Source organism: Haemorhous mexicanus, chromosome 2 (assembly GCF_027477595.1).
Source record: "Haemorhous mexicanus isolate bHaeMex1 chromosome 2, bHaeMex1.pri, whole genome shotgun sequence".
NCBI classification, from domain to species: domain Eukaryota; kingdom Metazoa; phylum Chordata; class Aves; order Passeriformes; family Fringillidae; genus Haemorhous; species Haemorhous mexicanus.
In genome coordinates this window covers 94,007,348-94,069,909 of record NC_082342.1, presented here as the reverse complement: position 1 = coordinate 94,069,909, position 62,562 = coordinate 94,007,348, and the positions used below count along the sequence as shown (strand labels likewise).

The window sequence follows — 62,562 nt, the reverse complement described above, 5'->3', positions numbered from 1 at the left end:
CTTCTTGCTTAGGAATGAGGTAGGTAATGTGGCCAAACTGATCAATTCTCATTTGAGAAGATGACACAAATTCTACCATTTAATCTTCTCCAGAATCTTCTTCAGCTAGCACCTTCACCACCATGTGATGATGTTCACTTCACCATGTGAGCATAGCAAAAGGATCCTTAGGCACCTGTCTCAGCATGGATGAATGTTTTTATTACAAATCACAACTTCTACTGATACATGACATAGAATTATTCTGCTACACACAAGCAATTCAGATTTAAATTTGAAGAAATGCTAGTTAAGCCTTTCAGTATTAGCCTTAGTGTAGAATGTCTCATGTAAAACCCCCATTTGTTTTTCAAAGGGACAGGTGAATTGCCTCAGCAGTTGAATTCCATTTAAGCAGTCACAGAATCTTCTGCATTGGAAGAGACCTCTAAATTCAGTCTGACCATTTACCCAGTGGACCAAGTCCACTACCAAACCATGTCCCCAAGTGCTACATCCCCATTTCTTATAAATACCTCCAGAGATGGAGACTCCACCACTTCCCTGGACAGCCTGATCCAGTGCTAGACAATCCTTTGGGTGATGAAAGTTGTCCTTACATCCCATCTAAAACTCCCCTGGCACAACTTGAGGCAGTTTCATCTCATTCTATCACTTGCTACTTTGGAAAAGAGGCCAACACTCAACTTACTACAACATCCTTTCAGGTAATTTTAGCCTCATGTATTCTGATTAAGATGAGGAACCTTAGCAATGAGGAATCTTGTCCAAGTTTACAGAATACTCTCATGGAGCAAAAGTTAAAAAGAAAGACAGGCTTTGGGAAGAGGAATCACAAACATGTCAGTCAAGAATGCATACCCAGTTTCTGACTTTGTCTGTTTTGCTCAGCTGATGAGGTCTATTTATTTGTTGCCCCTCCTGAATGCTGCTTGGGAAAATAATAAAAAATAATAAAAAAAAAACCACACCACTTACAGTTGCTTATCACTCACAGTGACCTGCTGGCACCTTTTGTGACCTCTGAGGTGTGGCTTTTGGTATGATCTAAAGCAAGTAAGAAGCAGAGCAGGTACTCTAGCGCTTAAAGAAATCTGGCTGGGAGAAAGAATTCCAAGTACTGACGTGTTCTAAATTAAAAGAAAGCTGGAAAGTGCCCTGTTGTTAAAACTACTGAGTTGTATTTTTCTGCTTTTCGTGGTGAGATAAAGTTTATCATCTTCTTTTTTGTGGTGGCCCACTTCCTACAGGACAGATGAAGGATATGCTCTTCCTTCAAAGTATTTGACCTCTGTCCCAGGAAGGAAGCTGGCAATACCCCAAAACCTTAAGCTTTTGGGTGAGCACTGTAACCACCAATCTATTTTGGAAGGCTACAATTATAGACAGGAGGTGGGCAGCACTGTCATCACCTCCTGCTTCTGATTTTAAAACAGAAAAGTTATGACTGTATTTGGCAAAGAGTCCAATGCTATCTTTGTGCATTAGCCATATTCGGAGCACGCCTCCTTGAACAGGCCCCTTGAGATTTAAGGGGTGGAGAAGAGTGTTCTAAAAGACAACTTCAGCTTAATCCCTCCAGCTCTTTCTGCATTTGGGGGAAGAACAGAAAATCTGACTCCTCCAGAGGATGATTCAGAGAACCTAAATTTAGGTACTTGTTCTGAATCACTCCCTACTTAACCTGGGGAAGCATCCTGGAGAGAACTGATTCCACAGGCAAAGGTTATCCTCTGTGACAGTTCCTCTCTCAACATCCCCTCAATTGTCAGTACTATTCTCACTGGCTTCTCAACTCCACCACAGTTTAGGCAGGAAGTTGTTGCCTATCCTCAGATACCTGCAAGGCACAAAGAGAGGCACACTGAAGATGTCCAAATACCTGTTTAGGAGCTGCCTAATTTCAGAATTTAAACTGTCAAATCATTAAACAAATAAACTGATTTTTAGACATTATAACCCACCAACAGTGGATTTTTATTGACTTCATTGGAGTATTGACTTCATAAATTGTTATTGACTTCACTGGAGTTAAGATGCAAGGTTGGCACTTGGCGACTATTTTGGATTTAGCATTTCATCAAATTGCACCATGATTTTCCACAATTTTAAATAAACTTAGAGTTGCTTGTTGCTTTTTAAACAGAAGACATAGTAATTATAAAGGGAAAAAAAATCTTTATTACTAAATATATTCATACAACACTTTTAAATCATAACTCAGTATGTTTTGAAATTGTGGTAGCACTTTGTCACTCTTTAAATACTCAAGGACTTATCGCTTTTTCCAGGTGAATTTCCGTCTGGCTCCCTCTTGACCAGGCTTTTTTCGTTCCTTCACACGTGGGTCAACTGTTAGTAATCCAGCTACAAAACACAGAAAAGCACCCATTTATTTGCTGCTACTAGTTAATATTACAGGTATGCTACGTGTCAGCAAATAACTCTGACTTTCACTGACAGTATGATTTGTATCATCTAGAGGGCTAAAGGTTCAGAACCACAAAACACTCAAAGGAGTGTCATCAGATCCTCTAACTTCTCTTTAATAACTGAACTTCATTCATATTTTCCTTTACACACCACTAAAATAACCCCCCATTGTTTCTTATCTACCCATATTGCTTAAGCCCTTAAAGCAGTGGTCTCCAAACTTTTTTAATCATGCAGTCCTAACAGTATTTTTGAGCATGTACTCCCAAATATATGTATTTATTAACTTACTAATTATCTACAGCACATTCTTACTGAATCCAAATGGATCAGTTGCACATTTCCCATACTGAAGACCACTGTTATGTGGTATATTTATATATAAGTACAAATACATTTATATATATCAATATACCTAAAAGTATATTTAGTAATGTCCCAAACATGTTCATAATTAGCTGATCTCAGTAAAGATACCAAACTCATTACAATGTCTATTTACAAGGGTTTTCCTAGCAAGTTATACTTGCCAGTGCTGAAAAGGTACAGTCAAAGAAATGTGTTGAAAAGCATGAACACAGCTTTGGTTTCATGGCTGGAAATAGAGTGAAAAAATCACAGCTGTTCTGCCACTAATACAGGCATGTATTCTTGCTACTAGTCCAGAAAGAGCACAGTTTAAAGCTCACCGTACACAACACTGCATTTGCTGAAATAGCATAGATATCACCAAGAAGCATCAAATCCTGCAGTTATCTAAATAAATCCTATCTTATCCTAGGTAACTTGTAAACAATAAATGCTGCAAGAGAGGAAAGAAGCTCCCTCGGCTTGGCTAGTTGCATGCAGTATGTTGCTCATTACTCTCTCTTGAAAGCCAATATTGCTCATTACTCTCTCTTCAAAGCCAACCCTCCAGCATTTATGTTGGAGAAGAAAACTTTTTAAAACGTGAACAATCTCAGTATCTTACAGTCACTAATGTCTGATCCAAATTTATTTCGTAGTGCATACACATTCATGTTTTGTGATTCTATGTTTAGGCCATATAAGCTGGTAATTAGACCTAAAAGAGGTCATGAACAGATGGAAAATCGCTTGAGAAGTCATCCAGTATGTACACAAAGGATGCTAGGAAAAAAGTCTATAAATCAATGCACATCCTTTCATACAATACACAAGGTTTCACTGGGATTATTTACTCAAATCTGATCCTTAATGATCCTTGTATTAATTCTGTTAATTACCAGAAACACATTAAGAAGCATTGAAATAATTTCAATTCCTACCTTGCCTCATGAATTCCACCTCCTTTTCTGTCACAAAACTCCTTAAGGCTTTTGCAGAGGCTAAACGTATTGCTCCAGCCTGTGCAGATCTTCCTCCACCAGAGACTGTGCAAACCATATCATGTTTTCCAATTCTGCCAAGAAACTGGAAAGGGAACAATAACTGTTCCCTAAGGGGGAAAAAAAAAAAAGAAGAAAAATTTAAAAAATCATGTGCATAAAGTTCTATGCCACGAACACTTCTTATCGTTGTATATTAAAAAAACATAGTTAACTTTTGGGCAGAGATCCAAAAAGACATTCAGATCTCATCCAAATCAATAGGAAATTAGCAGCTAGGAGCATATTCCAACTGCCAATGGTACGTACTTTAAGTTTAGTTTTACAATTACTTTTATTCCACTGTTTCTCTAAGGAAGCCAAGATCCATCAGCTCTGGATATTGAAACTGAGCAACTTCTCCCTTTATTATTGAGCTTAAAAATCACAATATAAAATAAAAATAAATATCACATAGAAATAGAAACTTTAGCAATAGAAACTTTATGTCAGCCTAATGAGAAGTCTTCTCTATATCAGACTGTGCACATCCTCCAAAATCTGAAGCTTTATATGAAAGCCTCACCCTGTTTGCTTCCACTATGTTACTGTATACCAGAGTAATTACACATGCATGCAGTTTGCAAATCTCTTGTGAAAAGCTTAGGAATGATAATGCTTATTACTAATTTTTTAAAATAAATTTCAAGCCCTTTCTAAGGGGACTAAAACAGTCCGTGCTCTTGGTTTTTGCATCCCTTCAGAAAAGGTAAGGCAAGGAGCACAGAGCAAAGCTTGCCTACCAGTAAACTCCTGAAAATTAGGAGGAAATGTGAGACACATTTTTATGAAACAGATAGTTATACGGAGACAAGAACATAGAATCAACATAGCATCAACTATGCCATAGTGTAACTGTATGGCATTATTTTTGCTGGAATAATTTAATTACAGTAAAATATAGTATTTCATAGTGCTCTCACCTGTCCTGCAGCACTGGGAAGTAATGTAAAATGTCTATTCCATTCACTGTAATTTTTCCAGTCCCATTATCATAAACTACGGCAGTAGCTCTGGCAGTTTTTCTTTTACCTTAAAGGAATTAAACCAAATCTTTTATGAGGCTTCAATATTCTGCAGAACTTCAAGTGCCCAAGTAGTTAAACAAATCTCATCACATTCATACAGTGCCAGCTGTTTGGTATTACAGGCTGAGGTAAGAAAAAAGAAAAAAGCAAACAAAGAACAACTATCTTTCAATATATTTTAATCAATGTCTGTTAAGTGGGGGAGAAGTGTGTGTTAGGAAACCAATCTCCTTCAGCGCAAAAGAAGCAATCATTCTGATAAAGGAATTATGAAACAAATAAGAAATTCTTCTTCATTTAGGGGGTGATGGGGCACAAACAAGACTGGTTTTGAAATTGTTAAACCTGGTAGCTTTTCTTAAATCACATGGGTTGCATGCTTATCAAACTTCATTAACCACTGTTCTGAAGATACTACTGAAAACCAGTGCAAATTAAATCACGGCTTGCTGCTCTCACATCTTTGTTGTCATGTAATCTTGAAGACAACCCAGGTAAAGCAGCTCTCTAGCCATTCTGCCCCTCAAATTCTCTGTGATCTTTGCTCTTATTATCATCTGCTGCCTGCTGCATAATACCCATAATCTCTAAGATTCCTCTTAAATGTACAGCATAAAGTGTGTGTGCACGCATGCTTTGTCCAGAAAATCATCAGCCTTTTCAATACATGTTGCTGACACATTTTTTCTATGCAATCACTCATATCCCTATATCGCTTTCCAGCTGTGTGTCTCTCCAATGAAAACATAACAGCCCATACAGAGACCTTCATGGCTTTTGTCTAACACGCCCTCCATCTCGATATGAATGATCAATATCCCATTATCCATCTCCGTCCCATATTTAGAAATTTCCTCTTCACATTTTTCTTTGTGTTTGTAAATATCCAAATGCCTTGCTATTTATTCTTTGCATCTTCAAAGTTCCCCTTTGCTGGACTGCCTACAAAAGTCTAAGCATGCCATTTTTATACTAAGCAACAACACTGTTACATCCATGGAACTGTTCATATTTGTTTGTGCAGTCCTCCACTCTTTATGTTCAGCAGTCAGCTCTGCCCAAAAATCAAGGTCCTTTTGTATCCTATAACCTGTAACCCAATGGGGTCCTCTCTACATAACTATCACTGTATAAAAATACATATAAAAACCAGACGATAGGAGTCTGAGCCAAAAATTAGTACTTTCTGACCAGTCCATGTCTTGACTTGGTGTTCCATAACATCACTAACAGCTACACATGCAGTATACATACATATGAGCATATAAAATGAAGAAGTGATACTTTCAGCAGTGTTGTACATTATACAAAGAAAGCAGTGTGAAGAGGAAGAAAGTCTGCATCATTACAAATCAACATGAAATGATTACCTTCCCCAGTGCTGAAGGCCACTCCTCGCTCGTCATGCTGCAAGGGCTCAATGACCACCTTCTGCAACTGCACAGGAAGTTCTTTGGAAAACTTCTGTATATACTTCTCCTCAATGTCAGCACATGGCAATGCTACCAATTTTTGTAAGAGCTGAATAAATCTTGAATACTGTAAGACAACAAGACTTCATTAAAGTATGTAAGTGTAATTGCATTTACGAAAACTGTCTATTTTTATTTAATGGATCTTTCCTACTTCACTTTTATTGATGATTTCTGACAAGATGACACTTTTGCACCTACATGCTGATTTAAGAACAGCATGCAGTTGCATCATTTTCTGTGTGACTAAAGACATCTAGTTCTTTCTTCAGAAAACAGTTAAACTTTACTCCAAAGCATAACCAACCCCTTTTTAATAAAGGATTACTGTATCAGAATGAAGTTCATCTCACTTAAAAAAAAAAAAAAAAAAACATTGGAGGGATGTCTTAATTATTTTATTATTGTCTTATTAAAATAGGAAAAGATTTTCACTTGCTTTTTAGTAAATCAGCATATTCACTGATTTGGAAATAATTTTATTTCACTGAACTGAATCTCATAAATGATTATATTTCATAACATATACAAAAAATGCCTATCTTTGGCTGCTCAAGCTGAGTTACTTTAATGTTTATGATTTCCTTTAAAACTGAACAATCAAGGTATTTAAAAATTCAAGAGATACTTGACTTAAAGGGCAACCTCTTGAAATAAATTATCCTTCGCTACTGTGTGGTTCTCCTTCCCCCTTATACCTCCCTCCAAAGTTCTTCAACATGTGATTAAAGAGTACACACCAGCGTGTTAACCCATTTGTACCAAAAGCTGGGATGTCCTGTTACCAAGAGTTACTGGCAGGAGCTCCAGACAGCTGTCACCAGATATAAAGGTATCATACCATCAAAAATGGATTTTTCATACAGATATCATAAACTGATTTCTGAAGTATTTGTTTACTTGCAAGCAGTTATTGCAAGTATTTGTTCTTTTCGCTTTTACCAGAGTCTTCTCTAGCACAGAATTACTACTTTTCTTGTAACTTAATAATAGTCCCTGGAACTTTGACATCACTTGAAAACTACTTTTACCTAACAATATGACACAGACTTGTGGTAAAGCCTTTGAAGAGCAGAAATATGGAAATAAAAAAATGTAGAAATTATAGAGACTACAGAAGCAGAAAACTTCCAACAGTTTTCACTTGGAGAGTGCAAAAGGAAAAAAATCAATAGCTCTGAGTTTGCTTTATAATGTAAACACCACTGAAATTTTTCTTGCAGTGGCAAAAGGTAAGAATTTGAGCAGGAAAGACTGGCAGCTTATACTGAGACATTTCAAATATATTTAAACAATGTGTTTTACTATAGACTCAGGCTTTGTGGTCTTACATGGGAGAGGCCAGTATATAGAAGGGTTTAGTGTAGGTTTTTGGTTGGTTGGGTTTTTTCTAAGTTCATTGCAATGTACTTTTACAGATGTAAAATGCACTAATGTACAGCATGTACTAAAACCAAGTGGTGAAGAACACCAAAATGTTCGGTTGTACAATTAGACCTGGCACTTGGAGAGTAAAAATAGCCATTCCAAATGCAGGAGCTACTGAAAATACAGAAGTCCTAATGGCTTCTACTGCAAGTAAGGTAGAGAAAGTCTCCTGCGTATTATCAGGATGGAGAATTTACAGCAACTACTTCTAACTGATGCTTATGGACCACAATCTGCTCAAGACCTTTTTACATCCCCCACAGACAAGGAATCCATCACATGCCACTGTTCCATGTGACAACTGAGCAAAGGGCATGTTTGCTGCTGTTATGCTATTTTTGCAAAGCTGTTGTTCACAGGACAGACAAGGCTGAGGAACACTACTTCTAGGTGAGAAAACACTTGGAATGTTCAGACAAATAGAGTTACATTCTCTGGTACTATCATATTCAAGCTTTCAAAAGCTGGCCACATAGACTGAACCTGCTGTTACAAAATCTAATGCTCTTCAGGGGACTGTAGGGAAAAGCTCTGAGTAGAAAAAAGTGTATGACTATTAGGATGAATAGTCTTATCTCCAGAGATAGATGTAAAGGATGACTCCAAACCTACAGAATGATACAGTTTGCAGACATTGAGGAAACTGCAAAACTCTCCTCTCTCCCACCATATTCATAGCAAGGAGAATGTAACAGGAGATATCTGTATCAAACCACAGATCTATACAGCTTTTTGTCTTGTTTCTGTTATTTGATTTTGTTGTCAATCACTAAGAAAAAGGGCTCCTTATTTCTAGTAAGCCCTCTGTGATTACCATGTCATCCTTGACATTAGATAACTCTGTGCAGGTTTACTGTTGTACAAATCCATTGCATTTCCCCATGTTGAATATTTACCCCTTCTCTAGAATTAGTAACAGCAGTTCTAGCCCTATTTTTCATCTGTAACTACAATAAAAGACTATTTCTATAATAAATTCTTATAACCCATTCATGACCACATAATTAGATAACAAGGAACAAGTGCTCTAGGTCTCACAATGCTGCCAGGAGAAAAACTAAATTATGGTAATAACAATGGAAAGTTCTTAAGAGTTCTCTATTGTGCTAGATAAAAAAATATCAACACAAGTCACTTCAAAACAGCATGAATGTGACAGTGCTATGAACATATACAGACTTCATCAGAAGACAGAAAACTCTTTTGAAGAGCACCTCCTTCTGCATAATCTTTCCAGTATCCAAAAACACACCCAGAGTCCATATTTTTAAGACACAAGCCTCCTTAAGATTGGGAAGATTAATTACTTACATCATCATCTGACACTTGTTCTAACAACATTTCTTCCAATTCAATCTTAGTCAGCCATCTGCTGCCAGCCAGGTTTCTGTTTAAAATATCACATATATTCTTCCTTTAATTAACCATGCAATTAGAGTTACATCACAAAAGACCACACATACAGTCAGTCTTTGTTCAGAAATACATTTTCCATTAAAAATGAATGCAGATTACATTCCCATAGTAAACATAAGAAGGCCTACATTGATTTTAAAAGATCTGCCTTTTGAAAGGTATGGTAACTTCATGTATTGAATTAACCACACGACCATTGTAAGTATCAGCTATGCATTATTCATATGATTGAAGTCAGAGATTGAATTAGAGTAACACTGTAATAGGAAGTGATCTTCCCCCCAGCTTATGACTTACTTTTAAAAGCCTGCTGCCAGGAAAAATTTGGTATACTAGCAGCACAGAGCAACTCAAAGGCAGAATGTCAAAATCAAATTCTTTTGCCACTGGTCTTTACTTTTCTGATCAATATAAAGAAAGGCACTAGCAGTAAGCGCAGTCAAAGTACTAATGTAGCAGTGACACCCTGTGTTCTATCTACTGTGTAATCTTGAGCTGCTCAGCACAGTGACTGCACTGATGATAGCAAAAGCACAAATTTCTAAGAAAACAGCCTCATACAGAGATGCTAAGGCAAAGAAAAACCAATGCTTGAGGTAAATCTTTGAAATATATACGATATGAAGTGACCAACTAAACAGCCATAAAAATACATAACAACATTTTACGGTAAATTTAAGGCAAAGATGTAACTAGCTTCTTAACTCCTCAGGTTTTTTAGAAAGTGCTTTCAGCAGCATGAAGGAAGCTGTGATTCAGTAAAACACTCCTTCTGAAGGTGTTTTTAAGGAGTACTACTTCTCAAGCATGCATATTAATGCTTTTCTGAGTCAGGACGTGAGAAAGGATTATTTAGAAACAATGCAGATTTTAACAATGATTTTAAAAAGCTTCCAATCCTGACAGACTCAAGTATATATACCTACATTTAGATATTGTTACTTGCTACTTCCACTGAAGCTGGAAAAAATTTCTTGCATGTGGAAAGCTATAAACTTGAAGAAGTTCAGATCAGGTCCTAACCCTACATTTAATACTACAGAATGCATTCACAATAGATTATTTTCTGGGAAAAAAACCCCAACAAACTCCATGCCTCTCAAACCAAAAAAACAGCCCTTCCCACCAACCCTCTACCTATACTTAGGAGATAAATTATCCTATCCAGACTAATCTCACAGCAAGTACCATATCCAGTGTGAGAAGTAAGTATCAAAAATTCTTTAAATTCTCTGAGCTTTACAAACCTAACAGGGAAAAACCTTTCATCTCTGACTAGCTTTAGGTGGTTTTTCACATCAGTAAATCCACTGGCTGAGCCCTGTAAGAAGTTAGGCTATTTTTCAGCAGCATGCAGCAAGAAACTAAATTCATTTGTTTGCTTGTCTGCTCAGAACCTAACACAAATCCACAATAAAACATTCTGTGGGTCACAGATTGCTATTTATATCATGAAGAAACATGAACTTCTGTTATTTAAGAAATTGAAATAATCTCAGCAAATTAATCCTTTATCTTCCTAACATAAATAACAAATGGCTGAAATGAAGAAGTGACAAACCAACATGATGTGCTCCTGAAGCAATGCATAAATTTGGCTAGCAAATACACAGCAAGAAGAAAGATAAAAACAACTTGGGACTGGGAAAATAAGTAACTATACAGAAAAGCAGTAAACGCCTAAAGCAAAATTTCCTAGCTGCAGCCATTTCTTTTAAACATTTGCTTAACTTAATTTTCTAATTTAAAATCCTTACAAGAAATCTCAAAAAAACCAAGACTACAGTCTAAGAGGAGCAAACAGCACCTAAAAGCATATCTTGACTAGATATACCTAGAAACCAACAAATACAGATTTCCCATAGCTTCTGGCTGACATGGAGCTTTTCTGTCCAGTGCTAACTAGATGAAGAGCTTGCTGCGCAGGCCAGGGAAGATAAGCAGAAAAAACTAGATATTAAATTCAATTACTAAGAGTGGTGATAATTTAAGAAATCCAGCAAAATGAGCTTTTCTAAAATTACTAGGTTTTGATTATTTTTGTTCAAAGCCATTAGTAGAAGAATAGTGAAATTAAGTATTTTGAGACTCTTAAATTTAAACACTGATAAGTTCATATACTCAAGAACTGTAATTACAGACTATTAAAGAGCTCAGACTTAGGTCTTGAGATTTTAAAAGCAGCAACAATGTAGTTGGTACTTTGAAAGCCCATGTTTTTTTATAAAAAGTTTACCTCCTTTTTTCGAAATGCTTTAATAGAAGACATAATTAGAAAAATTCATACAGAATTTATGTTTTACATAATTTTATGTTATATATATATATAAATAAAACATTTATATATATGAATAGACTTATGTTTTATACAGAAACATAAAATTCTGGACATTTTCTGTTTATTTTCAAATCACACTTCAGAACTTTTATAAAGCAAAGAATATTGAAAAGAGCAGAGAGAGTATAAAGAGTAAGAGACACAGATGGCATTTCCCTACTCTAACAATGAGGAGTGCTCCACACATATCTGGTAAAATTTGTCAAGATGAAATTACCATACAAATATTACACAAGGAATAGAGCAAAAGGCTGAAAATGTGTTCAAGGAATAGAAGGCAGGTAGTGTGAGGAATTACCAGAAGTGCCAAAACAGAATATGAAAGCACATTAAGAAACTACCAATATTCATTCTAATTGGAAGCTTACCTTTTTTCCTTCTCAAGAGGAAGATCTTGAGCTGTCAGTTGGTCCTGATGTTTCTGAACATTCAGAAATTTTTCATATGTTTCCTTAAATATATATGGAAGAAGTATTTAAATAGATTTTTTCATTTAATATTTAAATTTTGCTACTTAAAACACACGTCTAAATGGTTTTACTCTTCAAACACTTAAAATACAGAGGTCAGAAAACAAGCAGAGCTCTGGAAAAAAAAATCACGTGCAGTTCAAAATGACTGATTTTGAATCCTGCAACAGAGTTTTTTGCCTTCTTATATATGCTTGTAAAAAAAAAAAAATTCAACTGTATACAGAAAGACAACTACATTTGTATAATGAATGCAACTCCAAAACATACTGCACAATAATTTCATCAGTGCATTCACATTTTGGTTTGACTTCCTCAAAATACTGACAAGGTTTAAGATTTAATTTCATTTAGTTAGGATTTCTGTACATGGAGAAGCGTCAGATTTACTGGTGGTCTGTATCAGTCACACCTTCTTACCCTGGTATGTCTACATGGATACAAAGTTGCACATCTATCATAGTAAGCATTTCTGTTCTTTCAACTGTGCAGACCGACCTACTCTGAATTTTCAGTATTTTTAAATAGTTTTCTCAAAATTCTTAGCTATATTATTATTTTCAAACAATGGTGTGACAGTGATTTAGTACTTCAAGAAAAAAGGAAAAAAAAACAAAGAGGGAAAATACTCAAAAAAGTCACAGTAAAAATATTACAGAAGAAACACATTTTAAATAAAGTATTTTTAGAGATTTTCTTTCAGTTCAGAAACTTATGAAGACTACTTGTTCTAAAATATAATCTCTAATACTCTTAGTTACAACAGTGATCCAAATGCAAAGGTAAATAGGAGTATTGGAGAAATAACTATAAATTATATGGAAACAACAGGACAGTTGTACTACAACCAAGTACTTCTATGACAAATAATTTACTTCCATTTAGGAGGGAAATAGAAAGCTTATAGTCACTTTCCTATACCGTACTAATATGAGTTTTAGCAAATACTACAGAGAAACAACAGTGTAAGGATTAGTGGGAACAAGAAACAATAGTTTGAGGATTTTTATTTGTATTACTTAAAAAAAAACAACAAAGAAAGAAACAAACAGAAAAACAAACATGAGATATCTCTGTGCTATCGGATATTAACTAATGAAATATTATTTCTTAAAATAAAACTGGGATTTATAACAGGATGCAGTGAAATATCTGCAACAGCTTAAAAATAACCAAAAAATAGAAGCCCCTTGCTTAGTTATAAACACCTACTGTTCAAGCTAATTTTTTCACTAATATAAAATACACCTGCACATACACTAAAAATATTTGTACTAAAAATGTATGAACAAAGAACAGATTGTTATCTGAGCTGCACTCAAAGCATTTAAATAGGGACAACTCACTGAAGTCTCTGACGCAGGTCACTGGTGACATTTTTAATAGCACAGTGGAACAAAATATTTTTAAAATAATTCCACAGTTAAAAATCTTGAAGTACAAAATTATTCACTTTTGAGACAGCATGAGAATTCATATATTATAGCAGTAAGCCTTTCTCTTCCGTGAGGTAATTGTATCAGATAGGAACTAGGAAAAATTTTCAACCTAAAAAAATTTATTTATCCTCAAACATAGGCAACATTACATAAAAGAGCAGAAATCCTACTTCCAAGTATTTGCAAACCTCACAAATATAACCATAGTACTCTAAGGAAACAAGACACAGTACTACTACTGTGGGCAAGATTTATGTCACATCACTCTAGCCATCTTAACTCCATCCAGAGCTGACCATTAGGCTTCAGAAATTATTGCCTATACATTAAAAGCAGACACAGTTTGGGTTAGAGAGCATGAGGTGTGCCTGCACCAAGAAAATTTTTAGGTATCTGTAGTTAAGTATTGGTAAAGAATGAGTATGAAAGCTTCTGCTTGGGACCACAGAGTGAGGGAAGAGAAGGGGAAGGAGGGCTGTGTCTGTCCCTCAGCAAGCTGGGGAGAGCTCAGCTGGAACAGTCAGAGATCGAATCTGATGAGCTCTTTGAGTGTCTGCATTTGGAAGAAGTCAAGCCAGGCACAAAGATGATATTTTGGTGTCAGATGCTCAGAATTCTGACCTACTGGTATATTAGGTCTTAAATGTGTATGGAGGTTTTTCATCCTACTGCTACTCTTGACTTACCTCTTGCCTTCAAAGCAGACGGTGTCACCACTCTAACTGCAAAAGCAGCCTCCTGTCTGCCTCCTCACAAACACCAGGCCTCCTCCAATACATTCTAGCATACATATTTTTATTTATTGGTATGGTCAGCAAAAATACATGAACAGGAGCTCAACACAGCTCCTTAAAAAAGGACACAGGGAAGTAATCACAGCTGTGACCTTAAGACAGACTGACTACAGTCAGAATTGCTTTTAAACAGCAACTCAAGTATTTTCAGGTAACATGACACAAGTCAGAAGACGACTTAAGGATTTTGTCATATTTGGAAATGATTGATAAACACAGGCAAATAAAATGAAATATGGGTTATCATCTACCACTTTCTAGCCTCAGAAATTAATTGTCAGTTACAATGACAAAAAGGTTTAGAACAGCAGCAACAATAAAATTTTCCTGAAGGCCCTCCCTAGTTAATCCCAAAGAACACCAACACTCCACAGCCTGTTTAAGTTTTAAGAATGTGCACTTTTAAGAATTAAAATTATCTCTTTAAACTGTTCTGGTTAAATTATAGCAATCATCTCTATTCAGACAAAGAACCCTTTACATGGGAGATGAAGTCAAGCAACACTGAAAAGCAGCATTTTAAAGTAATTCCAAGTGTAAGAGAAATGTTAAATATAATTTCCTACATATTTCTGGCAACGAAAGTGGACTTGAAACTCTTAAAAAATTTTGGTCTGAAGTACTAAAAAAAAAAAAAAAAAAAAGAAATTGATGCATGGATCTTATCTCTGTATAGAGATAAAGCCAACAGACTGAAAGAACCACTCACGTGTGAAGTAAAGTATGTGGATGAGCCTTTGCAAAATCAGGAATCACATGTAATGCCCAATAATTTATCTGACAAATCTTCACTCCCCAACGGCTAAAGAAAGCTTCTGAAGACACACTTGCTTTTTCAAAGCTGGCAGGTGAAGATTTTACTAATCACTTGAGGATTCAATAGTCCAATTCATGACTGTACACATCTGTGTGTCTTGTAAACTCAGCTATTACACAATCAAAATAGCTGATTTTACAAGACTGACTACGTACTGAAACGCTTCCATTTCTTATAGAGAGATCAAAATTCAGATCTCCACAAGGACACTTAAAATAATAAAAAATTATTTTACTCTGCATTAAAAAATGGGGAAGAAATCAGCAAATGAATCCCTAAAAGAGAGTTTTATGAGGGGAAAAAATTCTATTAACATTATAGTTAAGATATGCTGCAGAGCCCACATTTTACCTCAGTTTGCACTTTACTTTGTTTCTTGTGTTTTGAGTTCAGCATATACTTTGAATAGTTTTAAGTTTTGGAATATTTTTGTGAGTTAAAATGCTCAATTGTTAGAGTATTTACCTCAATCCATAAGCCCTGATATTTCTAAAAAATGTACAAGCATGATTACATGGAATTGCTATTTTCCTGTGCACAAGGGTATGAAGATACCATTTTGTCTTGTTCTGCAGAATACAAAAATTGTATTATTCTAAAAAACTTTTAAGTCAAATAATGATCAAATGCACTATCAAACATTTGTGAAATGGTGTTTCATGCAATAAACAGTCTTTTGTATATCAGAAGAACAATAAATTGTCCTTTTCCCTACAGCTAAACTTTATTCAACAAGCAGAACAACAATAATGCATGTAACAAATATCTTGCATAATAGTTCATTTCATATTGAAAGCCAAACATGTATATTGGCAATTATAATACATACAAAGTTAGTTTATTTTCAGTAAGTGGACAATATTTTTATAAGCACTAACTAAACAATGACACTATGCCTAGTTATATAACTAACAGGTAATAAAATTCAAGTTCCACACAAGCCTATGTAATTAATGGCATACAAGTTTAAGCTAAATAATATGTTTATTCTGTTTATTAGATTTAATGCAGCAATTTAAAAGATATCTTCAAATCAGATGGATTACTTACACTATATTAACATACAACTCTTTTCTGGACAAATTAATTAGCTTTGAGACTTTGGAATACATTTTGTTAAATACACATTAGTTTAATAGGTGGTTAAAACAATGTTGGGAATTTCATGCAGATTTTGGCTTTCATTTGGCCAACTTAGGAAAAAACCCTGTTAAATCTCACTTAATGGATTTTCATTTAAAGAAGCCTATTTAATGAAAATATTCTGAAACAGTTGAAGAACACTCAAGTATCCTATACTAATGAAAAATGCATTTGTCAAGGCCATTTGTTTGAAGGTGGTTGCCACGCTCTTAGAAACAAAACGCGCATTATACTTTCAGAGATTTCCAAGGCAAGCTTGCATACTCTAACTGCTAGGAAGAGCTAAAAATAAACTTGTGCTCCTTGTAAAATTTGTAATTTCTTCATTATGATGGAATGCAACAAAACATCTTGCCCTTGGGTTGCTCTGTTTCAGCCAAAACAAATGCAAATGGCTTGTCAGATGACAGCTGTTTGATAAGGCTCCTCTACAAGACCTGCATGCTTTACTTTTTTCCGTGAAACTTGGGATGAAAGGCAGAAGGCAGGAAGAGAATTAATGTAGCATACAGTCTAAAGGCAATGCTACAACCGTGATTAAGTAGAAAAGTTAAAAGGCACAGATTTTCCACAGCCTTGCTGTGTGCAACCCATCCGTGTAACAAGTTGACAGGCCTAGCGCGTCAGCTCCATCATCCTCTCCGACAGCTAAAACGCAGCATTGCATCCCTTTTCAGAGAAAATTTGCGTCTGCACCATGAAGCGTTGTACATTATTTCTTAGCACTGCAGGGGGCTCAAGTCCATATGGAACCTTCACAAATATTACCACAGATCAAACCAGCGGCGTTTCGAGGCAGATTTGACATACCTATTTAAATGAACAGCAGGGGTCCTCGGGCTGCCTCGGGCTGTGCAGGAGAAAACCTCTGTGGAAAGCCTATGCTGCAGCTCCATTACTCAGCAAAGACACTCTCTACATTTATCATTCATTTCATTTCTGCCAGGGCAAGAAGCTCATTTGCCCAAGGTCAACAAAAAAAAAAAAAAAAAAAGAAAAAAAGAAAAAAGGAAAAAAAGGAAAAAAAAAGTGGGGGTGTTTTTTATTCTCCCAAAGAAATAAATGTACCTGACAAGAGGGAATTTTGTCCTTTGGGTACACAGAACTCAAATAAATATCAGATCATTCTAATAAAAACACTATACTCAGTAAAGCTGTGCACTGAATTTGTGACCATTAAGTTTGTTTTTCTGACAACTGACTAACCGTAGAACTAACTTTTTAAAACTATCTAATGAGGAAACAAAATCTGATGTGAATATCCAATTAAATATTTCTGCATTATTACATTATATATTATTAATGCTTTTGTCTTCTGTAAGTACATGTAAGAAACATGAATGTCTTTCCATAGACTCTTCTAAAGATGCAGATAATGCTTGTGCTACTGGTGGTCACAGATATGAAAGGTCTGTTCACAACCCATGTCAAGACTCAGGGTCTAGCGGTGTTCTATTAGATATAGCTTTTTCATAAAGGTAAAAGATGCAGATCCTTTACTCCTGGAACCATATTAATCAGAAAAAGCCTTAAGTTTGCATGAATGGAACCATCTTAGAAAAATCAATTAAGCAGTTTAAATGCAAATTTTCTTCACACTAAATGTCAGCACAAATAACATTTCCTATAGCTTTGCCCTTCACAGAGGAAAAAAAAAAAGAACTATTTTTTATTCTACAATGAACTTTGCTAGAACTAGCATTTTCATTGTATGTGCATTCTCCACTACTAGTCTTTTCCTACCTACTAGACAGAGCCTACAGGAAAGTGTTCAGACTACTGAAAAGCAGCCCATAGCCAAAACTGTAAAAGGAACCAAAAATTAAAGGAAGAACTATTATGTAGTGTGTTTTCTTAAATGTGACATAAAAAAGTTCATAATAATGAATATTGTGACACAAAAACATACATTGCATGTAGCTTCAGTGGTGATATTATGGCCTTCTGTGAAAACATAACTGAACTCAGGAGCTTCTGGGTGGCACCTCTAGAATAACATGCACTTGACTGGGAGCTGACATTATTTATTACAGATAACATACTTACATGCATTAATGAATAATACGACTGCTTGCCAGTATAAAAGAGGAAGTGAAATGGTCGGCCATCTTCTCCCCACTGGATTTCTAATGGAAGGCAAGATTAGACAAGAAAGCAATACACAATCACTAAAAAAAAAAAATCCCTTATATCTAACTGCAGTTATAAACCTCTTTCATAATACTGATTGCATTTTTACATATCAGAGAACAAAGACATTTTACAGGTGTTCAGTCTGCCTGGAAATCTAATAGTTTAGACAATCTTTTTTAAAGCTAATCACCCTCTGCAATTATAATAAAATATTTGACATTATAATTGTAAATACTATTTTACATAAAGAAATCTCTCGTGTACAATTCTAAAAGTTTGCATAGGTAGTATTACAAATAAAAGTACACATTTTAGTGTAAAAAGTACAAAGTAAGAGACAACTGAAATCTACACTGAAAAGTGAAAGATTAGCAGCTCTGAAAAAAACAGTGCTAAAGCAAAGAAGGTTTTTATTTTATTAGGTTTTATTTATAATACATCTAAGCTAAACTAAGTATGTGTACATTTGTCTTTTGTGGGCAACAACTACATTCTGAACTTGGGTGATTTTGGAACTCATTTTTGTTATTACATTTGGGATATTTAAATACAAAGACCTATCCTACAGTTTACATAATTAGTTCAGCAAGAAAACAAATGTTTCATATTAATTCAGAATATCCAGTGTGTTCTATTCATGACAAAATATTATTTAAAGTCAAATTTCGACTTTGGAGAAAAAAAGGCAAACTTAGATAACATAACAAAGATCTCTTTCAAATAAACAAAAATTACAAAAATAAAAATCTGAGAGTTTTTGACAAATTGAACTGTAGAGAAACTCACAGCTATTTTATCCAGTGAAGTTAATTAAAGCCACCTGTAAACTGAGGGCAAAGATAAGACTCCAGAAACCTGTCTGATAAGCACAATACATATTGGATTGGAACATCAAGATATATACACATTCGGAAGCTGAATGTAAAGATGCAAAACTTAGCAGAAAAGAAAGAATACAGGGGACTTCGACCCACATATACTACTAGTGTGATTTTCCATGCATGCAGTTGTGAAACCATATTTTGTTGAAAAAACTGTTGTGGAAACTTTCTGAAGCATAAATTTGAGTTTTCATGCTTCAAAGTTATTGAAGACGCAATACACAGACGAGACAAAGCTGCCTTAAGAGATACTTATTGAATGTGTTATTTTTAGATATAAATACAAAACTAAACATTTATACAAATTTGTTTTTACAGTCCTCAGGATATTGCTAGCATTTCAAAGAATGCTTTAGTCCTGAAAGCATATAGAATAGTAGCTTAGTTCTTCCATAAAACAGGCCTTGGATTTTAAAACTACTAAATGATTAACTCTCTCCTACCCTTTCACTTTCTACTTTTTTACTACACAATACAGGGAAGTTGAAAAATAAGGCATGATACCATTTGAAAGCTGAAAATCCAAAATTTCAGATAGTTTAGACTGCTTTCCAAAGACATGAAGTCCCCCAAAAAACAAGTATCAATTACTCCAGCCACAGAAAGAAAGAAGGAAAATTTTAAGATTAATGATAATCAGAAATGTTTATCTGGGACCTGATAGCTCAGTGAATGTAGAATTTCACACCCATGCTACTAGTTCATACCAAATACTAGTCAAAAACAGACAACAGGGTTTGACCTTATCTTTCAAATGTTTCTATTTAAAATTAAATTGTTGATTTTAGTGAACTGACCAACATACTGGCATGTCACTGACTTCTGGGGCTCTACACGGTGTCTCAGGAGCAAGACCAAAGACAGTATGGACGGACATGCAGAGTTAGGACTTTAAGGTCAAAGAACTGACTAGGAGAGGTTCCACTCTGTCTGTTATTTGAAAAAATTCAAATCTGTAACTTCTAATCTTCTAGAGCAACAAAGTTACAAAGAAAACTTTTGGTTTAAAATAGTATTCATGAATATTTTATGGAGGTGATAGACAGCTCTGACAAAAAGCTACTGAATTTAACAAAAGGTTTTCCTGTGACTTCAAGATATTCTATGCACCATTCTATTTATTGCTTATTTTTAAACAATGGAAAACATTTATCTTAGTCAGTTAACACAATTTCTGAGAAGATCAGTGGTATTCTGGAATGGACTGATAATTTTTATCCTAAACCACAGAATATCAGAATAGATTTTTACTGCTCATGTCTTAGTAGTCATTAGGAACATAGGGAAAAGTGCCAATCCATAAAAATAAGAAATTCTACATATGCAACAATCCTAATACTTAGAAATAATAAAATAAATATCTAAGAACACTTACTTCTCTGCTCTGGAAAAACTTCAGTAGGATGCTGCAAATAAATGAAAAATATCAGCAAAAGGAAAAAGTTACTCAAAGTAACATGCTACAGTTATTCAGAAATGTAACAAGAAATCCTACCTTCATCAGAGGTCTGGCTTGTTTGTCGAATAAGCCAGAAGGAAAGAGATAGGCAATAGCTCTCTGAAAACAAGAGGAAAGATCTTGTATGTGACTTTTTTTCCACAAAAGTATCATCAAAAACATTTCTTATGTACTTTCTTATGCAAAAAATAGCATAACTTTTGTACAGGAGGCAACCAAATCAGTAAGAAAATATGACACATATGTGATATGCAGAAAAGAAAAGCAGATGATTTCCTCTGGAATCCTCAGAAGTAAAACCTCATTCTGAAGGCTGTACTCTACTGCATCAGAATGAGTGAACTTTCTTCTGCCAAATTTAGTTTTTATAGAATGCATTTATCATAACTTACCAGAACCACTCAAGTGCAAATTCTACCTTTATACACAATAATTTTCCAGTAAAATTTCAAGTACTGTGACTTTCAGAGGAAATCACAACACTTATCTATTTATCTTTCTGAAAATATCAGTGCTTGCTAACAGTGCCTACTGACAGACCAAGCATAGAAATTTTATTTAAAGCAACAGGAAAAAGCCAAATTTTAAACATTTGGAATCCCACTTTCTACCATTTCCAGACATAGTTTCCTCAAGTCTAAAAAGACATGTTTGTTGTGGCAGTAACAGCTATTTTACATAGCCTAAATAAGCACTTCAGTGATCACTGCATTTGGAAACAACTGTGAATCACTAAAATCTTTGCTGAACTTGAACTAACTGTCCAGAGAAGAAAGACCCAAGTGACGTCTTTTTTTTTTTTTTCCCCTTAGATACCTGCAGGTTTGATAAAACTCTTTAGAAAAATATATGATATTCATCACACTCACTGCTTACTGTTTTCACTAAATACAAGGTACATACTGTATTTTTACTTAATCAATATTTACCAGTATTTATGTGATATATAAAACGAGCATTATTTGCCTACAACAAATGAACTTAGTATACCAATATTCCAAACCATTCTGGCCAAAATGTAAGGCAAAGCACCTTACAAAGTTAAGCCCTGACACACATTTCTGTTTGATATCATCTTACTCTCCCTCTTCAGTGCAACTAAGCCATAATTTAATAATGCAAAAACATGCATTTGTCAGAGATGTTTATTTTAATTTGTTTGTAAAAATAAACCAGAAAAAGCTAGCCACCAAAAGCTCCCAAGTGTAGGAGCCTGGCAAGTGTAGTCAGCTTCAGACAGTGGGTAGCAGAGCTTCAGACAGAAATATTGTGTTTGTACAGTAAAATGGACCAACCAAATAAACCCTTCTGGCAGTGGTCTCATTTATATTTCCAGTAGACAGTACAGAAAAGTAGAATTACAATAAAATCTGAGTTTAAAATCTTCTCTCAAGAAGAATGGCTCTTTGTTGGTTAGGCTACCTTAGGGCTATTACTTGCTGATAATTTTTTCCATAGACTTGGAGTGCTTTGTCAGTGCTTCAACAGATTTAATATGCATGGAGTGTAAAAAGACCTAACCTATTACTTTCATTAATCCCCTACTGGCATTCCGAACAGAAATTTTCAGAATTCTGAAGCAAACAAAAGGCTTAACTTGATTTTATAAAATGGTAATTTTGTTTCTCTTAGTGACTACTGTATTCCCATTTGTTAGTCAATGGGCATTTTATGCATACACACAGTAGGTGAACACCTATTTATGAACAAATGGGGATTAATTATGATGACAAGAGAGAAATCTACTGTGAGCCAAATGATGTTAAACCAACACCTTATATAATATATTAATAGAAATTATTACAAGACCCTGAGACTGACTGTGTGTGTATTTAAGACATAATCTTTATACAAGCATTTCCAGAATCCCAGCCAAAACAGTTACTGTAACTATGACACCTTAATAAATGCCAAACATAACAACTTAACATTTACAATGAAAAAAGTACCTGCCATCTGAGACCTTCTACTTCTTGGAAAGTTTATTTTATTGCTAAGTGTATACTCATGTCTTTCACACTACAGCATGAACACATCCTGCATTAAGAAATCCTAACATCTACTCTCAGATCTCCACACAACAACTAACCAAAGAAGAATGGCTCATTTTATAAGCTTATATTTGTGTTGTTACAAAATGGAATTAAATAGTCTTCCTGACTTCTCTCTCTTTATGGAAAAGTAATCAAGGATGAACTATCCTGGAATGCAACAGATTCCAGCTCAGCTTTATTCAGAATTTTCTTCTTAATTTTACATAGCTAGGTTCTCAGGCTGTAATTTACCAACTACATAGAAAGTCTGACTGCCTCTTGTGAGCTTCATCTACAGAAGCTGATTTTGTCTATGCAAATGTTTCATTTTTGTAGAAAAATCTTTTAAAAGAGCCCTGTACTAGCAATATAAAAAGATGGTGGATCAATCTGAGGAATTACATCAGAATTAGTCTCTCCAAACTGCAGCTGAAGCACATAACCATGAAATTATTTTCCTGAAATCTTTTTAAAATGTCTTCAGATACGGAACATAGGTTTCCTTTCACCAGTCTCCAGCTCTCAAACCAAAATTCCATAGAGAATTAACTGCACATCAGTTGCATTTTCCTGAACAGAAGGAGCAGGTGACTGTCCCTTTTAAGACTTTATAATCAAATATATTATATTTACACCTTGTAATCAAGGTGTAAATGCTAGCAGTAAAGTTCCCAAGAAACCTTTACATTTAACTGCAGTTTCCCATAGCAGAAGTGGTTTTCACCACAAGGGTCCTGGCCCATACCCTTTTTTTAGTGCTTATTTGGACTTGAACTCCAGATTAAAGAAACTGTTGTGCTGAATATGAAGAACTACTTTCTCAGTGTCATCATGTCAGCTATTGAAGATATATTCCCCCCAATTTAGACTCCACAGGTTCTGGAGCTGCTATTTCACATTCTGTTTGATAAATCCTACTGTTGCCATTGTCTTTGGAAATAAGCCACAACTTTCTAAAAGTGAAACATCCATAATTATTTTCAGCAGAATCACAATCAAAAATCCTGGTACCTAATAACACAACAGTATTTCCAAAAATAACTACATAAATTACTTGGAAAAGGTGGAATGGGTACAGTCTGCTCTTGCTATGAGTTACTAAAAAAAATTTAGTAATGTCTTTTAAGGATTTGAAAATCTTTGCTTTTGAATTTCACTGTTGATCCACACAGAGAAGAGGAAAATACCCAGTAGTCACACCTTTAAAAACAGCAGATCATAATGAATACATTAGTAACAAGATAGTTTACATCTGACATTCTTAAACTGCACAGTTGGTAAAACTGTACCAAACTAAAAGAAATCCTCTTATATCATCATTTGTTGAGGGACCAGAAGTCAATATACTGCCCACAGGACAAAACTGTCTTTTACTTGCAGCTTTAAGTTTGAATTCAAGCCAGTTGGAATAACAAGTACAACCTTCCATCCCAATTAAGAAAAAAACCCCAAAACCAGAGAAACCAAAAAAAATCTGGCATTCCTTCAAACACACAAACCAATTAATTAAATAATCTGTCCAGCTCTGTGTATGTCGTGTAAATTCAGTGTACCTGACACATCCTCACCTTTCCTCCTCCCTGTGGATGTTGCACATCCTGACTTCTGATCCTCCTTCCTTTCCTACCACCTCCCTACAAGCCAAGAAGTTGTTTGCTCATTTTCTCACATGTCAGAGACTAACTCTGAATCAAGCAAATTCAGCTGGGTCAGTCAGTTATTTTTTCTCTTGCTTTTTATTTTCCAATGTCTTGAGAAACTAAGAATTCAATATTTTAATTCAAATAGAGCTGACAGAGTTATATTGGGATAGGAAACTTCAACAATTCAGTTCTTCAATTGATCTTGCCCATTTTTATTGAAGCTCAAACACAAAACATTCCATTGCTCAAAACATGTGCAAAGATAGTTATCTAAGTAACATCCAGTGAAAAAAAGGTATTTTAGGGAAAAGGAAAGAAGAAAAAAAAATTGAAAAACCAAACAAACACCACCTCTACCCTGGGGCTCCTTTGCAGCAGCACCCTTTTTGGCAGCAGGCTCAAGAATCCAGCTCATTCCTTTTTAAATATACACGAAATTTTAATCATCAAAACACTGAAGTGAGAAGTGACACTTTATGCCATAACATTTTAATGAAACACCTGAGCAAAAGCTGTTTCAGCTTCTACTCCTCAACTTGATCATAAGAGAGCCACTTCCCTTCTTAAACTGTGCCTCTTGAATCACATCATTTAGTCACTGTACTTCATCACCTCTTAGACCGAGATGTTTTCTGGAACAGCTGTTTTCCTTCTAACCACACTAGCAGTATTCTTTAACAGTTTTCAGCATCCAAAATCCAGAATATCTGGGGTAAACCCAGGAATGAATGAAACAAAAATGGGACACAAAATGTTAACTCTGAAATATTTCTTTTTTATTAACAGGACAGAAAAGGTTAAGAACGAAACAAACCACAACGCACCCCCCAACCCCCCCAAAAAAGTGACACAACAAAGTTTATATTACAAAACAAACCTCTCCTCTAACAACTAACAACTAAAATTTATTGAAACCACCCCATCACTGTTCATCTACAGCTAAATTCTAGCCTGTACAGAAAGAAGTTGCAAATCCAAAGTGACATACCATTTTAACTCTATCACTTGAAAAAAAACCAAACAAGCAAAACGATCCACAGTCATTATATGAAAAACCCCACCTTTTTTTAATATTACATTATTTTTGTACTATATAATCACTTTCAAAATGAAAATTAATATCTTGTAATGAGCTTGCAGAGAAAAAAAACCCAAAAAAATCTGTTGAATCAGTCTTTATTTCTATCTTCATTTAATTTTTTCAAAATATGGAACAGTATTAGAGTAAAAAAACCCAAAAAACAGCAGTCATCAGCTCAGACTGATGCAGAATTAAAAAAACACTGATGCAGAGTTTGTTTTCACTGGGGAAAAAAATTAAAAACATTTGAAAAAAGCATTCTAGCTTCAACTATTTAAATAAATCCAAAACCCATTGTTTATTGTAAGGACAATGCTGGACAAGACACTCTTCTTGCAGACAACAGGCAGTTCAGAAACACATTTTGTTCTGAATAACATTTCTGACATTTCACATTTGCCAATATTCAACCATTTCTAATACTCTGTGTTGCTAAAATTTGAAAATTATTTAGAAATGAGATGTGCCAAGTCACCTTTAAAAGCAACTGGATGCGAGCAATTTTTCATGAAAGAAGCCTTATTTTTTTAAAAGAAACCTGATGAGGAATTAAGTCTTTCAACATTTAACATTTTCACAGTTAACTCTCTTACTGGTATTTTTCCAACAGTATAAACGCTAGTAGAGGAAAACATATATTTTATGTTCAAATTATCCCATCTGCTTAACAACAATCTATTAGGTCATAAGACAGACAACAAGCAAAAATGAATGCAGATCTTTAGCTTTTGAGTTTTACTAACTCTTATAGGGAACGAGTATTCCTTAATGATGAGCTTGTATCTGAGAGAGCATTTAGCGACTGCATAAAAATGAATAATAAAAATACTGGCATATAAATAGGTCATGAAGCTTAAGACACTCTTCTTGTATTAATCTTACTTAGATTCCTGGGCTTTAAAGTGGAATATCACAGAACTGACAGTGGAAAACGGCTGTGGGCTGTTTACTATAACTGTAAGTTAGAAGTTAAATCACAAAATAAAAGGATTACAGACTCAAACGGGGAAAAGCACTAGGTCAGGACTGCAATCTCTATTAATTAGGTATCCCAGCTGGGCAGTGGGTATGCAGCTGTTAACTTGATCAATGACTTACCTAAATGTCATCTCTACTGATTCGCTTATAAATTACCAGCAAGTGAGACTAATGTACAGGTGCTAATTTATTTAAACTGTTCTCTGCAGTTCTACATAGCTTTATAAACTGCATCTGGCACCTAATGTTAGCTGTCAGTTGTACTTAGACATGCCTGTCCTAACGACTCTGTTCATTAGAAATGAGCACAAATTATGAAATATTGTGAAAAATGATACATCAAATGGAATGGGCAAAGCAAATCAATTAGAAAAACTTCATAGCACATATTCACACATAGGAGAATAAAACATCCTAGCTTCAGAGTGAGGTCTATAATACCAATTAAAAAGCAATTGGTAGACTTGTGCACAGTTATATATCAATTTGCTGGATTTTTTTTTTCTCCTCCAGAAATACTGTTGTAATGCACAGCTTAACTTTTCATTCCTAAATAAAAGTATCAGTAAGAGGCAATTCTGCTTCCACAACATCTGAGGATTAGCAAGTCAGACAACTTATTTCCTTTTTTAAAACTTCACAAGGTTTAGCTTTTATTAAACTCTACCTAAAACTCCAGTGAAGGACAGAATCCTAGGATGTCTACTTTTGAAATACACTGCAAAGACTGATTAACAGCAGAAGACATGGAGGTATATAAGTACTCATCAGAAAGAATTACTGCTGTTAAAAATGTAAAGCTTGGTAATTCTCCTGCCAGTGCTTAAGGAGCTTTTATATTTTTATAACAGAAATTTAATTATGCATAGCAGACACTATTACACACTCTAATTACTTCCCAACACCTGATGGAATATGAAGAAATCAAACCGCAGTTACTTGGTATCACCAAACAAAACTACTCTTTTGGCTCCACTTCCCCAGCATTTCAGAAGCAGTCTGCAAAGCAGTCCCATACTTGTCACCTGCACTGCATTTGTAAAAGCTAAATTCCAGAATGAATCTGCTTTTATTAATGGTGGAGCTTAGTTAATGTTGTGCAAATGATCATAGAGCTGTGGCTTTATAAAGAAGAAACCACTACATAGATAAAGGCATTTTGTATTTCTTGCTTTCTAGAAGCCTTCCCTCTAGACCCTGTCAAAGAAGGAAGGAAGCCAGACTACAGATTTATGCATTCTCCTACCATTAACCTTTCAGGCCAACTGAACTATCAGCACCATCTGTATTAACATGGGAGATATTCTGACATGGTAGATTGGTGCATGTTTAGTTTACAAGAAAGTAACTCAAAAAAATAAATGTCATTAAAGGTAAGAAAAAAAACACCTGAAAAATACATGGAAAGGAAATTTTACAGTTTGCAGAGAAATAAAATAGCCAATGTAAAGAAACAGCCAGGTATTACTGCTGACCTCAATGAATACTTTTACTGTTGACCTTACCCACTTACACCTAGACTGGCAGGGTCTCTGCACTGGCACTTGTTTGTAGAAGGGCAGAGAGATTCCTACATCTCTACACAGACACAGTATCAGTGCATAGCTGTGCACTCACAAAGCTTGATTTCCTATGGATTTGTGACCTGAACTCAAGCTGCCTTTATGGATTTTTTATTGATACCTGATAAAACTCAAGTCTCATTTCAGCCTTTTTCTCAACAGGCCATTACTCTGGATCGCTTTACCTTGCCGCCTATTTTTAGAACTTAGTTTTGAAGCCTGTCAAACATGTTTGAAATGAGCATGTATCACAACCTACATATTAATTCTTGGCATAAGCACACTGCCAAGACCTTTAAAATGGACACAGTCACTCAGACAGAATTTTGCCACTGAGAGAGGCAACAAACATATCTCCTCTCCCTGAAAAAACTAAATCATGGACACCTCTTGCTTTGCACTTACACATCACTACCTCTTTCCTAAGGGCCCTGCTGGCCCACTGGGCTGCCTTGGCTACAGCAGTAGAGTTGCTGCTGTGCAAAGAAAACTTCAGCCACGAGACTTCACACAGATTCACCTAAGAGTGAATGTCACCAAATGACATTTCTCCTTCCTACCTCTGATGTATGATAAAATAAGACAGATATGACAGAAGTGAAGGCCAGGTGAGACATTTAAAAAAAAAAAAAAAAAGAAAAAAAAAGAAACATTCATGCAACAAAACATTTTTCTGAGTGAAGGGAGCTTATCTTTACATGAGCCTAAATGACAGAGAGAAAGAGGAGGCCACCCATCTGCCAGTCACGAGGGGGAATGACAATAAAACAGTATGTTTGTAGGTACAGATATCAGCTTAAATTCACATCTACATTAAAATCCTCAAACTAAGCCAGTGCACCAGTTATAAAGTATCCTATAAAATTTAATATACATTACCAGCAACCACTGTACCACGCAAGAAAACCCTAAATATACACAGCAGGTCAAATTGTGAGTAAACGTTTTGAAATGCTACATAAACCTTTACAGTACCTCTTATAACCTGAGATCAAGGGGATTATCCATTAGCACTTTTCAAAAGAACCTACTGTGCTTTAACAAGATAGAGTATACAGCTCTATACAGGGATGTGTGACCTCACATGGTAGCAGAAGTAGAATGTCTATTCACAGTCACAGTTGCAATGTTTGCAATGTATAGCAGCATTCCTGCTTATTCTGACAGTTTGATTAAAATTCACAGAGAGCTGAGGGGCTCATGCTGAAGTAAAGTGCTTTCAATATCTGAAACTCTACAGTAAATTACTTCTCCAACAGAGCAACTGTACTTACATCAATATCCTCTTGGGTAAAAGTTTCTGGATCTTCTCCCATCATGTTGGCTAAATGTCTCTTTCCTAGGTTGAACTCTTCAATCTGTTTTTTAATAAATGCCTCCGTGTACTTTTCAGGTCCTGAGGCTCCTACATTTTTCCTCTGCACTGCTGTAGTGGTACAGATCAGCCTTAATGTCTAACAGATAAAGAAAAAAAGTGAGAGATTTATTTTACATTTCTGGCATAGTGAGCACTAAATAAAATGAATGCATGAATACTACAGCAAGTTATTCATATATATAACAAGATTCAACACATCACAGGAATAAGCTAGGAAAAGCACTATTACTCATTAAGCCATTTTCTTCCAATGGTTTAACATCCATGAACAGATAAACACATTCTAAAACCTTCACATTTTCACACATTACAATTAATTAGAAGATTTTTTTTGATGGAAAGAAACACAGTATATCCTAAGTCAGGAACATCCAGCAAAAGCAAGGAACAGGACTGATCAACAGATCCCATCACAAAAGAAAACAAAAACCATCAGCAAATAATCAGGTTTTGCCTTCACCTAAAGGCATCCCACAACAAAGTATGATAAGAATATGTGGGGCAGATCCCTAGTGGCTTTTCAGAAGCCACTGACCAAATACTGCTAAAAGCTCTGGAAAGGCCAAGACATGTTCCTTCCTTGTTTGTGGTGCTAGAATGGTTCTTAAGCTACTCCACTGTCTCAAGTAGACCAATTAGAAAACTAGTAGGGTAGTCCAGCAACCAATACTACTGAGCACTGAAGCAGCTCAAGTCATAACTCAGAGGGCAGTTACCTTCTCAGGCACACAGGTTTGGTCTCACTTCTACCAAGACAATCAGCTGTTAGGATGAGTAATTTCACTGATGCTCTCTGCCAGACAAACAGGAGCTTCACTGACAGAGCTGTAATGTCTCAATTCTGGCCTAGAGTCAATATTATGCACTATTTTGGCTCTTCAACATTAGTATTAAAGTTCTCTGCAGCTTAACTATTCTATGAGCTGAATGAGAACTGATTATTTGTGTGGTCTTCTGTGGGTGGGAGGAGGGAGGGAATCACAAGAAAGAAAGCAATGTGAGACAGAAAAAGAATCACTTCTGATTCAGAAAAATGCCAAGTTTTGTTCATCACACAGTACCCTGAAAGACTTCACCCCCACCCCTTCAACATGCCATGGCTAGGCTTTGTGAGGAGACAGTGCAGCCTCACAAGGCAGAGCGCACCCATGGCACAGTTCACTCCTGCCAGCATTCTTTGCTCCACTCCCTTTACTCTCCCTGTGCCAGCTCTGGCACAGGACTCCTCTGCAAGCCAACTCAGCTGCCTACATGGGGCAGAACACTAACTTCTGCTTCATCCTGACAAGCAGGCAACTCTCAGCTGAGCCAGTAAGTCTGAGCAGTTCAGAACTCACTTTTCAGAGAATTGTCAAAGCTGCGACAAGAAGGTGGCTGAAACACTGAACTGCGAGAAAGAAAGCAGAGGGGGAGTCCTTTCTTTACCTTCATTTCCTTGAGCAAATTATTAAATTGCCCCTGATGCTCTGGGAGCTGCAGCCTCAGTCTACCTTCAGCAAAACATTAAAAACCAAACACATGCAGCAAGGTGAAGTAGTTAGGGTTCTGATTACAAGGAACAGAACAAAGGTAGTATTCAAAATTATTCAATGTTCTCTTAGTCATGAGAACTGTCTTCTTCAGAGCACAATTTAGACATGCTGAGAATTTTGATGGATTTCATCCTTCAGTTCAACTGAGTTCAGCTAATATAAATAAAATAAAACACTTACTACTCTCCTGTAACCAACACAAATACAACAGTAATCTCAAAACCCAGCTATAAGCTCAATACAAACACATCTCATCTAAACAAGGTTACATAAATGTATTTGCAAGGCAAAGTGAAAGGCAGATCAAATTTGTACCTTCTGTTAGCAACGTCAGTTAGCTTACAAGAACTTCTCCTGTGACAGGAAGCTTTGGTGTTCTCCATTACATGGTATGAAACACAGCTCTTCTTTCTACTTTCACAGAGCCCAGTTGGTATTTTGGACACCTGACAGTCCAGGATGGACTGATCCAACTCATCTAATTTGCTGCACATATGAAAAGCTGTTCATGACCAATTTACCCAACCATGCCTGTGTCAGTGTTCCATACACAAAACTAATATCTCACCTTGAAATTTCAATTTGAAATAAAGACTACAATATGCAGCCTTAAACCTGTATATAGCCCATGCCTGGGCTGCAAGATAGGTCCCATGAATTCAATCAGGTTTGATATAGAAGGTAAAGTAATCTTTGAATAAGATCACACAAGTCAGAAAGGACTGACCCTCTATGCTTTCACCTTAAAGTCAAAGATTTGCCCCTCAGGGTATGAAACTCAGGAAAGTAACATATACCTCTGCTAGAAAAGATTTTAAAACAGGTCAAAGGTAGAATTTGGTGCTTAAGAGCCTGTTGCTGCTTCATTTTCTCCACAGCTTATTATATACTGCATGTAGCACTAATCCTGGTTTGTCTCTTCCTTTTTCTTTTCTCTTTAATACTCATGTTTCCTGTGAGGAAGCATTGACATACACAGAATGAAAAGAAAAATAATCAAAATTTTAAATGTACACATTTTCCACAGGCAAGGCTCTGGTGACTTCTTTATAAAGCAGTGAGGAAAGCAAAGGTATCTCCACATATTCCATATTCTTCTCTCCTAGTCACTCCTCAGGAAATAATTCAATTCATCTTCTGCCTAACTTGTCTTAATAGTAACTAATTATTTGTAATTCTTGTTAATGAACATATGATTCCTTTTACTTGGTCCAAAATAGCTTTCTCTCTGGTACGCTTTAAACAGAATACTTTAAAAAAAGATTGCTTTCATCTTATTCCTGTCAATTGCTATTGTAATTTTCTCATTTTTGTCGTTCTTCCCTCAAGCTATTCATATTCTTCCCTAGTTTCAATTCGTCACTAATCAAAAGTCCCTGGACACACAAACTGTTCATAATTAGAAAACAGCCTCTTATGTAAATTAATATCTATTGTACTGGGTACCTCTTCTGGGATAAGAGCACTATTTCATGGGTGGCACAGGCAGAAACTGCAAAGCACAGCTAAATGCTTCTGGCATTTCAGTCAAACAAGAAGGCATACTCCTCTGCTTTGTAGAGGAAACCACATAGGTTTGCATTCACTTCTCACACATTTCATAAAGCATTACTGAAGATGGCAACCTCACCATTTTAAAAATAATATTAATGCTTATTAACAATGGTCATGAAATAATATGCTCTTCCACCAGAACATGGGAGAAGGGAAAGCCTTTACTTCCGGACACAACTCATTGTGATTAACCATTCCTTCCCAACTCCTTTCTGAGCAACCTAGAATTAAAACTGTTTGGCAAATCCTGATTTTACAGGAGACCATAAACATAGAGAAAATCAGCTTATGTTATATTTACCTTAAAAAAAAAAAAAAATTAGCATTTTCAGACAAATGCAGCTTCTCTGGCCTATTTTCTTCCAAGAAGAGAAGTAACTAGGACTGTCTGTTTACTCATCCTGTTCATTTTGCTTCACTGGAGTCACAGGGATATAAACCAAACCTACAGAGAAGTTAAGTTTCCTGTACTTTTGGAATGGGAGGAAAGGTGGAGTCAGGAGATTTAAATTCAAGCCCAAAAGTTGTTTGTTTTACAACAAGACACAGTTACAGAGACAGAAGATGACACCAAATGACATGGCACATATACTGTTGCACCATTTCCATTATTCTTCCATGCTCTAAACTGCAGATTTCAACCTCCTCCTTTTCGAAAACCACACAGTGCACAAACAAATTTGTACCAAGAAGTTACCTCTGGGGTAGGACTTCACTAAGAGATGTGGAACTGGAGCTGTATAACCACATCAGTATCCATGACTAAAGCGGCCCAGTGTCCAACACTCCAGCTATGGGCACAGCTGCTGCTACTGAACCCAACAGACATGCAAGACTGTTTATTGTTGCACAAGAAAAAACATTTTTTACATAGCAATTATACAGAATATAAATGCTAGAGCCATCCCCGTTTCTAAATAATTGATTTTTCCTCAATAAGTGAGTTTTAGATTTCTAGAGTGCTGTTTCACAAAAATGTGTTTTAATTGATTTATTTAAAACAACATTTATATAATCTTAGATTTTACTTGGCCTACAAACTAATCATGTGAACCACTATTAGACTGATGTCTCAGAAGCATTTTGCAAAACACACTGGAAAGCATCACAAGATGTCAGCAAATATGCGTAAGTGATTTGATGTTATTTTTCATACCTGATTTCACAAAGTATTTCATCAGAAGAAGCTTTTTTTTCAAAATTAAGTCCCGTGGAAGGTAACCACAGAACTGCATCTCACCTGCTCAGAAACGCTGCTTTCTGTGCATGTTTAACCAAATCTATATATTGAGTTTTGCTGTTCAGTGGGGAAGTAAAGAAATAGCTCTAAATGCATCAATGCATGGCAAAAGTCAGATGTGTATAACAGGGAACAGAATTCAGATCTGGTTGTTTTTAGGCTCAAGTTTTCAGGTACTAAGAAGCTTTTCAGTTGTATCTTAGTTAACAGCTGCAAAAAAGGCTTCTCTTACATTTCAAGTATGTAGTTCTTAAAGTCTGTCACCAAAGTATCATAATCCCTGTCTGATACTGGTACATGCAACATCCACAGTGATTTAGATAAAGTACTCAACCCAATCAAATTAAATAGGAACTCTGAACTCTTCTGCTGAGAATAGCTATTCAATCACATCAGAGTGAATGATAGATAGTAACTAAGCTAGATCCTTTTTTCTTTATAAATAGCACTACATCTCTGCTGTTTGCTCATTGGAAGAATAGAAAACTACACCTGTTGCTCAGTCAGGGCTAAGGGAACTAGAATTACCAAGTTGCTTTTCCATTTTGCCTCTCAACGCAAGAAACTTTAAAGTTAAGAAATTAAATATTTTCTCCCTCTAAGACAGACAAAAAGTAATGAACTAAAAAACTGCAAGGTATTTTTAGGACAAGCATCATAAAATAATTTCCAAACAGTCAGGACAGGTAAATGTTTAACGTAAGAAATTCTTATAGCAGGTCAGAACATGGATACATCAACCTCTACCCCATTCTCAAACACAGCCTGTATGAGAGGCACAAGGACAGGACAAAAAGGTAGTGACAATTTTCCCAGGACACTTGCCTGGTTTCCAGCAATCTGCAGTTCAGGCATGCCACTATCTTCTTTTTTAATGGAGCTCAGTGGAATGTTCTTCCAAGTTTCTCAACTTGCTTTTTGTATTCACATAAATGCTTGCCACCCTGAACATTCTCACCAAACAGCTCCACAAGTTAACTACACCTAACGGACAGAAGAGTCTCTAAGGTTTCTGGGCCCTATCTCCCATTAGTTCTCTTCCTATCCTTTGGTTCACAGACAGCTAGACAATTTGTGTATAGCCACAGGCTTAGGTACTGATCCCCTCTCTGGGGGAGAGAGGAATAGATAAATGATCCCTCAAGGCCCCTTCCAGTCCTGCCTTCCTCTGTGACTCCTCCTTTGAGAACATTCTCTCATTTACAATACAAATCTTAAAACTTAAGCATGTGCCTCACCAGGAAAACCAAGTTACTGTCATAATCATATTTTTGACACAGGACAACCAAAGCAACATGACCTATTCCAACTGAGAATGAAATCAAGTATTAGAGTATTTTCAGCTTTATTCTTTGTCATTCCTTGCACACCTTAAGAGCATGTATTCCTGACTGCTACATAAAGAACTACCCACATGGGCACCAGGTCTTTATGCCTAATGAGTAAAGTTATCTAGATGTAACCAATATAAACAGCTCAAATTGCTCCTTCCGGTATTACATTTCATTTTCTAACTGCGTCTTCTGTTACCCCATGCTTTGGTTTAGGTCAGTCACCAACAGTTCTTCAGCCCATATTATCCTAAATTGCTTTGTAACTTGAAAGCATTACCAGCAGGCCTTTTTATCCACTTGCTGCTCACTGATTAAATATATATACAGGTGTATCAAATACCACTGCACAAACAATACTGACAGCCGCTAAGCTTTTTAATTAAATGGCAATCAGCTGAACACCCCTACCCCCAAAACAAAACGATTCTGTTTAATCATAAGTTACCTTACTTGCAGAGCCCATTTCTCTCTCCACTGCAGGCATTCAGAGACTTGTCCTTGTGCAACCTGGTCTAGTGGGACATGCCCCTGTCCTTGGAAGGGGGGTTGGAACTAGGTGGTCTTTAAGATCCTTTCCAACCCTAATCTTTCTGTGATTCTGTGCCTCATGATCTACTCACCTGCTGACCGAGCACCATTGACAGAATCACAGCATTGTCAGGGTTGGAAGGGACCTTTGGGATCACCCAGTCCACTCCCCCTGCCAAGGCAAGGTCACCTGGAGCAGGGAACACAGGAATGCTTCCAGGTGGCTTTGGAAGGTCCTCGGGGAGGTAGACTCCAGTCCCTGCCAACAGCAATGCAAAGAAGTTCTTCATATTGAGGTGGAACTTCTTGTGTTGTAGCTTATCATTCAAAATTACCAACCTAAAACCTGCCATCCTTTGCGCTGGCTTTGCTCTGTTAATTCTAGGCTTAACCAAGCTTCTTCTGCTCCACATCAAGGGAAACAAACACAGCTCACGGAACAGACGAGCTGAACGCGGCGCCAGCCCTCGACACTCCCCACCCACGTAGGGCTGCCTCAGCCCCGCCGGCTCAGGAGCAGAGGCAGCAGCACACCGGGGCCTCCCAGACAGCGTCGCCCGGCGGGGCCGTTCCCGGCGGGGCCGATCCCGGCGGGGCCGTTCCCGGCGGGGCCGATCCCGGCGGGGCCGATCCCGGCGGGGCCGTTCCCGGCGGGGCCGATCCCGGCGGGGCCGATCCCGGCGGGGCCGATCCCGGCGGGGCCGATCCCGGCCCTCACCGCCCACCTGGCTCTCACCTGCGCGCGCGGCCCCGCGCCCCAGCGGCGGCACAGCCACAGCACGCGCCCCACGGCCGCCGCCATGACCGCGGCGCTCCGCCCTCCCATTAGCGGGCGGAGCCGGGGCGGGGCGGGGCCGCGCCTGCGCGCTGCTGCACCGGCTGAGTCTGTGGCCGGGATTCGGAGCTGGCGCTGCTCTTGGCTGCGCGGCGCCTCGGCATTCCTGAAATCCAGCCCCGTCGGGAGAGTGGTAGCTTATACCTGAAATGACATTTGCAGTGGCCACCAGCTTAGCAGGAGACCCCGACGCGGCCTCCTGTCCCCGAGGGACAGCGCTGAAAGCAGGACTCGTGTTTGAGTACGCAGCGCTGGGACTTGCAGCGTGTCTGGGGCAACCGCGCTGCTCTAGAGAGCAAAAACCAGATTTCACCTTAGCTCTGAACTCGTTTGTGTGGGTTTTTCTCACGGAGAAAAAAATCACAGGATCAGCTAGGTTGGAAAAGACCTCTGAGGTCATCGGGTCCAAGCCGTGGCAGTCACTGGACCATGGCACTCAGTCGCGTCCAGTCTTGCCTTCAGAGACCTCCAGGGACGGCGACTCCGACACCACCTCAGGCAGCCCATTCCAATGTCTAATCACCTTTTCTGGGAAGAAATTCTTTCTAATGTCCAACCTAAACCTCCCCTGGTGGTTTAAGCTTAAGTTCGTGTCCTCTTGTCCTGTCGTGGGTTGCCTGGGAGAAGAGGGTGATCCCCACCTGGCTCTGTACAGCCCCCTTTCAGGCAGTTGTAGAGAATGAGAGGGTCCTCCCTGAGCAGCCTCTTCTCGAGGACAAACAGCCCCAGCTCCCTCAGGGGCCTTTCATAGAATTTGTGCCCCAGACTTTTCACCAGCTCTGTTGCCATTCTCTGGATGACATATTTTAGAGACACAGCGGTCATCTCTTGCTGAGGGGAGACTGGTGTCAATCCTGTCATCTCCCAGGGTGATGACAGTGTCTCTGGATGCTGAACCTTGGAGCCTGAGAATGTTCCTGGTTTCTCTGAGTTATAGAGGATATACTCTTATAGGTGATAGATTTTGTCAGTAGTTTTTTCTACCATGGGAAAAGTGGAAATGAATTAAAAACTGAATTTAAGAAGCTTTTCTTTAGGACTTACAGGCACCTTCTTTTTAAGAGGAGTTACTGTTTGAGAGGAAATTCTGAAAATGAATCTCTGCTTTTCCAGGTTTATTTTTTTGTTAAGTTTTTCATGGGTTACCCTTGCTCCCCCTCATGCAGATGAAAGTATGATTTCTTCTCTGGGTTATAAAAGAGGTTGTAAGAAAACTGGCCATGGGCAAAGGAAGTCATCCAAGCAGGGAGGTCAAGGAGGAGCTGCCTGGAAAGGTGCATTCATTCTTGCAGTTGCCAGCTGTGAAAGTGAAAACATCAGCAGTTTTACCGACATGGATACATGCAAAAGATTGCCATGAACACTGCACTGAAGGAGAGCAGTGAAGTGTCTCTCCTGTGCACACCTGGCCAAGCACTGGGAACTGCAGTCATGCTCTCAGTCACAGGGTGTGTTGGGATGGCATTTAGCTGCTAGCTGTTTCTCAGAAGAGAAAAAGGGGGTTGGTTCAGGGTCACAGTCCCACTGACCCACCTTCTGGAGCAGCCAGCAGAGCTGAAGGGGTGGAGAATGCCAGCAATGAGTATGGCCTCTTTGCGGCCTATGGTGAATCCCATCTGCCATCTGTCGCCCCGCAGCTTGGCTTTGTTCAGCAGCAGAGGAGCTCTTCAGTCCTCACTGTGCTCAGCAATTGTTACTTCTCTCCCCTGTCAGCTCTACAGAAACAAAGCACTGCTGGAGTGAATGGGTTTTATTCCCCACATATAATTAATCACCAATTAAGCTTGAGGAGCAGGCCACCTATAAAATATCGCCCACTTATTGATGGTAACTAGTTGATGTAAATACAACTTCCTTGATTTCCTACATTTTTCTACTCCTGTGCTCACCGTGAAAAAAATCCTAAATGCGTTTGCAATTTGGAGCATGATTTCAGAGACATTGGGGTTTATGCAGCCCGTGGTTTCAGCTGCAGGTTACAGAATTGCTCTTGCATATTGCTGAGTAGACGCTGTGGTGTATGTGAAGTCCAGCACTTAAGGACTATGTTGTGTTTCTCTTGGATCGTTAGAGCTGTCAGCCCTTAGATACTGATGGCTGCCCCTTCAAGGAGGAAGATTTTTGCACAAATTTCAGGTGTATTTCCCAAGCATCCTCCTTCTACCAAAGGGTTTGCCTGTGCTTGCTTGCCCCTAGGAGACACTTGTACACTGGTCACTGAATGACCATTTTCTAGACTGATCAGGAATGCATGTAGTTGTTACTTTGAATGTTTTGAAGGAAATGTACTTCTGTGGTAGGCATGACTAGCATGTTCCAGAAAGATTCCTTCTAGTGGAAAGATTCTGCTTCTGCTTGGGTGGCAGGGGTCTGGGTTTGCCAGTTCAAAATCAGTTTTTAGTACAAATGAAGGTAGGATAAAAATGAGCAGAGGTTATTTACATGCTCAACCACCTGCACCCCATCCCTCTGTCAGAATTTGTTAAGACAGGGGTGGAGGGAAATGCAAGAAAACCATGTTTAATCTACTTATCCCGAGATTAACTCCAAAGGGCTTCTCTTTCTGTCTCTCTGTTTAGTTGACAGACTGTAGATGCTTACCTAATCCATGCAAACTACCCCAATGCTTCACTAAGCCCTCTGAGGAACTTTAGTCACTTGTGTGGCAGGGATGTTCTTCTTGAGCCCAGCTGGGCAGTGTTCTGCTCTGGGGACTTGTTTCAATTGTGAGCCTGATTACCCATGTCCTTGTGTAACCTGCTATTCATGCTCTGTGCAAACACAGAACTGGGGACTGTTGCCTGCAGCACATTACCTGCTTTTGTTTTTAGACTTAGGTAATGAGGGGTAAGCGTATCATTTGGGACTATTCAAAGCTTTGGAGTGCTGTTTTTGAGGATGGCCTGACATGAAGAAAAGGGTGCCTGTGGGGGGCTCGAGGTTTCTGAAGTAAAAAAATCACTGAAAGCAGAATAAGGAAACCAGGCTGAGCCTGTCACGTGCATGGGTCGGGCACAGCCAGAGGGGCACATCTGTAGTATATGCAAATTTCTGAGCACAAACCTAGGGCTGAGCTCCAGTCCAAAGCTGCTGATTGCTTATGTTACCAGCCTACATACGGACCATCCTGAAGTGAGATTTGGGGTCTTCTTTTGTAATCAGAGACGGAATTTGTAGATAGCATGAGCTCAGGTTACTAGTATGGGTAGTGTGACGACCAGTTGCTTGAAGAACAGGTATCCTGGTGGCAGTGCTTCAGATGTATGGCTCTCCAGCTCACCGCCTCATAGAAGCAGTTCAAAAATTGGCAAGAATCTGTGGCAGCCTAAAGCTCCATTGAGCCTGATGGCTTCACTCTACCAGTGATAGGTGCTTACAGAATCACAGAATATGTTGAGTTGGAAGGGACCCATCAGGATTATCAAGTCCAACTCCTGATCCTCCACAAGACCTTCATCAAGAATCACACCATGTGCCTGAGAGCATTGCCCAAATGCTTTTTGAACTCAGTCAGGCTCGGTGCTGTGACTGTTTCCCTGGAGAGCCTGTTCCTGTGTCCAGCTTCCCAATGGGGAAGAACATTTTCCTAATAACCAACCTAGCCCTCCCCTGGCAGGGCTTCAAGCTGTTCCCTCCAATCTTGTCACTGGTCACCTGAGAGAAGAGATCAGTGCCTGCCTCTCCTCATCCCCTCACAAGGAAGTCGTAGACTCTGAAGAGGCATAAAGACAGGGCAGATATACAGAGAAAAAGTCTCCTCATTGGTAATGAGCTGAAGTGTGTATCTTAGACTTAGATATGAGAGAAACTCACACAGGAGAAAAGGTCAGAACTCGATGAAGCATGATCTGCTGCCTTACAACAGAACAAGCTAACCTGCAGCAGACATGGGGGACTCCATCTGTCAGAAAACAAAGGAAATGGTTGTAGGAGGGTTAAAACTTCACAGGATGCCCTAATCCAAATCCATTTCTGCAGACATGCCTAAAATTTTATGTTTTCCCTAAACAGAAATAAAAGAGTAGATTTCTTTTGGAATTCTGAACTAAAGTTATTCTTCTTATAAAGTGTTTTCTGTTTTCTTTCCCCTGTGCCTTTCTTCCTTAAGCTGTAAGTACTTTGGCTGAAGTTCTGGGACAGATGTGCCAAAAGGGACAGCAATCAACAGGGGCTGACTGGGTGACAGAGTCTCAGGATGTTACAGTATCCGTATGCATAGAACATGTCTCAGAGCCTAACTAGGAGCACTTGCTGGATTGTCTTTGTGCCTAAGCAAATTTAAGAACACCCAGGTCCAGAGCTGAACAAAAAATTGGAGTTTTTGTCAAGGGAGAGCACTGGAAAAGAGTGTCTTGACAGAAAGCTTTGTGTTTCAGAAGCTGATCAGTATGTGTTTGGAAAAAAAACCAAAATGAATGTTAAAATGCGACAATTCAGCAGTATTTTAACTCTGTTCCAGTTAAGTAATTTCCAGATATTTTATGACATGTGTGTGCTTTTTGACACAGAAATTGTTTTGCATTGATCTTCCTCATCACTATTGAAAGGCTTGAGGCTGATATATCCAGAAATCATGCTTTCTTTAATGCAAACACATAAATTCTATTTTAAAAGGCTAATAATAACAACAGCTATTTCATTGCACCTACTTTTCTTCAGATGTGGAACGAGCACACTTCATTTCATAGACTGCATACGCCAGCTACCTAAGGGTTGTCAATTATGTTACGCTATAAAAGGCACAGCACTTAGGGGGCTGTCAGTCAACTCTGTAGTGAGAGAGATTTCAAGAATCTTTATTCTGACACTATCAAATATAAAAACAAAGCAAATGTACCTGACAATACCAAATAAAGAGGCATCCTATTTCATTTTATACCGAAAGTGGTTTGGACAGAGCATAGAATTAGGAAAAGTGAATCAAGAGTAGCCAGAGACCTTTACTTGTAAAGCAGTTTTGGTTTGGTTTGGTTTGGTTTGTTCCTTACCACAACTTTCTTTCTCCATGAGAGAAGGTATTACCCATATTTTCATTGCACTTTGGATCACAATCCTGCATCTGTTTTGTCTTTTCTTCATGGTCTAAAGAAATGGTTGCTGGTTGGGGTTTTTTCCCCCCACAGTTTATGGGTATCACTGAGCACTGCTAGGCTTTGGGGGGAACATTCTTTTCTGCAGTATGATGTTCCAGCTCTGCCATAATTTATGTGCTTGGGTAGACCCCACTGAATTTACAAACAGTTCCAAGAAAGAAAGAGAACTTATATGGATGTAATTAAGAGGCATCTGAAGATAGTTTTATCCCACATGAATGCCAGAGTCAGCCCAAAGATATATAAATGCAGTGTCTACGCCTATTTTTAGCTGGCAAGTGCTTTTAGACTATGTAGCGTGTCTTTGTCATTTGTCTTCCATACACTTTGCCTCCGTATGTTTATCACTGTTGCTATTGCTGATTCAGTATTTCAATAATAGAATTGTTGGGAGCTGTTCTTTAGACTAGGGTTTGCATCAGACTTTTCTGTCTCAATATAATTAGACTAAAGTCATTGCTGATCCTAGCAGCATCTTTTGAGTCAGAGCTAACATTACATCCAGAAGCTGTGCCTGTGCTTCTAAATAAAAGAGGCCTAAGGTCTGGCCTAGAGACAAAGTGACCTCGATCAAGTCATATAAGCATTGACTAGGGCTACCTTCCCTGTACAGCACCGCTGCTTTGAAGACCCCAAAATGGAACCAGAAGTACAAATAATCTCCCTCATCTGGATACAGAGCAGTTTCCTTGATCCCACAGAAGGGAATATATTGCTCTTCCCATTACTGAACCTGTTCAGATTTATAAACTTTTCATTATTGATTCTTTTAAGGGCAAGGTACAAACATATATTCAGAATGAATAGGTGAAAACAGTAGTTTTTCAGATTGTGTGTGCTTCTGGAGATTCATTTGTAGGCAGGGAGTAGACACTGTAAATCCTGTCTGCCTCACCAGATAACCAGAAAATACATCTCAGAGCATGCCCTCCTGGGACAACATGAGGATTTGGCCATTCTACAGTTTATGGATGCTGCTGGAGGTTGTGACCTCTGTCAGTATCTTTGCCTGACTGCAAGCTCTCAGTTTTGAAGGTTGGCACGTGTCTTCCTGTGGCCTCACATCTTTCCTGCTGGATTAAAATTCGTGCAGGTGCATGATGGTCAATGACCAAGCACTCTCCCAAAGAGTGCTGTGGTTCCAGGCACTCAGCTGATCTTGCTGAGCAGACTAGGTTGTGGAAGCTGTAGTCACCTTGGCCACAAGCTAGTCTAACAGAAAACTGCATTCACCTTCTGGGAACTTTATGACAGTTGAATAGTTAGAGAATAGAAGTGGTCCTCTCAGTGTCTTTGGAATTCAGGAAGCGACAGATCCAGCACTGTGCACTTTTCCATGCTTCTTGGAGATGTTCTAAAGAGGACCAAGTGGTTATTAAGAACTAAATTTTTTCTCCCCTCAAAATGAAACTAATGACAAAAATACCGTCCCGTTTGGAGCTGGAAAGGAAGCTTTAACTTTACATTAATAGGCTTTGAACTAATCTCTGAAATAATGAAGTACAAGAAATTGTGACTTAAATTATTTCAGATTTTAAAACAGCTGTAGCAGCAGAAGCTTCTGAGTCATCAGGGCTTCCACAGGAAAAATCTAAAGAAATAAATACAATGCATCTTAACCAGAAATAACAAGGAAAGAGAATGGATCTGGATTAAGGAAATTGGATGTGGATTAAGGAAAAAAAAAAACACCAAAAAACACCACAAATCACTGTTCTTACTTTCTGATCATTATATTCAAATAACAAAGAAAATAATTTGCAGTTGTCTGCTGTAAAACTTCTTACCGAAACAAGGAAATCATGTGCCTGTATTGAATCTGTGTCAAGACCATAAAGAGTCCAGCAAAACCACCTACCTAACAGATTGCAGATGTTTTTCCCAGATGTTCTGAGTAAGGAACAAATAATTTTTGGCTGCTCTCTTACTGCAGTAACAAGGCACTACCTACAGTCTACCCTATGTGTGCCAATACTGAAAACCCAGTCAAAGTGACACCTGGAAGTTGTTCTGCTGCACAAGTAAAGATCTTAATCCTTGTGTGGATATGTTTGGAGAGGGAAGTAAGCATGCAAAGCTTCTTTGGCATTTCACATCAGTTCAGGAGGTAACCCAAATGCAGAAATAGTACTTTGCTCTTGGAGAACTAAACTGGCACCTGGAAACTGGTTTTACTTACAGGTGCTTTCTGCCTGCCTCTGGAGAACCTGTCAGACAGTGACCACTTTGATTATTTCCAGCAAGTTCCAGCCGTGGGAAATAATCCTGAGAAGAGTAGGAAGCACTAATGAATACTTGCTCTTCTCAACCTGACCTACAGGTAGAAAAGCAGTTCCTGTTTTGACATCTCTTTCTCTGCCATCTTTAGCCATCAAAGGAATTACTTAAGAGGGTGAATGATACAGTCTGAAGCTCACTCATGAAATAGCACATGTAATTGAGATTATTATAAGTATCAGTAGAAACTGTCTGAATCATCACCTCCTTGCATGTGAGAATCTAATACTGCATGTCAGCCTAAATGAACATCTGCAGCTAGCAACTGTATTTCTCATATCCTGATAAGTCTGTTTCTAAATGGGAGGTGAGACAGAAGAGAAAGTTTGCAGATTTTGAGGAGGGAAAAGAGAAGGAAACTCCAGCTTCTGTGATCATAGTCACAAGCTGACTGATTTACTTACTTATTGATGACATAAGTCATGTGTCATTTATAATGTGCTGCCACAATCCAGCTGGATATGGTTGGCTGGCAGCAAATTATCCTGAACCTTGTGGAGGTAAGTAGGCTCCAGCATATTTTAAAGATGCCAGACATTTTGTCTCTTTGGCCAAGTCTTCTCAGTCATTTATAAAGTTACATGGAAAGGTCAATCTGTACTTATAGATACAATACGATTTAACCAGATTACATTATTTCCATTTACTTAAAAAATAAATTAATTTTTAAAAGCACAGCAAAATGAATAAGCTTGTTAAATATCTCTTGGGAAAGGACTTCACTGTCCCCTGGGGCATGACTGCTAGTTTTCCACTCTTCTGAATACATTAAAAAAAGTTAATCAGACTGGAATTTCAGTAGAGTTTCTGTTGGAATATAGAGGTTCTGAGCAAATACAGTTTTTTAAATGCAAGAAGCCTTCAGAAGAAAGTTTATTTCTGAGTAAAGTTGTCAGGGAAAATGTGATACTATTCAAAATAGAAACTACAGTTTCAGACATTGAAAATAAAAGGGGAGATGAGTCAACTATATGCAATTCTTCTGTTTCATGAAATTAAATGAGTAATTATTTGGTAAAGTGCATTTGGGATAGTGCTTAGATCAAAGTTTAAACACCTTATTGGAGCCTGAAAATAATTGGTGTTGCAATGAGGAACAGACTTGGGGAAACAGAATTTGTTTTGCCTTTTTCTGTTTTAAATTTTCTGCAAATGATATGTAGTTTAATTATTACTTTAAATTGCCTATTTATGTTTATTGAAAGAGGTTTTTGCATTCTAATAGCATATGATTTTTAAGTACCTTCTAATTATATTGAGAATGTTTGCAAACACACACTGGTCTTCAGATTTTTTTCTCAGATTAGTGCACATATTTGATGTACAAAATTGGAATAGTTTGAAATTCTTGAGAAAAATAAAAGTTTTTCTTCTTTTGTTCATGCTGAAAATTAGAGGATGTTTTGCTTCTTTACTCCAGTAGTAAAGAACAAATCTAACAAAAAAAGTCAATGTATATGAATTAGTCTTCTGCTTTCAAATATTAGAGGACTTTCACAAATTCTCAAACCTTCTATTCAATATTCAGTTAATCTCCCAATTAAAGTTTAATTCTAGGTTTAGCTGATAGAATACATAGAACAGGTTATCACTATCACTAAGTAGTGGCAGTGCTGTGACTGGTCAGGAGCACGGTATTCAGGAAAATATGAAATTTAGGAATCCTCAGAATTTAAGGTCAGTAAAGCAAAATAATGAGAATCTAGGCTGGAAGATTGTAAGAAAATTGAATGTAAATAGCACTGCATTTTTTTAAATGGGAGGATTCCATTCTCTTGAAATTCATTTTAGAGCTGAGCTAAGGCCAGGATTCTGCTGCCATATGTCTTTTAAAGAACTTCTTACCTGGTGAACAAAGCTGTTGCCATTAATGGCACACTATTCAGTGCCTTGAACCAGAAGAAGGAATTACAAAACCAGATCCTAAGAATTTCCATGATCAACGAATGAAATTTTTTCAGGCCAGGAGCTTTCAGCTTGTGGTAGAAGATGGCAGCTCTGCCATGCTGATGGGCCATCCTCAGGAGCCCTGGAGATTGGCCTTTTCATCTGTGTCTGATGCCTGCCTTGCCAGCAGAAAGTCATCAGGTGCTTTGTCAGCACATTAGTGATTAAGTGTTAAATCTACCTACCTTTTGTGGGTGCTGGCCAATACATAGTTGGGTTAGAACATGAAGTTATGTACATGCAGCTTGCAGCCTTTTTAAACCCAGCTGAAGGTGTCTGAACAAGCTGACCCAAAAGAGGAGCTGTAAAAGGGAGTGGGCAGGGAAATATAATCTTTCTATTTGAAAATGTTCTCCTTATACCAAAAGATATAGTGTTTGTTTATACTAAAACAAGATCATATCCATAAATCAAAGAAAAGCATAAAAAGAGTAATTAATGTTCTCTCTTTTGTACCTATTCTCTGTTTGCTTTATAATTTGTAGCAGATGGAAGCCAAATGTTTTTAAAGAATCAAAACTAATTTTATAATGAGATGGTTCGTATTTTTAAAATAACTTATCCTTAAAATGCCAGTTATCTTTTTGATTTTAATTTGTAAAAACATTACTGCTAGAATATGATAATATTTTTAGTAGCTCCATGTGAACCCACATTCTTGAGTTTTCTTTCATAATCCGTGTCCGAAGATTCTTCCTTTTCACACCACTGTCTCATTGTTTTACTTGTTTTTTGAAAAATCTAGAAACCTTTGTGTCACAGCAATATTCTCACTGTCTGCTAACAAGCTGGTGTGGTGATAGATTTTCTTGATTTAGAACAAAATCTGTTTTTTAAAATTTATTTATTGCATGGGCATATATAGTACATTATGAGCAATTCTAACACAAACCAATAAAGAAGTCTGTCTTTTTTCTTAGTTAAGATTTAAAGAATTTCTAAGTCATATTTAAAGAAATGTAAAGTGAAGATATGGCAAGAAAATAAACAGAACTGAGTAAAGTAGAACAGAGAAGGACGTTGACAAAATATGCTTTCTCTTAAGTGACAATTCCAAATGTTCATTTAGGGGTAAAAATAAATGGATGATGATGGTGGGACAGAAGCATGTTGCAGAAAGGAAGCTATAGAATGTGTCCAAAGCACCTAAATAAACAAGACTGAGAATAAAAGCTCTTATTCTTAAATGCAAAGGAAAAAATTCTTAAATACATCCTTAGGTTGCTTATCTGAGGATTCAAAGCATATATTATAAAAAGTACCAAATGCAGATGAATTATTTTTAATTTTAAATGCAACTCAACATTTCAAGTGGCGAGATTATCTTAAAATTTCCAACTACGATCTGTCTTGATCTTTCCTCTAGTAAATATCTTGAAAAACTTCTGAATAAACCCCAGAAGATTAAGTACATTAACATAGTGAATTTTTTGGGATAACTTATCAGTAAGTAGGCTACTACTGCAGAGAGAGCATTCTTTCTTGGAAAGCAGTTAATACATCACTATTACTGGGAGTAGCCCTGGTATGTCAGTGCCACTGTAACAGAGGCACCTCCTACCTCTTAAAGATAAGTAAGGAGAAAGTCAGGCAGGTTGAACAAATGTCTCTGTAGACAGGAAACTTGTTTGAGAAATTTCTGTACATGTAATCTCCAAAATAAAAGTTTACAAACTGACCTGTTGTGATGATTTCAGAAATTTCTCCAGGAATTTTTCTAAAAATTGAATATACAGTTTATGAATTTTTGCTATCATGGAAGAAAGGTTTATAGCAAGTAGTTTGGAAGCAAATAAATGTTTTTTACTTTTGCAACAGAGAAGAATGGCTAATGTTAATGTAATTCCCTGTCAAAAGTACAAAAAGTGCACAGATGTAGGAAGTAGGTGATGCTACTCTTAAGCTGTGAAGGAAGGCACATCATGTGTACTTTGCACTTCACATTTTATGATGCCAGAAGTTAAATGCATAATATAAAATTTGCAGGAGCTGAACTATACGATAATTATGATAATTGGGGACATTTCTCTCCAGGGAGTGAACTCTAATAGTTAAGGAGTGACTTGATGTTAAAATAAAAACCTCACTATGCATTGATTAATTAAATAAAATGTATCCAGAAGGTTTATTGCATAGTAGCAAGGGACATGATTTGTACTTTCTTTGGGCCACAGTATGCATTTATTAGGAACCATATCTCTGTTTACTGGAAGTTAAGACTGCAACAGGACATACCCTTTCATCTGAAAATTACAAATATGGAAATGAGCACCTAGGTGGGAAGATGTATAACCCTTTTCATTTTTTATATTGCCTATAACAGCAGCAAACCTGTGCTTCGTGGTGCTTCCACTTCCACTTCCATTTCTGATAGCCATGAAAAGGTATTGCTCTCCAGAGGTGTGTCAGAGAGTGCCCTGGAGTACTGAGGGTGGCTGAAGTTATCTACCTCATCATCTGCTCTCTCAGTGTCTCCAAACCTTTGGAGAATGCCTCACACCTGGTCCTGATTTTGTGAAGAGGGCAAGTATGTCTTCATCTGGCAAGTGCTTAAACTGTGTTTGGTCTTAAGCAAAGCATCCTGTAGCTCTGTTCTGGCACTAGGGCAAACATTCACAGAGTGGCTTGCAACTGCACTAATAAAGTCTTACTCTTCAGCAAAGGGCATCCACATCCACACCACCTGTTGGGAGTGGTGCCAGGGCTGTACTAATTCTTGAACTATGTCTGGGGAAGTCCTATATGGCAAGACCAGAGCTATGCTTGCAACTATCACAACTATTCAAACTATTCTAGACTATTCTAACTGTAATTTTACAGTATAGCTGATGCACTTCCCCTACCCAAGAACTTTGCCTGACCCTGTTTAAGTTAGCAATATGTAACCCTAGATATTGGAATACCAAGAATCACATAGACATAGGCCAAGGAGTCTGATTTCTATGCCGTGGCTTTAGGACATTTAGGAGAAAACCTCTACTGATTTTAAGACTCATGATGACACTGAGGGCCCTGTGCACAGATATTGCCTCTGCTTGGAGGTATTGTCCCCGTGCTGCAGGCTAAGTGGGCTGGGCTTAGAAGGGGGATGACAGTCTCTCTTGAAGGTCTGAGGTGGTTGACAGTTGCCCTGAGCTGTGGGGAGCTGTGTAACAGCACACACTTCCAGAGCTCAAATGAGATGAGATCCAGGTGAGATCCAAGCTAATTTCTCAGTATGCAGCTACTAGAAACTTGTGATCTTGGACTCAATCCTTTTATCTGTATATGTAAGCAGGATACTATAGATTTAGAATTGGATCAATTAAACTGTTTCTCCTCAGGAACCTATATTTTTTGATCAGTGCTGAATAACCTTAGGTAGCAAATCAGAGTGTTTTCCTCGTGAGTTTTGGGCTGAGAATATTGCTCTAGCTTTTAGATTCTGGTTGCACTAGATGAGATTTTGAGTTAAAAAGAGGCTTCTTTAGAGCCTTGTTGTCAGGTCTAGTAGAACAACTAGCTTCTGAAATCTGTAATGACAGATTCAAACAAAAATAGCCCAGATAAACCAGTTGGTACAGGGAATGGTTTCCAAAATCAGGGTAACTCCTCTGAAATTCACCCCCTTAAAGTCTTCTCCTTTTCAAAGACGAGACTTCTAGCACAAGTCCCTCTGCCTGTCTTGGTGGATGCAGTATGAGACGAGGCAAGCAGTTTAAATGCCAAAGCAGTTGATCTGATGTGCACAGATTGACATAGAAAAAGAAAACACAAGTGATTTTATTCTGAAGTCATGTTCCTAACTCATCAAAGTTATTTTGTTTTGTTAGGTTAGAGAAATGTGGTGATGACATAGTGGTGAAGCCTTTTTCTCCTAAACAGCCTACCTATCATATTTGTTTGTTGTCTTTGTAAGTATATTCTATTAACGGCATATATTTTTGCTATGTAGATGATGCAATGTTAGAAGCTGCTTTCCACACAGTTTAATCTGAGATTGTATGCCATAACATTGCTTACATTGATATGAATACTACTTGAGCTTACAGTGTCAGAGATAGCTATCTTAACAGGATAGTAAAACAGCTGATTACTTCCTGAAGCACCTCTTTAAATCAGGAATCCTCACAATAAAATGCCTTTTAAGAATCCTTTTAATATTAGAGCATTCAATAGTTAATCACCTTCAAAAACTGTAAGGTACCATGGTAAAAGGAGGAAAATGTCCTTCCTCTTTCCACAGGTACTTCATCCTTGTTTGAAATTTAAATGCAGCTTTGGTTTATTATTTTTAAATGCCTTCATCTAATAATTAATTCAAAAAGATTTTTTTTTTGCAAAGTTGAGTAGAAAATAAGAATGATGAAAGCCTCCTCTCAGTCTAGACTGCTATTTTTTGTATACAGAGGCAAAATGTTTGATGTCATTCCTGAATAATGTTCAGCAGTGTTTTATCCATCTGAGTTATCCAAATACAAGCAAAGGGCAACTCCATATTTCAGTGACCTGACTAGTCCCTTTGTTAAATGGCCAGCTCCACTTAGTTGCAGACAGTCATATGAAATAAAAGTAGAAGACATCAGAAAAAGAGGTGCTGTATGCTCTGGAATCTATTTTTGCAGTCTGTGCTAATATTTTCTATTACACAGGATCTCATCCTCAGTAGAAAAGTTCCAAAAGTTTACATTAATTAATTTTATTTGATCTATGTAAACTAGAAAAAAATCCGTGAGGCTGACCCTTTGAATCCAGTTCAAACTTGTTTAGATTAACTTCTCTTAATTAGCAACCTAAGTGAAAACAGAGCAAGGGTAAAATCACTTCCTATGCACCACTGATGGATGTGTCTTCAGTGAAGAGTTAACATGAATTATCCCTGCTTGAATTACTCTGTTTGTATAAGCTCTGTTTGCATGAAAGCAACCACACTGTGAAATAACACTAGAGTTTGTTTTGTCCACGCTATGCTTGTATGTAATACTAACAGTTGTGGATGGGCATCCTATGGATTTCTTTACTGGAGCAGACTGCAAAACAAAACAAAACAAAACATCCCCAGTTAATTGTTTATAAGAAAAGGCTGACCTCTTTAGATGAGCAGAAGGCACTGAAGGACTGTATACCCTTGAAGTTTTCCCATGGAGCAAACATATGTCCCTACTATAGGGAGATCAATTGTTAGACTGCATCCATTAGTGGGCCAGCCAGCTATAGCCACAGGCTTCACCACACTGAAGTTGGGATCCTGGTTAAACTTGGGCAACATTTAGGCTAAAATTAGCTTTGCAGAGATGTTCTTGCCTTTGGAATTTGCACTCCTGCACATTAAGATGCACATCTAGTATAGCAAGTTTTCCTTATATTGCTCAGATCTACTTAGTGACAATAATATGTCAGATTCAGGATGAGCTTGCCTGGGTGCACTGTGACTGCAGCTTTTGGGGTCAGGTGCCTGCTTAGAGTAATAGTCTGCATGTTTTCCTGAGCCTTTTCCTGTGATATACCCCATTTTATCTATCCTCTGACATATGTATAAAACTTAGTCATTGCACTAAAGATGTATCTTCTCTACTCCAAAGTGTGAAAATAAGAAAGAAGGTAACAGTTTTCAGGACAGGTTACTGAGAATGACAGCTCACTGTTGGAGGAAATTTAAAACAATAGCCAGCTATTCCAAATAAAAAAATCTTTTTGGGGATCTAAATACATATTTGCTCACTTAAATGAACGGCCTGACTTTTGGAGGTGCTAAGTTGATCCAAACTCAGACTGTTTTCCATCCTCAAAAATCTGGCCAATTGCTTTCATGTCTCTCTGTGGAATGTAGTCACCCAAGTTTGACAGTTTTGGCTCTAAGGTTTAACTTGACTGAAAACAAACTGGCTTCAAAACTGTAGGGGAGGTTAGCAGCAGCTGCTCAAACCTATGTATCCAAGAAAGAAAATCTTAAAATGTCAAATGGATTTCTTCTCATGAAGTCAACCAGCAATAAACAGGAACAGAACCATACCTGGAAGGGTAAAACTAGACCTCAGTCTGCCATTTCTTGCTCATATGATGTTTCTGAGTAACTCTGCCCAGGGTCAGGGGCTCAGGTGGACTGTTGTACAGGAACTTGAGGCTTTTCATTTTCATAACAGCATCTATAATTTAGGTACTGCTCTCTTCAGTTCTCAGTGGAGGAGCTGAGAGCTGGCACAATTATAACCTCCATACCATTCCTCTTCAAAATAAATGAATAATCTTGCAGGAAACAAGAGCTGCCCAGGCTGTGGCAGACTGGTAGAGAATGCTGTAAGAATATGTTTGCAATGCTTCGTGCATCTGCGGATAAAATGAAGCTCAAGGAAGACAGAAAAAGGTAGTTAGGAAACTTTCCAATTGAATTTGAAACTCAAACTGAGACTCAAAAGCTGAGACCAGAATTAGTGAACCATTTGGTTTTAAGTATTTGAAATTCTATCATAAAATTATCTTTCAGTAATGGAAAAAATAGAAATTAATATTGAAATGATTCTGCATTCAAGAAGTGCAAATCTGTCTTCAAGTTCATTTAGCAAAGTGACATTTAAATTACTATGAAGAATTGTGTGTGCTATATATTATTTGTAGTTTCATAAAATGTTGGAATGAGATTGTCCTGGGATCAGCATATGATTAAACTGATTATATACCTTATATACATGGTATGCTTCTTTTTCAGTCACAATCAAAATACAACCGTCTTTTATTAATATAATAATTTAGATGTCATAACTGAGATCTCAGTTATATATTTTTTAATTTCTATTCACAGCCTTTTATTCTCTATTAACACTCTCATTCCTCTCACCTAAAATAAGATTCTACTTTTCCCATCACCACGATGGCTGACATCTGCTAGGATGACCCCCTGCCCCTCTCAGCAAAGCACTGCTGTGTAGAAATGGACGACAGACAGATGCTCTTCTCCTCATTCTAAAGAACTTCAGAAATACGGATGGGTGCAGAAGAGGGCACCAAATACTAACTGTCAAAGCAGACACTGTTTTTCTCTCCTTAACACCCATGCTGAGTATTTTTCTTTTCCTCACTCCCAACCCCCATATATGCATATGTGTCTTAATACTCAAAATAAGTCTTACTATTTTATTTTGAGTCTAGGAACACTTCCATCCAATTTCCTTCAGGCCTGTTGATCTTCCTTTTCTGCTGTGAAAACAAGGGTGTGAGTAGCAGAAAAGGAAAGAATATGCTACTGTAACCCACGCTGGCACTCTGTGTCGCTCCTGTCTGCCGTCTTTAAGCTCAGGCAGCAGAGGTTAAAGTCGCTAAGCTCAGAAACCCACGTTTCAGCTCCTGCTACGCTTGCTGTGCCACCCTGGGTGTTATACAAGGAGGACTCTTAATGTAAAGTGAAGACTGCATAGTTAAAATTACCTCAGGAAATTCCAAAATTAAGATTTCAAGTGGGATATGTTAATGGGACTGTACTACACAGATAGCACCTTCTGCATTTTTATTGCTTTTATAGTTAAGGCTTATTATCTGTCATACCTGCAATCTGATCCAGTTCTTCAAAATCCATTGAAGTCAAAACGGCCAAGGTTTCATCACTGCAATACACAGGTAATTGAAGAATTACATGCTGATGATAAGGCACAGGGACAGGGCAGAAGGCAGAAATTATGACTTTACCTACTTCTAGTATTCCTGTTGTCCCAGGACTATGGAATCAAACCATGATTGTTCTCTTCTCCTGTAGATGTAGTTTGCACATTTCTCTTTGTTGTGGCTGAATATCTGTAGCCTGGTCCATATATAACTCCCATGGAAAACAGGACTTCCAAATTAAAATCCTTTTGGAGCTGGGCAAGAGCAGTTTTCTTCAGGATTAGTAGAGCACTGAACTATGTGGGAACTAGATGCCCAGCTAGTGATGTATGAGAGCAAAGCTCTTGAGCACATACTGAAGAATGCTTTGTTTTGGTGTCTAGGAAACTTTGTGGCTGAAAGCAAAGGCAGTGGTAGATATTGGACATATGAAAAGCAATTATGTGGTGCTTGTTCAGAGACTCGAGAAACAAGCAGAAGTTGGTGTGAAAGAACTGAAAAAATTATGAATCAACAAATGAAAAAAGATATAAAAATATCTGTTACTTTACTGACAGTAGAATATTCTGGACACACAACTATTTAACTATTCGTCTTTCAGGCTATCTGCTAATAATACATGAGCCCAAAGAGACATGGAAAGATTTATCCACACATTTCCATACATGGGATAGGAATTTGTACAATACCCTTTCATGAGAGCTGTGTATCACCATGCACACTCATAACTCAAGCTTCATAAAAGCTTGGAAAACAACGTGGGTGCTAGTAGCTCAAAGTCAGGGTCTCTAAAAACCTAGAAAAGGTATAAAATGGAGACTCCTCTGTAGACTGACGGTGACGCTCAGACCACCAGTGATGAAAACCTCAAAAAGAAGTAGCTGTCTGTGTGTGTTAATTCCAGGTACTCCTCTATCAGGTCCCTGAGGGCTTTCTTAGGGTCAATTCCAGGTTTGAGAAGGGAAAGGAACCTTGGAAAACAGCTATAAGCATCACAGCTAAATCATGGAAAGCTGAATGCCGCAAAAACATATTTTGACTTCTACTGAAAAAAATAGTTCTTCTAGACTGCATATTTACTTATTATTTTTGCTTCTCTCTTCTGCTTTCCATCTTGGTTCTTGATATAAACTGCTTGTTTCCAGTTTCTTGGATCTTCACTGCCTAGTATTGTTTTGAATCTTGCATCCTTGTACCATGAAACGACAGTTATTAGTCACTTATTGCACTTCCAAATAAGTACTTTTACCCTTTCACTCATCTTTCTCTCGGGAAGAATTCCCAGCAGATGTCTGCAAGCTTACCTCATTCCCTGCTTTAAAAGCATCTCAAGGCCTGCAACCCCTACAGCAACAGTCAGGCTGCTGGCGATGATGCTGAACAATGTCAGCTCTCTCTTTCTTTGTGTTTCCCTCTAAATGTCTGTGTTCCCAATGCTGTCTCTAGTTTAATTCTTAGGCTTTCTCCTCTTTCAGGCAAGAAGACCTTTTGTGAGTTGCTGGTGCAGCACCTTTTCTTGCAGTAAACTGTGGGCTCCAGGTGAGAGTATAAATCAACACACTGTGGCTGATTGTCTTAGGCAATCACGGTATTCTCCTGTGCGGATTGTCTGTCAGTTCCTCTACTGGATCTCCAAGATGCTGGTGGAGGAGGAAAGGGGTAGTCCAGGTGATCCTTCTGACACAAACTGCTGTATGAAGGATTCTCTGGAGCAGATGGAAGTGAAGGCTGAGTCAGGTCAGGTCCCACATTCTCACTGTTATAATGGCCCTTTGGTCTGCAGGGAAAGTTAAAGCTGCCTTCCAAGGCTTTTATTTGGAAGCCACTGCCTGGCAATCTGCCCCATCTGCTTCATCCAGGCAGTGAATCAAGCCTGTTGTGCTTAAACCATTGACCCCTACTCTGAGAAATACCAGAGAAGAATAGACTTTAACTAAATCTTTCAGTAGCACCCTCTCCCCTTATTTTTCTCCCTCCCTCCCATTGTTTCGAAGCCACGTCACGTTTTGTTTGATGGAGGAAGATTAAACAAAGGAAGCCACCAGTGGCGCTGGGGATTTTTGCTGCTCGTGTTTTCTGCATCACTCGGGCAGCCTTCCAGCAGGTATGCCCGTACAGCTGCAGAGCCATTCACTGCTGAGCCATAAAACTACTGGCACGTCTCACCATCTGTGAGGAAGACTGTGTGAGAACTTCCTGCTATTACTGGGTGGCTTTCAAGACAAATGTCAGTGCTGACCCCATTAGGATAGCCAACGTTTTAGAAATGGCGTAAGATATTGCAAGGCTGTTCTCTTTCTCTGTCCTGGTAGGGTGAGTCGTGAAGTTTTGTAGATGCTCTCATGAAGTTTTGTAGATGTTCTCACATAAAAAAATACCGGAATGATTATGACATTTTAACACCATGAAACATTGAGCAATTGTGAAACTCTTCCCATTTACTGTCTGACAATATAGCAATGATTAGGGTGGGAAATTGTGGAATTTTAAGGTATGCTGCTACCATTGCAGGAAAGAAAATGAAAGAAAATGAAAGAGAAAAGCAAAACCAACCCAAGAGCTAGCACTCAGAACTTTGGTAGCCTGGCACAGTCAATGGAAAAAAAGAACTGTGGCTCTATATGTAGTCCATTATCCGCACATTTCAGCCTTGCTGTTCACAAAATAAAAATGCTTTTTTCCTTAAAGTCACTGCAAATTCTCCTGTCCAACAGTGTATTTATTTCATTCCTAGCTGATTATGAAAGACATTGAAATAAAAGTAATTTGAAATGGCACTTGACTGTCGCAATGCAAGTACCTCTAGCTGAGCCCAGGGTCGCACTACAAGTTATTGTTTCAGGTATCTCATAATCATATAGAGCAGAAAGATAGATTTCTTTTCTAGCTGATCTGTATTCGGATTACAACCATTGTTACCCGAACATCTTACTTTTATGGGAAAAAGTACATTTGAGTTTGAAAAACCAAGTCATTTCATACAGAGAAACAAGTTGGAAAAGAACCTTAACTAGTATAAGTTTCATCTGCAGCCGTGATCAATGTGGACAAGCAGAAATAACCACTACCCCCTACTTCAGGGCCACAAAAACCAGTGAGACATCTTCCCTTGCCTTCAGTGGATCTTGGATCATATCCCAAAAGATGGCCTCTGACTTGACCAAGATAGTTCCTAGCCTTTTGTTCAGTTTAATTATGCTGATTGAACATGAGTAAGGCATGTTTGAGCAGTCCTAGGATGGTGTGAGCAGTAGCATAATTTAAAGAGGCAAAAGTTATCTGGCATTTTTTAAAGATTAGCTCACACCCTTCAAACTTTTTAATCCAGATGCAGCTAGCTGTTACGGTTGTGTTAGCCATCTGGTACTATAGTCTTTGGCTGAAAACAGAAGCAATATGTATCACCACTGCTTTTTGTTTCCAGGAAAAAGGAACGCTGTTTTTATGATCATCCATTCATTTAGTATCAAGCACATTTCACACATGAGTTAACTGGAGACCTGCAGTTGATATATTTTGTGCTAAGAAGAAGGGCTTTTTATGGCTGATGGTAGAAACAGAGATGTAGAGGGAAAGGTTGCAGTTTCAGAGTAATTGAATGGAATATCATTGGGTTTTTTAGCTTTCCCTTCATAAAAAGATTTTTTATTTAGTGACATGTCTCAAATAACAAAAGGGTTTGTGCTTTCTGATTTTGTAGTTCAAAGCAAATAACATCTTCAGCCATATTTTGCTAAGCATTAAAACATTTGTAATTTTCCAGCAAACTACAAGTAATTTGAAAGATACTTGCTCACTTGAAAACATTTTATTTTGTTCAAATAACAGATGCATGCAAAAAAATTACTAGCAATCGAGAGGAGAAAGGAAACGGTGAAGACAAAGGACATGGTGGCTGTTTAAAAATCTTATTCTTGGTACACAGCAGTACCAAATTACATCACCCAAAGGAACCTCCTGACTTCTCATTGCAGGGGATTGAATTGGATGACCATTTAAGGTCCTTTGCAACCGAACCTTACTAGGATTCTGTGATTCTGTCCAAGGAGACACAAAGTCTTTTTGAGAATAAAGGGAATGCTGCTGTCACACCATGGACAGCAAGGACTCCTGTATTGTCTGTATTCTGGAGACAGAAGTAGAGTTGGAGCAGGTCTGTTAGCTCAGGTTTCTCTTTGTCTCCTAGAAAAAAAATTACCATTCAAAAGGACAGAAGAAGATAACACATCCTGGGCTCATAGTTAGTGACTTTGTTTGACCAGTGCACAAAGTCAGGAGGTGATAAGGCCCAGCAAGCCCATTCAGCTATTGCCTGTCTGGCAGCAGTTGCAACTGCTTTTTGAAGAATACAGTATAGCTTCCTGACAGGCTGCCATTAAAAATGCCCCCACTATTTCAATGAAACCAGCCCTTATTTCTGCCAGGTTGATGTGTGGGTCCCTTCTTTCCTCTCAGTTACGCCTGAGCTGACCTGCACTGCTCTCAATAGAGGTTCACTACAATGAGTTGGCTCCCAATAAGCTGGCTAGCAAGGAGATTTTCCCTGTGCTGTGCCTTCTGTATCTGCACAAGAAATTTCGCATACCCAAGCCTGTCACAAGATACCTGTCAGCATATACTGCCTCACAATTTTACTCTAGGGCTATTGGTGACTAAGGGATACCTAGGAGGGCCATGTGGCCTTTTCCTGAGCTGTCCCTCAGCTAAAGAAGATCCTGCATCCTACAGTGTTCAAGCACTCATCTTTACCTTATGCATATCATCCAGTTATTGCATATTTTAGGTACTTGTCATCTCATATTTTAGGTAAATCCAAAAAGAACAACTTAAGCAACTGAGGGAAACTGGAACTGGGGGTAGATTTCACTTGAAGCTACTCATCTAACTCACTGAGAAGTCTGAAACACTTCCACCAAGATACATATATATATATATATATATATATATATATATATATATATATATATATATATACTTGAATAGCTTAAATGATCCAGGCTTAAGTGCTGATGTCACTGTTCAAAATTACTCCTACATCATATACCCTTTATTGAAAAAAATTAAGTGTTAAATGCAGAGAAGCTTCAGAAATGCTGCAAATATATATATGTATAGAGAGAGACAGAGATGCACGGTCTTGTCTGAACAACAGCAAGTTATACCAACTAGTATAGCCACTCACATGTCTGCAAGAATAAACAGGTCAGGAGGCCTAGATTTCTTGGCCCAATAACCCAGATTCCTAAAAACCCACTGGAAAAATATTATAAGTGATAGAAGCTAACATTAAAACAATGGAAATTTGCTCTTGGGATTAGAAGGGTCCACCACGTTGCAGGCAGATTATCAGGCAACTGGATTCAGCCTGTCTGTTAAGATCTAGTAAGACATTCTGTTTCTTAGTAGGTCTAGCTTTATAAATCTGATCTTCAGAATGTTCTTGGGAAGTGTTCTGCATGGACAAGCTCTCCTAAGGCTGAAACACAGGGCCTATGCCTGTGCTGGTCTGAAGCAGCAAGCTGCAGCACAGAGGGTAAGTGCTGCTCTTTGCCATTTGCCTACTGCCCACTCCCAATCCAGCTGACTGCCACGCAGACAGGCTCTCTGGCGTGTCTGAACATCCCCAGGAATATGGCTTTCCATATGATCTGAAACACCATGCGGCAGCCGTGCCTGCAATCCTGCAGTTGGCGCAGCAGGCAGGGCTGATCTTGAGGGCAGACTTTGGCAGGCAGGAGAGACATCCCCTGGAGGAAACCTCCATGTGTTTCATTGAGAAGGGAGCTGGCAAGCATGGCTTTTACACAGTGTTGCTACTGCCATTTACAGTTGGTGAGCAGTGAGGGTCAGGCTGCCTGCTTGTGGTGTACCTGCAGTCATAAAACATCATATTTGCTTTGCTATTTTTCCGTCTGTGTCTACGCTTGTGTTGTGGGAGACCACTGTTCCTGCCTGAAGAACAGTGCTTGTGGTATCAAGACTGAAAGGAATCCCCAGCCTGTCCTCTGGCAGGCAGAGCTGGAAACCTCCTCTAACAAACTGCCTGTGTTTTGCACTTAAGCGAAGCCACAGCTAAATCTTGTGCCTCATCCTCTAAGTGCCCATCAGTTTTTCTGTCTCTGGAAACAACAACACTGACAATTTAGAACGGAGGAAAGGGGGGAAGAAAAGAATGAGTGAAGAAATGAGCAATGTCCAAAACAAATAAGGAAAGTAACAGCATAAGGGGAGGCAGCGGGTGAGCTCCTCTGCCCTGCTCTGCTCAGGGCCTCATCCATCCTCCCACCGCCATAGATTGGCATAGGAATGTGATGGGGAGACAGACACATTTTGAGGCTAATATACATCCTCCATCCTCCCCATCACAGCTGCATCTGGCCCTGCGGTGGGTTATCCTCTCCCTCCAAATGTTCAAGTCATTATCAGTTTGACAAATCCAATATATATAGAAAAATCTCCAGGCAAAATCTGTATTTCCAGAAAACGAGATTCCTATACCATCTGCAGCTAATTGTTTCATACCATATTTGTCTAAGGCCTGCTGAGCCCACTCTAGGCCTGCTGAGCCCATCACTTACCCTGGTTTTACACAGGAGGAGCTGCACTGTCTTCAGTGGATTAATGGGATTAACACTTTTGTGTATGAGAGCAGAATTCAGGGATGAAGGATCATCGACCTCTGCCTCAGATCAACCTCGTCATCACCTTAACACTGACAGGCATGTGCTTTGGTGGTGGGCAATGAGTCTGGTTTTCAGGGGAAAGGGAGAGGCGGCAGCCTGCCAAAACTGGCTGTGGTGAGGAAGGGAAAGAGGAGTTGCTGCCTCTGAAATCAGATCCAAACCACTGGGCAGGGAGATGCCGGCTACAAAGGGTTGCAGCCATGGCCCCGCGCTCACCTCTTGCCTAGGGTGATTGGCAGCATTTCCCCTCATTCAAAATTAGAGAAAACAACAGAGCTCAGCAGTAATCTTGATTCTAGAGCCTTGTTGAAACTCTAGACACACATATCTGACAGATACAACAGAGATTAATGAGCTGTGACCAGAAGTTTGATTTTTCTGTCAAGTGCTCCCATCCGTTTTTAATAAACAGGGGAACAACATAAACTCCAGCGCCTGCTCTCCGCTGTTTAAACTGGGCAGGTTGCATTTGGTACCATGCGTGTCTGTGCTGAGTTATGACTGTAACCACTGAAAAATGCTGGGGTTTTGTTGGGTATTTTTTTCCCCTATTGGTCCTTTTGTGGCTTTTTTTATGATGAGTTTTTCTCCTTCCATATTGTTTCTTTTCTCCTCAGCATGGACTGTCTGGTATTTTACCACTGGAAGCTGTCATATGTAATATCATGTTTACAGCTAAATGAGTTCAATTTAGTGTCATTGGTGTATTATCTGGAGCACATAAGTGCCTAAAAAGCCCACTGCTTTGTTTTTAACAGCACTCCACTTTATTTTTTTATGGGGTTTTGGAACATGGTTTCCTCATCCCTTCCAAGTACAACAGGCTATGCCAGCTAAAGTGGAGCCCGAGGAGCATGTCATAGTCTCTTCATGCTTCTGGTTTCTTACATTATAATCGGGCATTGCTCTCATAAAATAGTAATCAGTACGTAGACATCTGAATTTGTCAGGAATTCATGGTAAAGCGGTCCCTAAGGATTATATGCCACAGAAATGTGTTTGAGAATTCCTTTATATTTATTTCTCACAAACTGTGATAGAAGCCACAAACGAAACAAAAGAGGACGGTTTATACCCCGAGGTATTTATAGGATGGGAAAAACAGTGAGGAAATACTGCCATAAATCTAACTGGCCACAGAATGTCACTCTTGCTCCATGCAAATAAAACTGAAAGGAAATTTACCTGGTAATATAAAACCTGAGTCTTAAGGAAGGCAACTCAGGGAAGCTGTTGCCTGTAGACAGATGAAGCATGGCCATGCAGACATGAATGAGTGGGTACACAAACCCTCTCCTACAGGGAACCCAATGACATGCCTGAATGAAATGCCTTTGCAAACCTCTGATCTGGGTCTTCGAGTCTGAAGTCAAATCCTGTGGGTGACTCTGCTCCCAAAGAGTCTTGCCAACAGGTGGGTTGGGGACCTTAGAAGGAGAAAACCCCTGGATCCTAAAAACTCTCCCCACCCCACACTAAGGCAGACATGCACAGCAGGCCCCAGCCTTTGCTTCGGGCATGTCATTTTTCCTGCTGAAAATACCTGATTATCCCTAGGATTCTGGCTGTGAGGAAGGTCCTTTCTGAGATGCAGGATCAGGACCACAGAGAAACAGCTAGGCTATATTATTTCAAACAAAAGTTGCTCTTGAATAAAAAGCACTTGCAGTTTCAAAACAAACTGCCCTGAAACTGAAATTGTCCTTGCCTTGGTGCCGCATACAACTGAAATTGCTACTAAATTTAACAGACCGATGCTTAGCATTTAATTGCCCCTGAAAAGACGTCACTGTCAGGAAGGCACAGTATCAGAACTCAAATATTTTCGTTTTCATTCAGGGCTTCATTTCAGGTAGCAGGTACCTGCTTCTCCAAGCTGTGACCTTGACCAGACTAGAAGACAGAGGTCACCTGCCTGTGCAAGAAAGGATCCCACTGTGGTGCCACCTCTGTGTAGAGGCGGAAGGCACCAGCTGCAAGGCACCTCTGCATTTCTCCTTGGGGAAAAAACTGGGGTCCAGAGTGAGACTGGGGAAACAGAATAGAGATTATTTCCTGACCCCCAGGGCTGAAGGACTGAGATTCCCCCCTGCCACCTTCTTGGTGGGTGAAGCTTCTCTGGAAAAGGTACTGAAGCTTGTGTGATCTCTCTGTGATCTGTCTACTGAAAACACAATTTTTATAGATCTGCAGAGGTGAAAAAAATAGGTTTTTGCATTTATCAATTTTTGCATGTTCAGAAGTTGAATTTAAAGAGCAAAATGCAAAAAATTTAGATCAGATAGAAAATTCTGCAATGTTGGTTTTTGGTAGGCCTTGAAGTGTTTTGACTTAAGTATTTTTTCCTGATGTTTTTGATCTTAGATTTCAAAACAGAAACTTACTTTCAGTTTGAAAATTGCATATTTTCTTTTGAAAGTTGTAGAAAGAGGATATTCTGATAATTTTTTAAAACATTTTCCAATTGTATTTGAATATGGCATTTTAATTTTAAAAATCCCATCTCCTCCCTAAGGCTTGCTTTTGACAAATCCACATCTTCAAGTGAAAAACACTTTCCGGAACACTTCCCAATTTTGCCTAATATTTACATCTATTCTTCTCTGAGAATGTGTCACAGCTGTAGATCAACAGGAATCGCATAGAACAC

General features: G+C 38.3%; 1 protein-coding gene across 2 annotated transcripts; it reads right to left on the bottom strand.

Moving 5' to 3' along the window:
• Window positions 1-2,163: 2,163 nt before the first annotated feature.
• MRPS9 (mitochondrial ribosomal protein S9) lies at window positions 2,164-36,339 on the bottom strand. 2 transcript variants are annotated; one of them, XM_059839569.1, is made up of 11 exons: window positions 36,239-36,339; window positions 29,211-29,390; window positions 20,676-20,738; window positions 20,556-20,586; window positions 18,213-18,292; window positions 11,872-11,954; window positions 9,061-9,136; window positions 6,220-6,388; window positions 4,745-4,853; window positions 3,723-3,892; window positions 2,164-2,367 (listed from the first exon to the last, which is right to left on the bottom strand). In XM_059839569.1, the coding sequence occupies exons 1-11, from the start codon at window positions 36,326-36,328 to the stop codon at window positions 2,276-2,278; spliced, it is 1,143 nt and encodes a 380-aa protein (XP_059695552.1). In that variant the 5' UTR covers window positions 36,329-36,339; the 3' UTR covers window positions 2,164-2,275. The 2 variants fall into 2 exon arrangements, with proteins under 2 accessions (XP_059695552.1, XP_059695551.1); XM_059839568.1 differs by lacking the exon at window positions 36,239-36,339 and adding an exon at window positions 35,595-36,099.
• Window positions 36,340-62,562: the final 26,223 nt, after the last annotated feature.

Excerpts from the sequence above, each read along its gene's own strand:
- MRPS9 (XM_059839568.1), bottom strand. The coding sequence starts at position 35,915 with ATGTGGAGCAGAAGAAGCTTGGTTAAGCCTAGAATTAACAGAGCAAAG. Across the intron at positions 18,293-20,555 it reads AGTTTTTCCAGAGCAGAGAA|AAATCCAGTGGGGAGAAGAT; the intron begins GTAAGTGTTCTT and ends GCCTTCCATTAG. Across the intron at positions 2,368-3,722 it reads GGTGGAATTCATGAGGCAAG|CTGGATTACTAACAGTTGAC; the intron begins GTAGGAATTGAA and ends TGTGTTTTGTAG.